The sequence below is a fragment of the Tyto alba genome, unplaced genomic scaffold (genome assembly GCF_018691265.1).
Source record: "Tyto alba isolate M040663 unplaced genomic scaffold, T.alba_DEE_v4.0 Super-Scaffold_20, whole genome shotgun sequence".
Taxonomy (NCBI): Eukaryota; Metazoa; Chordata; class Aves; order Strigiformes; family Tytonidae; genus Tyto; species Tyto alba.
The window spans coordinates 7,536,399-7,606,379 of NW_024881283.1; the positions used below are offsets into that span (position 1 = coordinate 7,536,399).

At 54.1% G+C, this 69,981-nt stretch overlaps 1 protein-coding gene across 1 annotated transcript; it reads left to right on the top strand.

Moving 5' to 3' along the window:
* Nucleotides 1–4,074: 4,074 nt before the first annotated feature.
* Nucleotides 4,075–45,543, top strand: RUNX3 (RUNX family transcription factor 3). Its single transcript, XM_033003302.2, has 5 exons — nucleotides 4,075–4,695; nucleotides 5,846–6,002; nucleotides 10,911–11,015; nucleotides 29,497–29,661; nucleotides 41,874–45,543. Exons 1-5 carry the CDS (start codon nucleotides 4,435–4,437, stop codon nucleotides 42,395–42,397), a joined length of 1,212 nt encoding a protein of 403 aa, XP_032859193.1. The 5' UTR covers nucleotides 4,075–4,434; the 3' UTR covers nucleotides 42,398–45,543.
* The last annotated feature ends 24,438 nt before the right edge of the window (nucleotides 45,544–69,981 follow it).

Sequence of the window (69,981 nt, forward strand, 5' to 3'; positions counted from 1 at the left end):
TTCGCTCGCTGTTTAGAGAGACGATAAATCCCCCAACGGCAGCGGCATCGCTCCTGATTCGCTCCTGTGTGTGCGCCTGGGGGTCCCCAAGTGGCCGAGGATGTGTGTGTGGGTGCACACGTGTGTGTGGAGTGTCTCTCTGGGGATGCTGATTGAAATGAGGACAGGTAATAAAACGCACTGGTATAAAACGGGGAGAACTGGGAAGATGAGCAAGCCTCAAAACTATAAGGAGAGTCAATGACCACTTCTGTAGCCGTGGCTTTTTCTAGTCTTTCAAATGATGGAGAACGAAACGTGGCTCCGGGCAAGCAGGTGGCAATCTCTGATTGATTTTCCCTGCTGACAGAATTTCATGCCAGGATCTGAAACTCCTCCTAAAGTCTTCCTCCTCCTCTTGCTGCCCTGAGCAAGAGTCCTGCACAGCAGGCACCGGGGCCGCAAATGCGCCCAGCAAGGTGGATTTGGGCAGCCGTGGCTCCCATGGGGTTAACGGATGTCCTGGCTCAGGATTTGGTGTCAAGCTGGAGCCCTGGCCCTGGAAGTGGGTGCTGAGAAGGGTTTCCCCCACTGTGGGTATCACCCAAGCCCCGGGCGCAGCGGCCGCTGAGCAGAGCCCGGTGCAGCCCTGCTGGAGTCGTCAACAGGCCGGTCTCACAGCTGGGCCCTCGCCCGAGCGCAGGCTTCCCCTTGATTTATGTCTGGGGCAGCCACTGCCTTTTCTCCCCACCTCCAGTTTCCCCTTATTTCTTCCCCTGAGCCCCGCAGCTTCCTCCCGCAGGAACCTCTGCCTGCAGCGCCCGTAATTGCCCCGTGGGAGCCCGTTTTAGGGATGACACTCAGGGGTTAAAAATTGTCACCATCGTGCACCCCGTTGGACCCAGCATCTGTTGTTTGATTTATGAATGAATAGCACGCTCCCTCCCTGCATGCTGCTCTCAGATCCCCTTCCCTTAACTACAAAATAGATCCAGACACCCGCATGGCCCTACTGAGCGCCGTGCTCCTGAGAGGTCTGAGGCAGAGTTTGCGATGAATTTTTAATAGAAAGCTTCCTATAAGCCTCTGCGCTCACTTCCTTGCCGTCGAAACGAATGGCTCTGCTGCTAAATAGCAGCTCAAATGAATTAAAAACTACAGAGGAGCCTGTAAGGGAAGTAATCCCAGCAGTAATGATTTAAAGAGCCGCTGACCTCCCTGCGATGTGAACAGTAGCTTTTAAGTATTTGAAAAGAGGCCCGTGCAAATCTTGGGTCTTATACTCTATTAACCTCCTCTGGAGTGCAGGGAGGGCGGTGGAAGAATAATCCCCATGTGTCGATGTCTCCTGGTTTGTGGAGAATGAGAGCAGCGTGAGGTTTGCCCCCTGTTCAAGAGTCTGAATCCTGCTGTGCTGAAAAGGCTAATTTAAATGAAAGATAATTCCCGCAAGGCCACGGCGCCGTGGGTCCCTGCAGCTCTGCGATGGCTTTGCGCGCTTGAACACCTCTCTGCAGAAACAGTTTTGCTGGGCTCTGCAGCTCCGGGGGTCACCAACCCGTTTGGGGGAGCCTGCTTTGCCACTGCCCTGTGGTTTGGGTCTCAGTTTCTATTGTTGCGAGTCGGCAACTGGCTTTGCACCTACGCAACGGAGAAGCGCAGGGTCGTGCAACAGGTTATGGGGGTGAGGCTGCAGCTCAGCGCCCTGAAGTCAAGAATAAGTCAGGGTGGGAGGGCAGAGGGTGCTGGAGAGAGGGGTCTTTGTGGAGGGAGCAGGATGGGACCTGCACACGTGGGAACACCCCAGTGACTGACTCAGGGTGCTTTGGGGAGGCATTTCTCTGTTGCTTTGAGGTCACTCTGGTGATGTAATTACACGCTCTTTCCAGCAGGTTGCTCCCAGTATAAAAAGGGAGAAAAACCATGTAGAGAAATCTGTGGGTGGCAGGGCTGCGAGTGGACACTGAAGGGCTAACGCAACCCGGGAGGGAGCACGGCGCTGCGGGCAGGCAGCGCGAAATCACCCCACGGGGGCTTGCAGGACAGGGTGGGCAGCCACGCCGGGGACACCCACCCTGCGCAGCTCCGGGGGGCTGCAGCTCCCGGGAGTGGGTGGCGGGGGGTGGACCGGGTGACCCCCCTCCCCAGCTCCTTCCCCAGAACTGTGTAGAGAGACGTCGGGGGCAAAAGCAGGGTATCCCCGGGGGGTCGGTTCAGCAGTGGGAAGAGGCAGGAGAGGCACCGCCTTGCAGAGGGCCGAGGGTTTTGGGGGTATTTGGGGGGTTTTGGGGAGGGGGGAGGGTGTCACCGGGCCGCACCGTCGCGGAGCCGCCACGGCGGAGCCTTAGCGCCAACTAGCGGCCGCGCCGCCGCACCGCAGCGATGGCGCATGCGCAGTACGGCGCCACCCCCCCATACCCCCCACACCCCCCCGCACATCCCCTCTGTGCCCCCCCCGCACCTCTCCCCGGGGCGGGTACCGGGATGGGGACGGGACGGACCCCCGACAAATCCCGCCGTTTGGCCGCGGCATCCCAGCCCGGCAGATCCTCCGCCCCCCCCGCTCCGAGTTTTGTGTGGGTCCCCCCCGCTGCTGAACGGGGGGTGAAAAATAGAACTAAACCCGGCGGCCGCTTTCACCTAAAAAGGGCAGGATTTCAGCGCCGGTAGCTGCGGGAGACTACCCGACACGTGGGGCTGGTGGCCACCCCCACCTCCGGGCCCCGCCGACCCCCCGGTTGGGCTCGGAGCTGCGCCCGGTATCGGCTCGACGGATGCGGCTGGCCCGGCGCGGCCCCCCGGGGGGACCGGCGGAGCCCCCGCGCTGCCCCGGCTGCTAACGGGGCGCTGCAGAGAGGGAACCTCCGCTCCCCCTAGTTAAAAAGCAAAAAAAAAAAACTTTTTTTTTTTTTTTCCCATTCTTTTGGACAAACACGGGGGTTTTCTGGGTCTTACAGGCGGCGGGACGCGGACCCCGGCCCGGGCTCTCCCCTCCGAGCCTTGCGGCTTGAGGAGGAAAATGTTTCATCGGTTTGTGGAGGGAGTTTAGGAAGAAAATAATTTTTTTGTGTGTGTGTGTGTGCTGGTTTTTTTTTTGTTTGTTTGTTTTAAGGAAAAGTGCGTTTCACACGGCGCAGAGCGAGGAGCTGGGAACACCACGGCCCGGCCGGCTCCGCACCGACGGGCCGTCCCGGTCCCTGAGCGCCGTCGGGAGCGTTCGGGCGGAGCTCAGCCCCGCCGGGCAACAACCGGGCGAGGAAACCTCCGCCTCTCCCCTCGGTTCTGTCTCCCGGTTCTGCCCCCCGCCCGCCCCGCGGTTCGGCGTTTCCGCGGGTGGGCAGCCGCGGAGCGGAGCGGAGAGAACCGCTGCCTTCGTTATTTTCCCGCAGAACCGGTGACTTCGCCACGAATTTTCTCACCAACGATTCCGGCCGGAGCCGCTGGCCCTGCCCGCAGCCGCAACCCCGGGGGAGCTGCCGGGCGCGCCGGGCACTGCGGGCGCCCCGGGACCGCCGGAGATCGAAGCGGCTTTTTTTTTTTTTCTTTTGGAGGGGGGGGCAGGCAGAAGGGGGAGGCTGGGGTTTTCAGCGCAGGGCGTGGGGCGAGCCGCCCTCCCGTCGGGGACGCGTGTGCCGGTGGTCCCCAGCGGCTGCCCCGCGGCTCCCCTCCCCCCCCACCTCCCACGTCCTGCCACAGCCGAGCCACCGCGGGGGGGTTGAGGGCAGTGGGAGTGCTTCGTGGTGGCGGCCGTGCTGCTGTATTCCCAGCCGCTCTGCACGGCGGCGGCTCCGACCCCAAACCGGCCCAAATCGCGCCCCAAAACCCTCCGGCGGCGGCGGCGAGAAGCCACCGGGGCCCCGACGTGCGCCCGCCCCGCCGGGCCACCCCGGGGGGCGTGACTACCCGAGGCCACGCCTCTTTCAGTTCAGACCACGCCTCTTTCCCGCCGTGCCCACGCCCCTTTTTTATTTGACCACGCCCTTTCGCCCCGCCGGAGCCGGGTGGTGGGCGGGGAGAAGGAACCCCCGCGGCCGTCCCATTGGCGCGGCGCCCCGTCCGTCAGGGCGCGGCCCGCCCCCCCCGGGGCCGGCAGTAAATACGGTACCGGGCGGCGCGGCTGACACTTGGGAGCTGGTTTCGGGGCCGCCCGGCGGAGGGGACCCGCCTGCAGCCGAGGGCGCCCGGTCGCGACGTGGCTTTGCCGGGGTTCCGAGCCGTTTTTCCCCGGGCGGGACAACAGCGAAACTACCGGGGACGAGCCCGGGAACCGGGCGGGAACGGACACCCCGGACCGTTTTCCCCGCGCCGCCCCGCCGAGGACGGCGATCTGCCGGGACGGAGCGAGGCAGCGCGGGGCCCGGCCGCCGCTGCCCCCGCCGCGCCCCGCCGCCGAGCCCCGCCGGGTCTCTCCTCGTCCCCCCGGGCCGCGGCGGCTCCCTGACGCCCGCCGTTGTGATGCGTATTCCCGTAGACCCGAGCACCAGCAGGCGCTTCACACCCCCCTCCACGGCCTTCCCCTGCGGTAAGATGGGCGAGAACAGCGGGGCGCTGGGGGCCCCCGCTCCGGGTGCCCGGGCTCGTCCCGAGGTCCGCTCCGTCGTGGATGTACTGGCCGACCACGCCGGCGAACTGGTGCGCACCGACAGCCCCAACTTCTTGTGCTCGGTGCTGCCGTCCCACTGGAGGTGCAACAAGACGCTGCCCGTCGCCTTCAAGGTAAGCCGGGAGCTCCGGGGAGGGCTGCGGCCGGGCTGGTAGCCCAGCTGGCTCGCAGGGACCGGCTCTGCTCAGGGCTGGTAGCCCCGGTTGCTCGCAGGGACCCGCTCGGCTCCGGGCTTGCCCTCCGCTCCGACCCACTCGCCTCTTTCCCTCCGCCCCTTTCACTTTAACTCGCTCCTGACATCACCTTCAAGGGAGCCCGGTTTATTATTTTTAATCAAGTCTCCGCATTGCCCCGCGGTCACAGCATCTTAGATATTCCGTACAGTTAGGAGCTCTCAGGCAACTTTGAAGTTTAATGAGAGTGGAGGTTAATTACCTTCCTGGGAGAGGGAGAGAGAGGCAAGGAAAGGAGATCTAATCTGCAAAAAAAAAAAAAAAAAGAAAAAAAAAAAAAAAAAAAAAAAGAAAGCGAAGAGCTGAAGCACCGACACCGGGCTGCGCTGCCCGGGCTCCCCGCGGCCGCCCGGCTCCGCTCCCGCGGGACGTGGCGACCCGTCGGGGCACCCCCAGGCCGGCATCCCCGCTGTGTGGCCGGGGCTGGGGTTTGGGGGAACGGGGCTGAGGCGAGGAAAGCCAAAAATCACCGGGAGGAGAGGCAGGGGGAGCCGGGCAGGACGGCAGCGGAGCTCCGGGGCGGGCGGGGGGGGTGGGGGGTGGTACAAACGGGGTTCCCCCGGCCGCCCCGGAGCCGGGAGCTCGGGGCGCTGCTCCCCGGGCAAGGAGGGGGGGAAACACCATTTTTCGCCAGCCGGGCGCAGGCTCCGCGCTCCCTTCCGCGGCCGCGTAGCGCCGCCGATTCCCCGCGCTTCCCCCGGACCGGGCGCGGAGCTCTGGGGCCGCGGGCGCGGCATCGCTTTTCTTCCCCATGAATCAAACAAAATAAAAACGCGGTTCGCAGAGGTGGGGGGGGGGGGGGGGGGGGGCTGACCCCCTCCTCCCCGCCCCGTGGAAGCCCCTCGCTCCTTTTAACCCCTTTTTTTAGCTCATTTACCTCTTTCCCCTCCGATTTTCCAGCCTTCATTGAGGGCTCGGATTGAGTTTAGTTTTGCTTTGGTTTTGGAGGTTTTTAGGGAGAAGGAACCGTAGGGCAGGTTAGCTCCGACCGCAGTTAATTTCAGCCTAAAATCCTCTCATCCTGCCTTAGGTCGTAGCCCTCGGAGATGTCCCCGATGGGACGGTGGTCACGGTGATGGCAGGGAACGACGAAAACTACTCGGCAGAGCTCCGCAACGCCTCCGCCGTGATGAAAAACCAAGTGGCAAGATTTAACGACCTCAGATTTGTTGGGAGAAGCGGCAGGGGTAGGTACCGGTCAGGAAATGGTTGCCCTTTTAATTGGGCTTTTTAGGGAGAAAAAAAAATGAGATGGGGGGGGGGGGGGGGGGGGGAAAGGAAAAAACAAACAAACCAAACAAAAAACAAAAAACAAAAAAAAAAAAGAAAAGAAAAATATAAAAGTAAGTTTAATTTTATTTTATTTTAACGGCGCACTTCTCGCGGACTGGTGGTTTCGTTGCTGTGGGCTGGGCTTGTCACGCAGGGAGGAAAACCCCCAGCCCCACAGCGGTTCCCGAGTGGGGGGGATGCGGTTCCCGAGTGGGGGGATGCGGGAGCAGCCCCGGCCGCCCCCCCCCCCCCGCAGCAAAGCGGCTCTGCCCGGCTCGTCCCGGGCCAGGGGTAAATACACCTTGTTGTAAATCCGGAATTTCCCTCCTCAGCGAGGTGAGAGGAGGCAGCGGAGTGTGCGCGGTGCGTCCCCTCCGCAGGTGAATGTGTTCGGGGGCAGCAACCTGCCCGGCAGTTGCTTTTGAAATGGTGAAAATCGAGTATTTTAAAGTAAAATAATCACGTAGCCCTCGCCGGGGAGCGGGGCAAAAGGTTCATTGCGATGGGGAGACGCGGGCGCAGGGCAAAGCTGTGGGTGCTTTTGGGGGGAAGGTTGGTTCATTTTCTCCACGCTTTGTTGCACGGAAAAGAGGGAGAGAAATTTTACTTTCTGGCCGTAGAGGTTGGCTCTATCATCTAGCCTTAAACGGATCACGCCGTTGGCTTTTTCAAAGAAAACCATCAAAGAAACTCGGGCTGTGGCATCCGAGGAGAGGGAAATAAATCCCCTGAAAACGCTGAACGGCAGCGGGTGCCGGGGGCTGAGCCTTCCCGCCCTTCCCTCGAGGCCGTATTGGACCTGAATTTCAAATAGTATAAATAGAATTTCAGCACTTCATCACCAATAAACACCGCAGATCGAAGCACTTAATTGTTCGTTTAAACAAAAATAAGAATACTATATTTTAGTGGCCGTATGGCAGCATTTCTCAAAGGTTTCGAGTGTACACACACAATGTCAGATATATTTTGACTTCTCTGCATTAATTAAAAGCAGTGATGTTAGGAATTATTTGCATGTAATAACTGTTTACTTGTTCCTTTTTATGAAACTTGAATAGTTTACATTCTTTCATACATTTCCTTTTTCCTGTTGGCTCCTTCTCCATGTTGCAGTTTCTTTAAAACTCTCCACTTAACTGGTTGCAGGTTGATGGATGGAAAATGTTTTCCTTTTATGAATTACGCTTTCATTTCTGTAATCAATTATTCTGTTAGGCTCTTTTCTTTCTGTTGTGTTTTTTTTTTTTTTTGGTTTGTTTTTTGATTTTTTTTTTTTTTTCATCTTCCTTCATAAATTTCCAAACTGAATGCAACCCAATCTCAGCTTGACTCTTGCATTCATTATTAACTTTATTCCTCTACAGTCCCAAGATCTAAATTAACAGTAGTTTACAGTCTCAGAAAGCCCTCGTGTGAACAGTCTTCTTCCTCGGTCAGAGTCCTGACAAACACTCATTACAGCAGTGGAAACACCTCTACTACCTCTAACAGGCTCCAGAGCGTGAAGCATAATTCAAGTGCTGATTTTTATTTTTATTTTTTTTTAATATATTATTGTGGGATGAGGCTTTGTAATATTTGCAGAGGAATAACCCCATCGGGGCTGGGGTGAAGGTGGCACAGTGGGGTTTTCTCACAGTGTGAAGTGTGTGTTCAGCTCCCCGCACACGGCCGTGCTTTCCTGGCAAGGGGCTCTTTCAGACCGATTTAGTGTGAAAAATCGTTTCTATTGAATTTTCATTCTGGGTGTCCCACTTGCTTTCCCTTGTTCAGCTTAATCTCTGAAAGCTCAGTGCTCGTTTCGTTTATTCAGGCAGAAATCTGGATTCGCTGCAAAATATTTTGTTGGAGCAGAGCTCTGTGTGTGTGTAAATGTTTGTGTAAATCCGATGTGTGGACGCGAGCATCTGTAAGCACACACAGCCAGTCCCCGTGCGGGTGCCCGAGCTGCAGGAGCCCTGTAAAATCAGAAGCAGCGAGGCTCCCGTTTTGAAAACATGACTTGTAAATGGTTCAGAACTGGGCATTTTTAGTATTAATGTGTCTGAGATCATTCCCCGGCACTGTGAGCTAGGAGGAGCAGGTACTTACCACCCCCAAAAAAAATTACCGTCTCCATGTGCAAGACAAAGGGAAGGGAGAAGGACCAATTTCCCTCTATGCTTTGCTCTTAAAAAAAAAAAAAAAAAAAAAGAGGGGAGGGGAAAGCACCCCTTTTCAGCTCAGATTGCACTGTATAAAATGAAAGCCAAGGCCAGCGGGGTGCTGTGGTGCCCGTTGCACCCCACCGCCTGCTCTCCCAGCCGGAATATCCCCACGGAGCCACGGGTGCTCCCAAACCCACTCAGGAACCGGGATCCAGCCCCACGCAGCCGGCAAACGGTGGCTGGGGCGCGGTGGGAATGAGTAACCTCAGCCTGGCTTCCCGAGAAGGCGGGAAATGAGTAAAAAAATGATGCTGAGTAATAATTGTCATTTTCGATTCATGGGAGGATTTTTGAGAGCTGTTAAGAGACGCAAAAATGGCCTGGTCGGCTCCGCGCTGCGGCCGTCCTCCCCGGAGGGGTATTTGTATCTGCAGCGAGCAGCGGGGGAGCAACCGAAATGCAGGGAATTTATTTTACATGGAGAATAAAAAAATTAAAAATAATTTTCAAAATTAGATGTAATAGTAAGTAGGGGAGCCGGGCACGGAGCTGCAGGGCTCAGTGCCTGGGGCGTGCGGGGGGTGGTGTGTCTCAAGCCGGATCCTTGGTGCACGCTGCTTGCTGCCTCGCCTGCAAACCAAGGGGCTCCCTCCCCTTGCCTCTCCTCCCGCAGGATTTCCTAAATAATTGCTCCTAATAGTCCTTGTCCCCGCACTCTGCTGCTGCAAACCTTTTGCCAACAAATACTCAGTGTTGGTTGTTTTTTTTCCGCGGCCGTGCAGGCAGCTGGGAGACTTTATGTTCCGCAGGCTGCGGCAGCACGGCTCTTCTGTGCAGGTTGTCAGCATGACTGTTTCACCAGGGATTAAAATTGTATTTGGGAGGGTTAAAAAAAAAAAAAAATGTAATTTTTGTGCAGAAAATGAGCTGAAGGTTTGTGCAGTGTTTAGTTCTGTTTCGAAAGCTGAGGTTAGGCATGGATTGATGCTTGCTGTCTGCTTTAAAGCCAGCAATTCCCCGCCTCTGATGTCACCGTAGAGAAATTCTCCCACCTGGGATAACTGCAGGATGTTCTCTGGAGGAGATAATTTCATTTTTCTGTTTATTATTTTTTCCTTCTAAATGTGTAAATACTCCTTTGTTTTGCTATGGATATTCTCAGGTCCAGCCTTTTAGATAAATGATGGTCGGGATCTGAAAACCCCTAATCCTTTTAGGGGAAAAAAAGGAGGTGTCTTCTTAATGCATTTATTTGTGAAATAAAGGCTGGAGGAGCTGAGGGATATTGCACGGGCATTTCCAGCCTGATTCTTGCTGGGGTTTATACCTCTGAAATACTTGATACCTTTGAAATCCCACAGTGATTGCTCTTGGGGGGGTTGGTTAGAGCGGTTCGCTTCCTTGTAAGTGCAACCTCCTTTCTTTACCCCAGGGACTCCTGAATCTGGGGAGGCTGTGGGAGATCCGAGGCCCTTCCTGGGAGATCTGAGGCCCTTCCCGCACAGCACTGGGCTCCGCGGGCAGGGCTGTCACCCTCCCACAGCCTCCCCATCGGCTGCGCATCGAACGCGTGATGGCAGCCGAGATGGGGCAAGGAGAGGGCAGAGGATCCGGGATGGGGCTGCAGGACACGAGTGGGTTTGGGGTCAGGGTGGGTGCTGGGAGAGGAGAACGGGGTGACATGTGGGTGCAGGTGTGATAACACCCTCTGTGATGCCAAAACCATTTTTGGGCTGTGGATGGAAACCTATTCTGCCAGGGTGATGGGTCACTGTTGTGTCCTTGCAAAATTGGTTTCCCAAAAGCTTTTCACTGCTTTACCCCCTTTTTTTTTTTTAAAAAAAAAAAAAAGAGACAACAAGCTCAGTGCTTCAAAAGCATCCCTGACAGCCCCCATGATGGTATCCAAACTCCTTCCCAGCAGCGGGTTCCTGTTCTCTGGTCAGGGCTGGGAAAGAGGGGACAGTCCCTGCAGCTGGATGTCTGGTGGCCAAAGCTGGCCAGATTCGGTTCCCATTTTGCAGTTTCCAATTCCCAGCCCTGGTCCCCGTACATGGGCTGCGGGTGCCCCCGTGGCCAAGAGCCTGGCGCAGCTTCCCTCCAAACATCCCCGCGTGGGTGCATCCATGGGGCCAAAGCTGCCAGGATTCCCCTGCCGACGCCAACACCCATCGCCCATGGGCTGGCGCCGTCTCACCAGCTCGCTCCCACAGGAGCACCCCATGGGTGCCGGGACCCAAATCCGTCCCTCGCCGAAGGGGTCCCGTGTCCAGCGCTGCGTTTCAGGGCTGGATTCCCATGGGAAGAGGGGAAGCATCTGAGCGGGAAGGCACCAGGAAGCTGCTGTGGGTTCAATATGGGGACAGGGCAGGGGAGGGGGGGACAAGTGACTTTTCCATCCAGGAAGGTCCTGGCTCCCGCTCTGAACTGGGTCCAAGCCTCTCTCTGCTGCAGCCAGCTGAACCCCAGCGGGAGCCGGCCGAGCTTTGTGTCTCGGCAATAATGTCTCATAAAATTAAATGATGTGTGTGTTGGAGTTCGGTGGATGTGGATATTTGTGTCTGAGCTTGCTCCAGCAGGAGCCTTTTGCTCCCACAAGAGCTGAACCCATGTGAATAACCTAATTTCTCCTAATTTTTTTTTTTTTTTTTTTCCTTCCTCCACCCTCCTTAGGAAAAAGCTTTACCCTGACAATCACTGTGTTCACCAACCCCACCCAAGTCGCTACCTATCACCGAGCCATTAAAGTGACTGTAGACGGACCCCGGGAGCCACGAAGTAAGTGATGTGTTTTATTTGGCAGCCACTGAGTAGCGGGGGGGTGAAAGGGGGCTGAGCTCTCCATGGCCGAGGGATGCAGGACGCCTCCGTGGCCGGGCAGAGCCAGCCAGGACAGGCACCGTTTGCAGCTGGCAGAGCTAACGAGACGGCGTTGGCATGGCCGAGCGAGCTTGTGGCGCGGCGGGCACGGCTTGGCTTATTTTATTTTCTCCACACAAGTGTGGCGTGTGTCCCTGCCCGCTGCTGGCTCTCGCCGCGCTCCGTATCCCACCGTGGAGGGATGGTTTCATAGCTCCACTCCTCGGGGTGGTTGGGATGTGAGGAAAATCCTTTGGCCTTCGACAGCAAAAAAACACAAAGGACTGAAATCTGGCAGGGCGTTTCTAGGGAGGGGTTACAAAGCCACAGATGCTGTGCCCAGCTTCGGGGGCTGACTTGCTGATTATTAAACTAAAAATGTTTGCAGGTTTCCTCCACACTGTACTTGTATTTGCCTGTCTGTCCGCACGGGCCCAGGAGAGCTCGGCAAGCACCTTCCCCTTTTGGTTAGTGGTGGTTTCGCTTTCGGGTTGTCAAAGGCTCCGGCTGGCAGCACCCGCGGCCGGGGGCTGCGTTGCTTGAGAAAACCAAAGAGGCAATTCAACCGCAGAACCGTCTTTGTTTTGATCGAGTAGGCTCTCCTGGATGCAGGACGGTGCCTCTTGGCTGAGGGAGGCTCTTTGCAAACCCGCTTCGCTGGGTTGGGTTTTGGTGTTGGGCTGGTTTGAGTTCACCTTGGCGTCTCCCGTGATCCGAGGAGCGAGGTGCTGTTGGCTGGAGGAGTTTCCTTTTGCCATGAGTATTATTTGCTTTGTGGAACCTCCTGTGTGGTGGGACCTTGTCCCTGGGGCCTCCATCTCCAGCTTTTTGCTCCGGTTTTGCCTTCCTGCTCGCTCAGCACCACCCCGGGGACTATAAAGCAGAGTTTGTTCCCTTCGCGTGTAAAGCTGTCGGTGCCCAAATTGAAGGGAAACAGTTTGATCCTTCTAAATATGCTTTAAAAAATATTTTCTGTTGATGCTGTCATTGGGCCATTGGTGCCCCTTGATGTCAGGCCAGATGGAGGCTGTTACCTCGGCGAGGGGTTTTATTTACATCAGGGCTTGCTGGATTATCTTCCCCCTTGATTTTTATTTTGGAGCGCGAGAGGCTTTACAGGAGCTTGTCGAGCTGCTGGGCTGGATTTGCACGGCCAGCATCCAGGCAAGGCAACACTGTTGGTTTTTCTTTTAAGCCAGAAAGACAAGGCAGGTCCCAGTTGTGGGGCCACGGTGGTGAGCAAACGTGGGTCGCGGTGGGTGCTGCAGCAACCGGGAACAGGCTCAGCCCGGGGCCGGGAGGGGAAAGCAGGTAGGGGTTGGGCAGGGAATTTCACAATTTTTCCAGATCAGGAATAGAAACCAGGTCTCCTGACTCCTGGCTCAGCACCTTATCTGATCACCTTTCTAATAATAATAATAATAATCAGGAATACATAAATAATAATACCAGGTGAGATAGTTACTACTCTTAGCGTTTGGTTTGCTCTGACTTCACCGATAGCCAGCACTCGCCAAACCCCCGCTGAATCATACCTGCTCCTCCTGAATTTCAACATCTCAGCCAATTGCTCCTGATCTTTAATTTAAATTCTCTGATATGGAGGCGAAGGCTTCGTAGCCAGGCAGGGAGCTGGGGGGCCGAGCCGTGGGCATGCTCGCCCTGTGCTGTTTGGGTTGGGGCTGTGCCTTCGTTTGGTGTAATTAGGCAAAACCAGAGGATGGAGCAGCTTGCCCTGGCGCTGGCTTGGTGTGCCCGAGGGATGCCCTCCTTGGAATGCCATCCTGGGCTGCAATGTCAGCAGTTTTCTGGGGTTTGGTGTGGTTTTCTTCTGATTTGTGGACCTGAAAATGTTTGTGCCAGAGGTGTAGGCTCCTTGAGGACATCCGTGTGGTGTTTATTCACTGCTTATGCCTTTGTCTTGCGTGGACTCCAAAGGCTGATCTCTGACCCATCCCCACAGCCCATAATTGCTGATTGAAGGAGTTTAGACCCAAGTTACATTTTTTTGGAGTTTTTTCAGATGATCATAGATTTGTTGGCAGCAGTCATATTTTGACTCCAAGTTTGACCCTGGGGCTTAAATTCATGACTGATGAAAATCCAGTGTGTTGCACTGGAAGAAAAAGCATTTTAAAAACCCCCTCTCTTTTGCCACACTTGAGTTTGAGCTTTCTAATGAACGTGACATTTTTAAAGAAAATAATTAAATAATGCCCTTTGCCCTCCCTTCCCTGCAGTCCTCTGCAGAAACCCTTGGTGTGGAAACACCGGCTGCAAAATGATCCGGGCTCACTCGTGGAAACCCAGCATGGTTTTCCTGATTAACCTGCCACTGGGTGGCTCTCCGGCATAGCACCCCTCGGTGCGCCGGCACCCGCCGGGCTCGCCGGCTGGCAATCAGAGCCAGTAAAGCCCCAGTAAAAACCACCTTCGGCCAAACACGATGGCTCGCACTGCTCTCCCCTGCTTCGCTCTGGGAGGTGAGAGCTGCAAGCAGATATTGCAATTTTTATGTGCATGTATGTATAGAACATACCCTTTTTAACATATATATATATGTATATATATACACGTGTATATATGCATGCAGATATGTGTGTGTGTAAGAATATATAGAGGGTTTCTTTTTTCCCCTTCTTGGCTTCAATATTGCGAATGAGTGGGACACGGTGTGTGTTGGCTGCTGTTGTGCAGGATCAGCGCGGGCTGGGGCTGGGGCTGGATGTGGGGCTGGTGTGAGCGGGCAGAAAATCACCCTTAATGTGGAAAGAATTGGCCATTTGTCTTGGTATCCTGGGAAAGCCCTTGGCATCGTCTTCTCAGATGCAGAGAAATTCCTCCAGCAAATGTTCTTGTGGGGTTTTAGGGCCAGAAATGTGGCCGGGCTCCACGCCCCACCTCTGAGCATCCCATTCATCTTCCACCCCTGTCCCATCGCTTCATCTCAGCCCTTGAGCAAGTCTTTTAACTAAAGCTGTGCCCAGAAAAACTTCTGAGGAGTTTGAAAACGAGTTGAGGTTGGTGAGAAATCGCAGGGGAATCGGGTGACAGCCAGAGCCCCTCGCGGGGCCGGGGGATGAAGCCTGGATGCGGGGGGACCAGGAGAGCAGGACCAAGGTGTTGAAGACACCCAAGCGTGGTGAAGGACCCACAGCCAAGCGAGGAGCGGTGCGGGGCGTGCGTGGGGCTGGTAATGGTGGTGGCTTTGGCTGAGCCGCCGTCTCGGTCCTTGAGCATCCCCTGCAAGCCTTCACGCAGTCTCGCTCTGAGATTTTTTTTTATTTTTTTTTTTTTTTGTGCTCAGGCTCTTTCTGGGTTAGATCTGGAGAGAAAAAGGACGTTTTTTCAAGTTGACACCTTAGCTCTAAACAAATGGCGCAGTGGGTGCCAAGTGTTGACATACTTTGTACAAACAGGAAGTAATAAAATATTTGAACTTCCTGTGGAATTTCCTTCTTTTTTTTCCCCCCCTTCTCTGCAGCTCTTTATTTAGCAAGAGCCTGACTCGGCCAAGCTGCAGCCCTGGTGCAAAGCTCTCTCGCATCCACAGCTGCTTGCAAAATAATCCACAAGAGGCAGAACATGGAAAAATGAATAGCTGGAAGCTATACAGGGATGTTTAGTCTGTTCCTGGGTAAATGGGAGCATCTCCAGGGCCTCCCCCATCACACCCACCTGCTGGCTGACTCTCCCTTCCCCTTCCCTCTCCCTTCCCCTTCCCTCTCCCTTCCCCTTCCCTCTCCCTTCCCCTTCCCTCTCCCTTCCCCTTCCCTCTCCCTTCCCCTTCCCTCTCCCTTCCCCTTCCCTCTCCCTTCCCCTTCCCTCTCCCTTCCCCTTCCCTCTCCCTTCCCCTTCCCTCTCCCTTCCCCTTCCCTCTCCCTTCCCCTTCCCTCTCCCTTCCCCTTCCCTCTCCCTTCCCCTTCCCTCTCCCTTCCCCTTCCCTCTCCCTTCCCACCACTCTCACCTCTCCGCTGACATTTTTGCTCTCCTCCTCCCAGCTCCCCCTTGCAACATCAGCCCCTTTCTCCCCATCTCTTGGCAAACCTTGTGCAAAACTTTTTTATATTTTTGTCCTTTAAATGCCTTTTTTCTCCCTCTTGACATTTTTCTTCCTGCCATTCAGTTTTCCTTAACCTCTCTCCCCATTTTTTCTAGATCTCCTTTGCCCTTAACCCCTTGTTTCTGATTTCTGTCCCATCCCTGATGTCCTGACCACCGTGTCAAGGAGGAAAGGGAGACTGAGAGGACTTGATCACCCACCATAACCTTTGTGGGGAAGCACATCTATACCCAGCCGTGCTCACTTGGGGTAAAAACCATCCCTCGGGCTGTGAGAGTGCACGGAGCCGTGTGTGCCAGTGCTGGGGAGATGGGAAGGGGGTGCAAGGCAGCCGTGCCAGGGTGTGCAGAGTCTGGACAAAGCTTGGACTGCTTTGAGTGTAAAGTTGCTTTCTGAGGTTTAATGTTGCGTAAGTTTGGGTGAACTGAGCTGGTTTTATTCCCCCTTCCCCAAGCAAGGAGGCGAGTAGAGGGGGGAGTGTGATGCTGGAGCAAGGCATTGGGGACTGCAGCCCTTGCCCAGCAGCGTGGACCTTTCTGCTCTTGCATTGCAGTTTAATTTTCTCCTGTCCTGGGCTGAATGCTGAAATGGAAGGTGAGAATGAGGAAGGGTTGTAGCTTGGGTTTCCACACCTAAAGAATAAAGAGCAGCAGGGCCCTCATGTCCCCCCCTTGTCACCCACTCGGCCACAGCAGCAGTGTGAATGCTTGCGGAGGTGCTGGTGCTGGTGGTTGGTGTCTCTCGCCGGGCTCGGTTTGAGTGTGTGCGTCAGAGATTTGGTGCTTTCGGTCTTGTTCCTGCGTGGTGTGACCACAGGAAGCACCAGGACCGTGTCCCCATCCTACAGCATCTGCTGGCTTGGACTGGGAGGAGGGAGTGGGCTTGTGCGTGGGGTCCCCCCAGCCAGGCAAGAGCATTTTATATCCCCTCTCCCACCGTGTTTTTTCTTCAGGGTTTTTCTGAGTGGGACCCATCCTGCACAATCACAAATCCCCTCCGTGGCCACCTTTCCCTCCCCAAAAGGCTTCTTCCTTCCATGTCCCTGGGGAGGGAGCGGTGCCACCCTGGAGGGGACAGCTCGGTGGCTGCTGCTCTGGCTCACCCTGAGCACCCGCTCCCCCCCTTGCACAGCACGTAGCTGGCGGGTGGAAAGGCTTCTCACCTCCCACGGCTCTGAGCCGTTTCCAAGAACCGCCGCATTTTGCTTTCATATTTTCGAGAGCCTCAGCTGGGTGAGGGTTTCCCTCCCCGCCTGCTCCCCGTGTGCGACGTCAGCCCGAGCTGCAGCCCAGCCCCGCGCTCTCGGCTGAGAAATGAAGAGTTTGGGGTCTGCAGAAGGTGGGAACCCCCTTGTCTGTGCCTGTGCAAGGTGGCATCTGTGTCCCCGGGGTGCCGGCGGACAGTGGGTGCAAGGCTGTGGCTTGGGTGCTGGATGCCCGTGAGCGCCCCATGCATTGGGAGGTCTTGGCTTCAAGTATGGGGTAAAAAAGGGAAAAACTGGGAGAAAGAGGGGAAAATCCCATCTGTAAATCCAGCCTGAAAAGGGCTTTGCCACTGTTACTATTGGGGTGCTGGGGTGGCTGTGGGAAGAGGGTGCCTGTGGCCTCGGGTGCCCCCAGCCCTGCTGTAAGGGCATTTCTTCCAGCAGCGCTTGCGCTGCCCGGGTGGCAGCCGGGGAGGAGAAAGGGTTGTATCAGCACTTGCTGGGGATGACACACACATCGCTGCGGCTTCCCTATCCATCTCGAAGCCGCGCTGATAAAAGCAGAGCCCTGAACTGCCCTGTCCTGCCTCGGACCCGCTGGCCCGGACACACCTCGGCACCGCTGCCCACACCCCGTATCTCAGCACCTCCATCTCGGTTCTCATCCCACGCCCAGCGCCTCGCTGGCTCCCTGAACCCTGGCGTGTCTACAAGCCACCCTCAGAAAGCCTTTCTCGCTTTTTTTTTTTTTATTATTTATTTAAGGTGCATCTGAATCCTTTTTTCTTGAGGCCAGAGAGAAAAAGGATGTGCAGGACTGTGCTAGCAAGGCAAGCGATCCTCCCATTACTTTCCTAATCCCGTGTGGATGTAGTTGAGTCTGAGATTGATGGCCAGGAATAGCAAAACCGAAACCCCATTATTCTCAGGGAAGGGAAAAGAAGTGCAATATTCCACCCCATTAATCAGAATGAGCCCTGCAGAGCCCTCAGTACGATGCTAACAACTAGAAATCGCCAGAAATACCTTGTAAGATGGTGCTGCCCTAATTCAAGCTTCCCATCCTGCCCAATTTGACCCGCAGATTTTGGGCAGGGGTGGGTGAGGCTGAGCACTCGGGTTTTGCATTTGCCGTGGGCTGCGTTGGGAAGCTTCCCGTGCTTTAATTGGGACGGTCGCCCCCATGGAGAGTTGGTCCCTGCGTGTCCCCGCAGCGAGTGGTCCCTCCCCACCACCACCTCTGCTCGGCGCCGGGCTCGACCCCCCCCAAACCAGCTCCGCTCCCCCGCAGCCCCCGAGCGCGGTGGGGATGTGTTTATTTGAAGATTTGAAGGTGAAGGCAGCTTGCCCAGAGCCGCGGCTGGGTGAGGCCAAAGAGCTGAGTCAGCCCCTCCGCGCTCGCTGGCGGCAGGGCTCAGATTTGGGGGGTTCCGGCAGCGGGGGGTTCCCTGTGGTGCGACCTTCCAGGCTCCTGTTTGTTTTTCCTGGGGTACAGCCGCCCTGTGCAGAGTTGATTCCTTCAGCAGTATCATATTTTCATGCCTTAATGGTTTAAATGCCATCAAAAGTGCGAAATGATGTGTTCAAAGTATCGCGGAGTTGGTTATTTCCTTGTTAAATTTTGGGTCGTGATGGCTTTAGAAGCGTTGATGGTTTCTGGTGAGATTTCTGACTCTTTGTAACAAAGAGCATCTTTAGAGCTTCCCTCATTTGCACTGTTTTGGGGGGGAAAAAGGAAGACAAAGCAGAAACATTCCTGTTACCTTTGAGAAAAGGGACTGATCCATGAATTCACCCATCCCACCCTGGCCCTGCCATACGCTGTGCTTCATGGAAGGGAAATTGCTGGCGCTTTTGGGAAAGGCAGAGCTGCTGTTGGGGAGCAGGGCTGATGCTGGGAACCCCACGGCGAAGCTTTTGTTTTTCCCCCAGCCCGTGGGGATTTTGGCCAGCCGGTCTCAGGATGCTTTGTTGTGTGGACCTGTGCTGGAGGGGGATTTGTGTAAATGCACACTGTGCTTCCTCCACATAGCAAAAAAAAAAAAAAAAAAATTTGTCTCATGGTTTTGTTATGATTTGAAGCAACTTTGAGAGGAGACAGGGACCTGGAGGAGCTCTGCGGGGCTCCGGTGCGATGCGGGGAGGCTTGGGGTGATGCTCTGGGGTGCCAGCTCCATGAATCTGGATGGTGAAATAAAATCTGTAGCTCCCCCATTCCTGGGCCATGGGAAATTGGGATCTACTGAGCGGCTCAGACGGGTGCAGGTCAGTGAGGAACAGCCTAAAATAGCTGAGAATGAGGCAGAGGGAGTGGAGCAGTCGGACGGGGTTACAGGGTGGGAGCCAAAGAGGAGCAAAGGCAAAATGATCCCCTATTGCCATATTCCTATGGGCAATTTTGGGACTCTGTGGTCTGCAGCATCCCCGGGGCAGTGACACCGCATATTTGCTGCATCTTTTACCCTCAGAGATTTGACACGGCTTTGGCAAGTGTTTGGAGAAGAGATAATAAATTAACAGAGGGTCTTGCACTTCTTAGAAGCTCAAATGGAGACCCAGGACGGGGGCTACGTCGTGCCAGTATTGTACGATTTCAGATCTTTATCTTGGCAAAAAGGCTTCCTTGTGGGGATGCATAAAACTTGAACTTGAGATGTTTCTGTAATTAAAAGCAGGCTCAGTGCTGAAGTGCTCCTGTGGGGTGATAGTTTTGGGTATTATTAGGGCCTTTTGTTTTATTCCCCTACTTGTCCTTAGCTAGATATAAATACACAGACATTTCCCAGTTTGTCCGGGAATTGGGGAAAAAACAAACAAACAAAAAAAACCCCAACAGAAACAAAACCCAAAAAACAACAGGGAAATGGTGAAGAAGAAGGAAAAATAAGGGAAAAAAATGCCAAAACGCTAAATCAATCAAACCAGCAAGATCATTTAAATAAATAAATGACCTCACCACTTCCTGGACAGTTATTTGTCAATGTAAAATTGCTATGATCTGTTCTAATTTAAAATCCTGTGCTTAAAACACACTGATTTCCCTGTTCTCGAGACCTGTCCCTTTCCCTGGGGAGGAAATCCTGAGCGACGCTTTCTTGCTCCCCTGTTAATTCTCCGCTCTGTGTGCGTGTTGGAGTTGGATGTTTAAAGAGACCCTTCAGGCTCCGTACAGCCACCTGGGATCTCTGGCATCGCTCTTGCTGCCGGGGGACCTGCCACGGTGCTTCCCCGCGGGGCGGATGATGCTGCCTGGGGACATGAGGCTGATCCTGGCTGTGCTCTGGTTTTGCTGGACGGAGCCCGGGCAGAGCTCGTGGGTCTCTGCTTCTCCACCTCCCCGCGCTGATCCAGCCTGGCGAAGGGCCCTACCCGGAGAAGGAAAAGGGCTTTGGATGGGGCGTAGGCTTTTCGAGGTGTCCTGAAACAAGGCAGGCGTGGGAAATCCTCAGTGAGGATGCAAGGTATTTTAATATTTTAGTTTTATTGGTGTTTTCTCTGCCATCCCTCCAGCTGCCGTTGGGGTTGTTGCTGCCTGGGATGGGGCGCTTGCCTGGACGGTGCCCAAGAGCCTCAGCCACCCCGTGCCTCCTGCACGGAGCCCATTCAGCTCCACCCCCTCCTCCCCTGCCCCGATTGCTCTTCGGATGGAAAATAATTGAAAAGGAAACGCCAGCCGGGGTGAGGGGCTGGGAGGATGGCACGGCATCAGTGCCATCGCTGCACGCCCCGCCAGGCAGCTGGAGTGGGGCACGATGCACCGCCCGTTCTCACCCCCAAAAACCTCCCTGACACCCCGTTAACCGGGGCCTTGGCGGCGAGCGGCCGGGCAGGAGGCAAAAGAGGAGGTGGAACCCACATCTCTCAGAGCACAGACGAGGCCCACGGGTGGGGAGGGATGAGGAGACGCCAGCGCGAGGCTCAGGGCTCCCGAGTTCATGCAGGAGCCCTTGCAAATCGGTACTTGCTACGAAGGAGGGTTTCTGTGTTTGTATTCCCATCGCTAATGTGTTTTGATCCCAGCGGGGAAATTTGCACCCTTTGGTATCTGCTGAGACCGTCCAGGGCATTATTTTCTTGCAGAGGCAGTTTGGACTGCTGTTGATACATGCATCACAAGTAATTATGTTAAACTACCTCCTCCTCTAATTTCTTATAGGCACTGCTATCCAGTTAACCCCTTCAGGGTGTAATCCTGCAACGAAAAGGTGAAGGGGAGTCGCGGCTCAGCTCTGGGCAGGGATGGATAAAAATCCATCAGGGAGAAAAGCAGCCTGGTGCTGGGTTTCTGTGGGTTGGGCTGTGCTGGACCCTCCCAGCCCCACGTGGGACCTGCTCGCCCCTCGGCAGGGCACGGGGACACGTGGGGGCCGGGGGCTTGGAGAGAATTCCCCGGAGGGAGCAGAACGGGGACAGAGGCTGCCCAACCCCGCTCAGAGCAATGGGTTTGCATCGCCCGTGCGACAGCTCGAGGGTGCAATCCTGGCCTCAAAAGAAGTATTAATAGAGCAACCAAAATTATATGGGCTCCAGTAAATTCACTCCTCTAATTATTGTATTTGCCGCATATAGTAAATTCCACCACTCATTTTATAATCACCTGGCGTGTAATAACTTCAAAATCATTTCACTTACAAATGACCAATATTTTTTAAGTGAAGCTGTATTGGGAGTCAGAATGGGGAAATTATTTTTGCTTGCATCATACAAAGAAATCTTTGTAGAAATCGGTTGCAACACCTCCTGCTCTTGAAAGCTTCGGGAAAACCCCAGGGCACGATTCTCAGCTGGGGTGGAAGAGGCATACCTGCTCCTACTCTGGCTTCGAAAATAAATCAGAATTGGAGAAGTGGGCACTGATAGAATATTTGGAAGAGATTAAACTGGAGAGTAAGGATCCTCTGGTGGATGGGGGATGTTTGGAGAACTAAGTGTCATTGAAGGCTTCTTTCAGAAGGGTCTCAGTGGTGTTTCGATGCTGGGTGCAGGGGTGAGTTGTGCCAGGTGCTGCACAAATAAATAGCAAAAGAAATTCCTGTTGGGTTCAGCAGCACGGCCCTGGGGGAGCTGTGCAAAGGGACGAGGGGGCTGGGATGAGGTGCAGGCGACGGGACATGCCAGCACTAGCAAAGGGTATTTGTGAGCCCTGTGGCAAGAACGTTGAGCTTCACCCCTTCACAACAGGGCAGTGTTTTGCCCCGTGCCTCAGTTTACCCATTTGTAAAGCAGATCTAACAACCTGGTGGGCAGCAGGTGATGTGGGAGCTTTGCACCTATGTGGAGGCTGCCGTCGGTGAGGATTTATCATGCTGGAGCTGGGGCTGCATGTTGCAGGGTTATTAATGCAACACAGCCCCGCTTCCCTTGGGCAGGATTTGTGAGCTCGGCAGGACAGTGCGAAGGGTCACGGATTGGAGAAGAGAAAAAAAAGGTCAGTGCTAAAAGGCAAGTTTCATTTCAAGGAAGACAACAGCTAAAGGACTAGAACTATCAAACAAAACCACAAGATCACATCAGATGTCAGGGCAGGACACGTCTTGTTTCTCCCTCTCGAAAGGGCTTATCAGCGCAACCAATCACTTTAATGATGTGGCAGAGGGAGGAAGAGGATTTGACTCAGAGTGAGATGAAATTTAGTTCCTAAGACCCTTCTCTTCCGCTGCCGGAGACCAGTCACCTGTTCTGCAATCAGCCAGAGATAAATCATATCCTGCAGCGGAAGGTGCTTAGACATGATTTTGCATTATTTTATCTTACTCTTTCCAGTGAATCTACGCACTGTAGTGGGAGAGGGGGAGAGAAGGGAGGAAGAGGAGGACCCCAGCAAGCAGAGAGCATCCCCGGTGCCCATCTCAGCCTCTGAGCCCTTGCACCGAGGGCGATGGCAGCGGGAAGGCGCTGAGCAGCCGAGCCCCGTGCTGCCGTGCCTCCTCGCACGGAGGTTCCCAGCCAAGCACAGCCCCAAACTGGGTGCGGGGCCAGGCAGCGGCTCAGCAGCCCCACGCTGCCCGGAGCCCGGCGCAGTCCCCCTGCCCTCAGTCAGCCCCCGCACAGCTCTGCTTCTCTGCCTTTGGAGGAGCAGCGTTGCAGAGAGGATTAAGGGTGCCGTGCAGGTAGCGTTGCTCTGGGGCTCCTGCTTACAGCGTCGTGCTGGCAAAGCTTGGCAGGGAGCTGTAATTATCCGACACACCAGCCAGTCTCTGGCGAGGGAGCTTGGAGCTCAATCCTGGGATCGGGGGGTGTTAACATTCAAATGTCAGGGCTCGGCTCCAGCTCTGTCCTAGGGCAAAGGGGAAACCCAGCGCTCGGCATCCTCAAACCTTGGGAAAGTTTGGGTCTGATCTGGGTTGCGCCGTGTTACCGAGGGTGCAGGACTGGCTGGCGAAACGCTGCTCTATCCAGTTGGCTGCCTCGTGGCCCCGCGGCATCAGATACGTCTCATATCCACCAGCTGTACCACGGCACATTCCTCACACAGGTCTGAACCCAGCAGATGGTCCTCCCCATCCTGGGCAGAGTATCCTCAACCAGTGTCACCCAAAGGAATTTGATGTGCTTGCCCTAATGGAACAGGTTATTAACTGGGAAAAACCAGCTATACTGGTACCACGCAGGTCCCATTTCAAGTTGCTAGATAGCAGGGATTAACTCACTGTAAATTGGCATCACTCCACTGATCTATGTAGCGACAGCTAATATATGCAGTTGCAAATCTGATCTCAGACATGACTGAGGCAATACCAGCTGGATGTGCTTGAGATCTGTCTGCTTCCTCCCAAGCACCCAGCTTTGAAATCTTTGAATCAGGGGCTTTGCCTAATTTCATGAGAACTGGATCATAGCCCATAAATGAATTTTGCCTTCCTGGAAATGGGAGCAACTGCAGAGAAGTCAGCAAGGCTGGTGGTTTTTGCACCCTGTTATGAAAGCTGCTATATTTCCCACAGATGTGCACCGATCTGCTTGTTTGTGACACATGGGGTGAAATTTTCAGATCTGTAAATCAAAACATTTAAAAAGCACCTAATTCCCTCTGCAGTCTCAGAGTCAGATTTTCAGAGGTGTTTAAGGATGGAAAAATGCAGAAAAGCACTTGCTGGGATTTTCAGCAAGGCACAAGGGGGCTAAATGCTTAAACCTGATTAATTTTACTCAGTCTATTGCTGAAAATGCCCCAGCTTTCCCTGTGCTGTAAAGTGCTTTAAATATCTTTGCAAATCCAGAAAGACTCAGTCTCGCTGCTGAAACCCTGGGAATGGGGAGCCCATGTCCTTCAGGGATTTGTGCCGAAGTTGCATGGAAATTTAGGTGTGAGGTTCCTTTTGACTTGAACACGGGCCCTGGCTCTCACATCCCAGGAGCTTTTGGAAATGCTACCCTAGATTTCTGCTTAAATATCTTAATTAATGCCTTGCTTTGTTTTCCTTCCAGAAAACTTAGTTTTGGGGTTTCCCAGTGTAATAAAAGGCCACAACAGGATTTATCAGAAGCTGCCCCACTTGCACAGCCTCCCATCGCAGGGTGGGCAGGGAGAGAGGCAGAGGCAAAATCAGGGGACTAACCCAAAAGCGAGAGGAGATTAGGCGCTTGCAAAGCCAGCTAATCAATACCAGGCTGCCTCGAATGAACATCTCTCCCGCTGCTGGAGCTTCAGACAGTAAAAAACCTACTGTAAATGCAACATATCTCTGTGCTTCCTGCCAGCTGGCCGGGAGCCAGCCTATTTCCTTCAAAAAGAGGGATATTTATTTTCATCCTTTTAGAGGCAGCCAATTCATCTCAGACCACCACCAGCTAAAAAAGCTTTATAAATTAGCAGTCTTTTTTTTTTTTTTTTTTTTTTTTTAATTCTCTCCCCCACCCCCTTAAATATTATTTTCCTTTCGTTGTTCAAGTCGGTGTAAATCCTCTGCCAGGACATGCGAGCCGAGGCGCATTGCGACACACTCCCCTTTCTCTCCAAGTTGGAGAAAGACAGTAGCGGTAGTGTCTCACGAAAGCCAGAGGAAACCAAAGCAAAGCCTCGCTGTGACTGATTCTCCTTCCAAATGGCGTAAGCAGGCCAACTTCAAACATGTGAATAATGAGTTATCTGTGCTTGACTTTGTTCAGCAGCAGAAGAGACGGTTTCTTCTAACATTTTCCTCCTGCTCCCTCCTGTGAACTTTTGGGCTTCGACTTTTAGAAGTGGGCTGAAGTAGCGTTGGCACTTGCGGGCTGCTGCTGTTCACCGGAGCTTGGTGGACATCTCCATCATCCTTCATGGAGACGTCATGTTTGAGGCCCTTCCAGCTGCCGGCGCTGTGGGCAGCTCGGTTCCCGTCTCCACGCTGTCCTCCCCTCCCTTTTCCACTGGCCGTGGGGCTCCACCAAATTCTTCTTGGCTGGGAATTTCCCATGGTGAGTCTTGAGCCGGAGGTGGGTTTCCAGGGAAAACCTGAGGGGTGTTCATGTCTTGTGTTATAGGTGTGCAAAGATGAAACCACCCCAACATCTGCTGTAAGGGACAGGCCTGCTGTTCCCATAACACAGGCGTTTCACATGTGGCTTGTTTCTGGAGCACATGCTGGGACTTGATAGTCTAGCCGAGACTCAGACTGGGAAAAAATTCAACCCTCTGTAGAGGATTGGCGCGTCTGTCTGAAGTACCTATTTTGAGGGCTACAAGAGGGATTTGAAAGGTGTTTTGCGCATTGAGCTGGAGTTTTATCCACTGCTGATTGCTTTCTTGTGGTCCATTCTCATGGACGTGTAGAGACTAAGCCACTGGGTTGTGTGCAGTGTGGCTGCACGGGCTGCTTCTGGTGAGCTCCTTCTCGGCTAAGCCACAGCGTTTGGCTGTTGATATTTGAGCAGAGCCTTGGGTGGAGGATGGTGGGAGCTTGCCGGTGGGATGCTTGGAGCCTTGCTTTGAAAGTGGATGAGTTGGGGGCCTCTGAAGCCGCTGATGGCTCGGCTCGAGCTGCTGCCCCAGCCCATGCTACCGTCTCCTGGTTCTTGTCTCCTCCTCAGTGGAGCTAAGGAAATGATCTGCAAATGTGTGTGTTAATGAACATCCCCCTCGAGCTGAAACGCTCCGCGTTTCCTTCGCTCCAGCTTGCCGCCAGCGGTTCGCAGCGAGACGCCTGGGGAGGGCCAAGCCACTTCCCACCATCTGCTCTTCCGTCCTTTGGTAGCACGGGGCTTCAGCGGGGAACGGGGACAAACGTGTCACCCAAATCCGAACCCACTGAGGTCAGAGAGCAGCCTGCGCAGCTCCCTGTGTCTCCAGACTGTAACCCCATCTACACCTAAGCACAGATAAATCACAGACTTCCAGGCACCCCAGAGAGTGGGTTTTTTCAAATCAAATCTGCCAGTTCTGAGATTTTGGCATCCGTCAAGCCATGAAGTTCCCAAAGCCCCTTTCTAGCTTCGATCAACTTTATATTCTGCATCTCGGTAGTCTGGGGAAATAAGCTGCTTTTGGTGAACACCGCGGACACCCCCCCCAGTGCCTGGAAACCCCATCCAGGTCCCAGCTTTGGAAGCCACATCAGGTTACACACTCCTAGAAGGAAGAGCAGGGTCTGTTTGGTCCTTAAATGTTTTAACGCAGAAAGCATGTCTTTAAATCATAGCTTTGAGAGCTGGAGCTCCAGTGTGGCACACACTGTTTCGCTGTCTGCATTCCAAGGAAACACCCAAAACTTCCAGTATGCTTCTTATTACTGGCCTAAAGTGTCAAATTCACATCAGCTCTTCCAGCTGGGAAGTGTTCAATGGGATCGTTTGTTTGATATGCTGATACAGATCTTGTTATTACATCAGGATCGTAGGTGATCTGTCAATGTTTACATCATGTCATGTTCAATATCAGAGTTAACTGATTCGGAAACCCGATCCAGCGTTAAAACCCTTGTGCTGTTGACAGGAAGTGCCTAAGGTCAGTAGCTGCCATCATTTTATAGCACTAAGGACTGTCATTTCCATAAATATTGACCTGCAAGCCAGTGCTAGCACAGCTGGAAATGCAGTGCAAAATCTCCAACCCAACAGCAGGTTTCGTGCCCCAAAATTCACAGGTCAGGGTGATTAAGGCTTCTCAGACAGATTTCTTAGCATGAGGTCTGGAGCTGTTTGAAGTCGATTGAAAAATCCACCCACTGGCTTCAGGAGGCTTTGAGTCAGTCCTTGGGTTAAGCTAGAAACCACCTTCCTCTTCTCTAAGGTATGAGCTATTGTTCACTTGACGGCATTGGTTTCCTCTCCGTGACAGCTGTGGGTAGATGGGGAAGGGCTTTTAATGAAGCCAACCGCTGCAGAAATTAAAAAGCTCAGGTTGTTCTGATGAAAGAAACCCATTAATAGCTATTCTCTCTTGCGTGACAAAGTCTGACGTCCCTAGCTCTAAGTGACAAGTGGCAGGAAGTCCTGGGGAGACAGCCTGTACCAAGGAGGGCTGCCAGTCCAAGCTGGTGGTTTTTAACTCGTTCGCTGCCTTGTTTCATATGGTTTAGTGCTGCTGGGTCCCACCGTGGAGATGGGGTGGGGTACAAACCAGAGAGAGTCCACGAGAGCTGGGAAGGGTCTTGATCCCACCGCAGCTCTCCTCTGGCCTTTTACTCCTAAATAAGCCCCTGGGTTTGCCCTGACTTATATTTGCATCCAGTATTCTACTTTCTTTTTATCAGGATAGTTTTTGGGTTTTGGGGTTTTTGCTGGTAATTGCTGGGTCTCCCCACAAACCAGACCCTTTTAGAGAGTGTAAGTACAGCGCTGCTATTCACTTGAGGCTTAAAAACCCCATGGGGCTGCGCCTGCGTTCAGACAGCATGGGGACTGGAGCAACCACAGTGCAGCATGATGAAGCCACATGAAGCCCTCGGTTAAGTTGTACGGCTGAATAATCTTTAAAAACATTATCAGCATAGAGATCACTTGATTTATTTTTCAGGATTTTCTCCATCACATGCCAGATACTACTGCAGGATAGGGTTTCAGCTGAGATAGAGGCAGAGAATTTCATTTCCATTCAATTTCTGTGGCACTTGGTCTTTGAAGTCCTTTTGGCTTCTCTGCTCAGCTCTGCCTGAGAAAACTGGTTAGAGGAAAAATGCAAACCTATTTTTCTTCTTCTGTGCTCAAATATATACTGAAATAATAAAGTGTGGACCAAAACAAGACACCTCACTGCACACGTTTTGCCCCTGGGGAAAGCACAAATACCGCGTGACAGATGCCACTCACGTCTCTGAAGGCCCTCAGATAACGCAGAGATGCCCAAGGTCTAGGGACACACAGAGATTAGAAGAGATTGTTTACGGTGTTGATTTGAGGTTTCTTTGGTTTGCTTCACACAGCAGGGAAAATACATTTTCAAAATACCGCTGGGTTTTGCTTTCAGCTGGGAGTGCATCCTTACTGAGTTTTGCTCTCTGGCGTCAGCACGTTTTTGTTCAGTTTGGACTTTAACACACCCGGGAGCCTGGGGAAGATAGAGTCTGGGGAGGGGGGTGGATCTCACCCAGATGTGGAGCTCCCAGGGGAGGGTCAAAGCCCCTCAAAATCTGTGGCTGGGGGTGGTTTGCTGTTGGGACACCCGCGGAGCGCCGCCGTGGCAGGGAGCTAAGCCGGGAGCGTGAGATCCCCTCCGGAGCCGATGCTCTCCCCTCCCGTCCGAGCCACCCGGCGTCTCCGCAGACAGCCTGGCAAGTGCAGCCTGAGCTCGACGAGCCAAGCAAACGCGAGATCAGAAGATATCAGACATCAGATTTAAAGAGGGGGAAGTCTGGGGACTTTCTGTGACTTTGCTATAAATTGACACCGAGCTCACGCTGCGCAGATGTGAAGGGGGGACGGAAGGGGGGTGCGAGCAAGAGGTGGCTGCGTTTTTCACCTTTTAAACGCGTCGCTTTTCTTCTTAAAAGCCACAGAGAACTGAGCTCAACTTGATGGATCTTGGGCTGTAGGGCTGGATCTGATAAGGCCCAGCTCTCAGAAGAGCCGCAGAAGGGTTTCTTCCCAGCTCCTCTCCTATCTCCACGGCGTGCCTGCACACCTCCAGTGCCCCAAGCTCTGCTCTCGATTACGCCGGGATAAGGTGTTTGCCACCTTGGGAAGGTCCTTTCATGGCAGGTGCAAAGAGCCGGGGGTGTTGCACGGCCGTCTGGCTGCGGCAGGTAAAGAGCAAGGAGAATCCAAGGTCTGAACCCGGCACTGATGTAAAACTGAAACAGCTCCGGCTTCTCTGGAGTCCCTCCAGCTTTGTGCGGGTGTAACTGAGACTGGAATCGGGCCCAGAGAGAGCGAAGCCGTTTGGCGATGATTAATATAGTAAAATGCGAAAGTTATGTATCAAGTGTATTTCATGCGCCTCTTGCCTCGGGACAATTAGCATAAATTTAATAATTATTGCCCTGTGCCAGCAGCTGCTACCTAAGGAGCTGGGAGTGCTTTACAAATGCTCATTAGTTGCTACCCTGCCTGGGGGAGGTAGGTGAATAGTCTCCCCATTTTACGGGTAGGAAAAGAGGAACAGAAAGAAGCAAAGTGAGATGGCCAAGGTGTGGTACCAGGGCGGGCTGCTCCCATCCCTCCTCCTGCGGCTTCTCCAGCCCTTCTTGGCTCTGACCCCGTTGGATGGGCAGAGCTGGGGAGGGGGCTGGAGTAAGACGAGAGTTTATTCTTTGTGCACTCGGCAAACGCTGTAGGAAATACGAAAAAATCAATGTTTCCTTTGCTGGCTCCCCGCTCACCGCCCCGCCAGGGTTTCTGCTGCCTTGCACGTGTCTCCCCTCCTTGTTCAGAGTGAGTGAGGGCTGGTGCAGGCTGGTTGCCTGGCCACGGCACAGGGCATCCTGACCCCAGCTCCGGGATCGGGTGCTGACTTGCCGGATGATCTGGAGCATCCCGCGTGGGCCAGTCTGTGTCCCTTCTGCGGCGGGCTTCGTCTGTCTGAATCGTGAGGTCTTCCCATGTGTGTGTGCCATGCAAAGCCCCCCGGGAAGCTGATCTCTGCCAGGGCTGCCACGCATCACCCCCATGCAAATAACAGCAAACCACGAAGACGGAGGCTGCGCTGATTTTGTGTGTAACCGGGATGCTCTAGCCAAAGGGTAACGGATTAGACATCAGACTCTCTTATCATGTTCCAGGGCACAGACAAAAGCTAGAAGACCAAGCCAAACCCTTCACCGACCGCTACGGGGAGCTGGAACGGCTGCGCCAGTCCATGAGAGTCACGCCAACAACACCCAACCCCCGCGGATCCCTCAGCACCCCAAGCCACTTTGGGTCCCAGGCTCAAACTCCAATACAAGGTAACTGGCTGGGTGACCCAGCCTGGTGTCACACCCCAAACCCTCGTGCTCCCCACACAGCTGGGCAGGGAGTGGAGCCGTCCCGGCCGAGCAAGCTTCCCTCCAGGTGGTATTTTAGGGCTGGAGTCCAGCTCCCCCCTGGGCAAGGAGCCCTGCCTGGGGACAAGCCAGGGAGGGGTTCAGTTGGGTTCCTGGCAGCCTTTTTGCACCCCTTAAATCAGCAGATGGCTGCTGAATCATAAACCCAGGCGATTTTGCTCTGTGCACCATTAGATTTGGGGTCTTAGGAAAAACTGAGCAGTTTCAGCAGGAACGCGCGGGAGATCAGAGCAACACACTTTGAACCCAGCAGCTTCTTTGACATGAAGGCACCCGTGTAGACGGTTAAGCATCAACTAGAAAGGGTGTATTACACTTTACATGCTAATCCAAATGGTTTCTTATCTTGTTGCATTGTGCTTATGCCAAGTCTGGTGATCCATCACCCAGCTCCAACATAATTCCCCACACATATGCACACCTGCATGGGCGCACGCGTGCGCACACACACACACACAGAGGCTTTGCTCTTCCCATATTTGCCATCAGCATAGCTGAGCCCCCGGGGCGTTCCCCGTGAATCCGCATCGCGGCTTGCTGCCAGGAAAGAGGTAGGAATTGCCACCAGAGCTACCCAAGAGAGGTCAGACTGCTAACTCCCATGCACCGGAATTTCTGCCCCAAACTGAGCACTGCTTGCCTTGCTGCCCCCGGCTTTCTGCACTTCTCAGCATGGCCACATGCCACCAGGATGTATTAAGAGAGACCGTTCTTCTGCCCGCACGTGAGACGTGCTCTTTTTTCCATGCATTTTTAATCTCAGTGGTGTTTTCCTTTGAAAATCAGTAGAAATAGTAATGGAGACTTAAGGGATAGTATTTAAGCCGTTTTCATTTTGATTTTTGGTTGGAAAATCGCCCTTCTTGGAAGGTTTCATACAAAAAGTTCCAAATGCCTTTGTGTTGCATTTTCAGAAGTGATGTAGACGTTTGAAAACCTCAGTGTCATTGGCAAAGAGGGTGTCTACGGCGCAAAAACATGTTTGAAAATGTAACCCGAACTGCAAAAGCTGCCCCGCTCCTCCCAACCCAAAATTACAGTGAAAATTTAATTTATTTCTCATTGAAATGCAAATCTTTATGCTTGGAATTTTCATTGATATTAGCACGGTTTATGAGAAGAACCCAGGCATTTTGTGTAGGATTATCATTTGATTTTTGTTTAAAAAAGCAAGAGGGAGAGAAAGAGCTTTATAGGGTCATCCCATTGGCTACATAATAAAGAAAGAGATTCTTGGGGGAAGAAAAAAAAGATGCGTATTTTAAATTAGCACAGTCCCCTGTAGTGCCAGAAACCCAAAGAGCGTTGTTTGGAGCAAAGAATCAGGTGATGACACAAATTCAACAAGAAAAAAATGAAACTGGCCACAAGCTACCGTCCGTGCCAAATTCCCAAATGTCAAGTGACAGCAGGAGTGGAGACACACAAAATTAGCCATCTAAAATCATTCTTGCGGAGTGAATCCAAAGTACCAGGAATGCTGCAAAAAGCAGTTCGTGCACACTCTGCTCTTGGCTCCCTTGTTCCCAAGTTGGAGGAACTGTCTTAAAATTACTGTGGGTTCTTACCAGCGTAACTGGCAGCAGAATCAGCTCAGTAATTTTAATCTCAGCCCTGTCCTTTTGACACAACGCTGACTATAACCAATCATAATAATAATAAAAAAACCCACCTCTTTCTCTCACACACACATGGCTTATTCACAAAGATCATAATTTTTACCCAAGCAAGTGGAGCCTGGCCTGTGCCAAGAATAACACAGGAGTTAACAGGCCTGTAATTCTCACAACTTGGCACGTTCTTAGGTAACACACACGAGAAGCCAATTAGCAAAAAGCATAACGAGATATCAGTTAGGAGGGATGAACAGGGCAGGCTGGAGTTTATCTGGCCCCTGGTATCCTTTACCTGGGTGCTTCCCAACCTTAATGTTTTTAGCATCCTTGCATCCCTGTGCAGGGATTCAAAGGGGGCCAGCGAGAGGCGGCGGTCTTCCCTCCACGATCACCTACGCCCAGCAGCCCTCCGCTCGTGTGCTGGAGGTGGCTGGCCTCCCGGTTCTGCTGACCCAGCAGTTTGTGCAAACGCTTCCTAATCCACTTCTGGTAACACCAGGCTGTGGAGCCGAGATGCTCAAAACAGCCTCGGCCACCGAGGGAGAATTCAGGCACCTCAAACCCCTGAGCACAGCACGTGGGGTTGGGGCTTTGAAGCTGACAGGCACGTAGGAGACTGTGTTTATCTTTGGGAAGAATTAGGGTCCTTCGGAGATGTGTTTGCTCTGGCCCAGTCCAATCTTTCCTCCCTGGGAGCAAAGGCTGTGGCCACAGTGGAGATCACAGCAAGGACGCTGGTGTAAATGGGAGAAGACTCTGGCCCTCGGCCGTTTGCAGAAGACTTTCAGTAAAGCAGCCCCTGGAGGTTATAAATAACCCCCATGTAAAATGATCATCCTGAGGTTAAATGGTCTCAAACCAAAAACCTCCCGGTAAGAGAAAACCGATCGTTTCTGAAGGGCATGCCAGGAAACATGGGAGGAGAGCGTGCTCAGCACCGTGGCCAGGCGGGTCAGATCCTGCTCTCATGCCGGTTTCCCACTGCCCAGTGTCAGTGTATTCCAGTGGCTTCAGTCTTACTTTACCCCATGCAGATGGGCAAACAACTTCTTCCCATGCCTGTCTGCAAATGGGACAGATATTTGCCTCCCTCCACAGATGACATTTCATTCCCATTTCCACTGCTCTGGGAGGAAAAAAGGGTAATTCTGGGTTTCACCCCAGTGTATCTGTGATGAGAATCTGACCCAGTAGCCAGGCAGGTAGGACAGGCAGACCCTCATCTAGCTGGTGCTGCTCCCCGGGCTTCAACAGAGCAGAGCCGTTTGCCCTCATTGAGGATTTGGCCCAATACTTCTCCAGTGAGGTCTGGAAAATCTGAGGTTTTGAAATCCCGGCTCTCCCGTCTCCGCAGCAAGACACCAAGCTGTCATTAGGATGGCTTGAAATGGTTCCTTATTACGGGGCACGCGAAGCCAGAGCCTTGCGTGCTTGCTTCATTTCGAGTTTTGTCTTCTAGCTTAAAAAAAAAAATCAAGTAGCTCTCAAAAGTGAAGCAAGATGTTAAAGGAACTGGCGTCTGCCCGCCTTCGGCTGCTTCTCAGAGCCCCCTTGCTCTGGGGAAGTGGGATGGTGACAGACATGCATCCTCCCGAGGGGAACCGGGATGGTCCCAGCAGCCCCCAATTCTCCGTGCGATGCTTTGCCCTTGCCCGTGTTTCGGCAGTGGTTCATGCTGAACCATTTTATTCCCATTCCAACAGAGGAGGACCGCCCATGCAGCCGGCTCCTGTGTTCTAGCTTTGTGGTGGAAACATCTTCAAGCAATTGTGTGCATTGTCCAGCAACATGTAGGGGCCTTGTGTACATGAGGACAATTGCAAAGTGATTCTAAATTTGATCTACTCAGTAACAGAGCAAACTGTTTTGATTAATGCACTTAACATCCCCTTGCACACTCTTCATACTGCTCCAGCGAAACCAAATTCCCCTGACTTCAGGGGGAGAATGGTGAACGCTGGATCCTTTTGCAAACTTCATCCTGCCTCCCTCTGCCTTAGTGTCTGCTGAATGGTTTGCAAGACATGGTCTTTGCTGGTGAAGAGCTTTCATACCTCCAGATCTGGAAATGGCTCAGCTTTAACTAGCTTGATTTCCAATCCCTTACTTAAAGCCAGTGCAATGTTTTTAACGTAGGTCAGTCATCAGCAGAATGCTTCACTGTATGCATTTGAAGTAAAATCTCTCTCTCTCTTTTTCTTTTTAAATATACATTTTTAAAGTATTACATTACTTTTAAGAAGCCTCTTGGCATAAGCAGTGAGTACCCTATTGTTTCCGAAATGCAACGTGGCTGCTCTGAGGTCAAATCCTGAATTATGGGCCCAGCAAATACACTGAATTGCTGCTTCCTAATCCCTGTCCAGATCGACTTATGGTTTCTTTAAAATATCCGTTTCTTAATGGATAAAAACATTCTACCATGGGCAGAGACTAAATTGTTTCCAAAGGAAGCTAGGCAAGCATTAGTGGGAAGAAAACATATTGTGGGATTCAGCTTCAGCCTCAAAGGAAGGAACACGCTTAAGATGGGTTTCCTGCCTGCTTTCAGGCTCCGCAGCCTTCGGTGCCTATCTTTAAACTGCTTTTCTGCTCCTCTCAATTACATCTGCCCGCTGTGCTGTGGATGTCCCTTAAATGAATTTGGTCTGTAACCGTCAAAGATGAACCACAGGGCAGTGCTGGACGGGAGCATCTCCCCAAGAGAGAGTCCCAGCACCCGCGACCGCTGCTTTTGCCGCTGACGTGCAGCCGCCTCCGTCTCCCAGCCACAGCTCAGGGTGCCGAAGCGCTGCACTTCCTACGAAATAGCAGACGAACAACACAGCAGACCAGTGAGCCCGGCTGAATTTCCCCCAGGCTCCAGGGATTCCATCCTGCCTTTGACATGGGATTTTTCGCTACGCTGGAATCCTCGTTGCCGGTGGGGAGCCTCCAGCCCAGGGTCCCGCTGCAGGAGGGCACTGGTTGTTGGAATTTGGCTGTGGTGCAGCCCAGGAGCAGCAGAGCAGGGCTGGAGCCCATCTCCCATCGCCCCGGCAGCCACCCCTATCAGCCTGCTGCTCCGCAGTGGGTTTCCCATGGCAGACTTGGCCTGGTCCAAACCTGCTCGGCAGGCAAGGTGGTCTAGCTGCGGGCTGGGTTATAAATTCAGCAACTTCCTTTTATGTAGTCAGGGCTTGTTAATTTTTTTTAATACCCTTTGAATACAGGTGAAGAGCAAAGCGCAGGCAGGCCAGAGGGAGTGCCTGCAATCAAGGGAGCGTTTCCCGTTCAGCCCACCCACCCGCTCCAATTAGCACCGTTAGCTTATTCATTAGCTTTGTGGGATGGAGTGGCGGGGATTGAGCCCGGCTGATGCGGTTTGTGCTGGGCAGGGGGATGTGGGCAGAGGAGGGCTCTGGGGATGGCGAGGGGAAGGGAGACGATATCGCGGGAGAGGAAGCTGGGAGAGCCTGGCTTGTTTAGTCTAGCAAAAGGCAGGCTGGGAGCAGAGCTGATTGCGCTGTATAAATACATCCAGGGGGTAAACATCAGGGGAGGGAGAGGAGCTAATGTAAGCTATGAAGGATAGTGCTGGCATAGAGGATGGGACGAAACTGGCTCTGACTAAATTCAGACTGCATGCTAGAAGCAAGGTCCTCCCAGGAAGGGCAGGATGGGTCTAGAGAACGGCTGGGAGCATCCACTGGAGCCTGAAGAGTTTGCAGAGGAAGCTGAGATGCGGTGCATGATTCACTCAGCTGGGAATACCTGGGAATTTCCCTGCCTCGCTACCCTGCCCGCCTGTGTAGACCGGGAGGCTGTTGCCCAGCATATGTGAGGTCTTATTAAAAGTGCTGGGAGAGGACTCAGGAGAGCGGAGTTAAGGTTTGCGATGCTCACCGGGGTAGGCCTGGGGGGCTGTCTGCACAGCAGCACATGGTATTGGAAAAAAATTAGAAAACTGAGCAGCAGACGTGCTCAGCAATCTTGAGGTGGTGCCTGGCGATGCTGTGATAAGCGAGTGTGTGGTGTTGTGTTTTGGTTTGGGGTTTGGGTTGTTTTTTTTTTTTTTTTCATACTCTGCAGAGGGAAGTACTTGTACCCAGTTTGTGAGCTGGTTATATCAGATACAGAACAATTGCTCCATGGGCGTGTAACAACGGATGCTGATCACACCCTCATTTTTTTTCAACACCTCCCCTCCTCCCCCAAAATAAATTTTGCTCTCTTTTTTGTGGGGTGGGAGGAAGGGGCCGTTTTCTTTTTTAGTTGGCTCTGACTTGGAAACGAATGAACTTGTTAACATTTGTGACAGAGGCGTGAGAGCGTGCCTGCATGCGTGGGTGGGGAGGAGAGCAGCGCCTGCTCTAGAGATGAGCTGTGTCTTCAGAGATCAAATGCATCTCGTGCACCTTCCCGTACAGAGCAGATTCTCTCCATCTTTGGCCACCTGCCTCTCCGTGCTCCCAGATGGAGCCATTAAGATCAAGGGAAGGAAGCAGAAAGAAAGAGAGGTCAAAAAAATGCTGAAAGACAACTTGAAGTTCCAAGCATCACAGAAACTAGTAGAGAAAAAATATCCAAAAGTATATACAGAGAGAGAATTTCTGTCCCCGCTCCATCTCACACATGCATGTGTATTATATACATAAGCATAAAGTATCATTAGTGTTTACATTGTCGTCAATCATCATGGCATAAGACAGGAAAGGAGGTTTTTTTCCCCTAGGCTATATTTTTCATGACAGTTTTGCAAGGCACGTATATGCATATAAATGAAACGGTGATATATGGCCAGGCTGAAGATATTTATATATCCTATACACTTGGAGAGTGCCACACTATCAAGTTCCCTTTAAATTTCCTTTATTCTGTGTGTACCACACACTATGAGTATTTGTGTGTGTTGTGTAATATACACACATGCCTAGTTTATTGCTGACTTTATTCAATAATATACTGCATGTTCCTTGCATCTCTAAAATGGGGACTGGAGGGTGATCTCTGGGGTGCTGTGGAATTGCTCAGGGTCCATACACCACTGCACAGCCCCAGATGATCTGATAATCTCCTCCTACGCTGGTGTTGTGCTCTGCACACATGCCCTGGGTCAGCTGCTTGTATAGTTGTCCCTCAAAGCTCTTTCCATGCTGCAGCACTGAAGAGGTCCTGACGTTTCTTTTGCTGCCCTTTCCTCTCTCCAGGCAGAACAGGTATTTTCCTGGGATAGGAGGCAGTGGAAGCCCCCACCACTTCGCTGGGATGGGTGCACATCAGTGCCGTTAGTCCCTAAAAGCTCTCGCAGGGTCCATCGCCTCAGCTCCACGAAGGCTTCCAGGGATCTCAGAGCAGACCCACCAGTCTTGACCCAGCAAGGGCGCAGGGACCAGTTTTACTCCATCCAAGGCAGCTCCCAAACCCAGTGTGGTCTCAAGGGAAGCAGCTGAACACACCCAGAGAAACCTCTGTGGTCGGCAGCCTCTCAAACCAGCCTCCCCACCTCCATGCTCGTGACCAGCTCTCGCCACCCTGCCCAGCTCTGCCACAAACCAGCCGAGGTTTAGCTCCCATCGCTGCGCAGGCGCTCAGAGGCGGCTCTTTGCATTTATCTCCTTGCCATCCACTCAAGAAAAGACCCATATTGTCTCGGAGGCAAAAAGAAAGCTGCTGTGTCACTTGAGCACAGTTGTTTTATCTGGAAAGGGGCTGAGCGGCTTTGAAAGCCTGTTTCTATCCAGCTCCACGTGCAGGGAGACTTGGGGGTCCTCAAAAGGTGCAAATTGCAGCTGCACAATTAAATAACGGGGTGTGTCCCAGCCTCTGCCGTCCCCTGGGCAGCACAGACCTAACGAGGAGACAGTGGCATTACTAATCAGGGCTTTGACCTTTACATGGCTTTTATTTAATACACATTCCACACTTCCCCAAACTCCCATCCAAAACATTGACATTTCCGCTGATAGATTGGGTCAGATTTTGGAGTAGTTGGGGGACTCAATTCACTCTTACAATGGTTAAATTCTTACAGCTAAATGGGCTTATTCAGTTAGTGCAGCAGCTGGTGTGATTTCGAGAAGAAAATAAACATTTCCTTCAAATATTTTGATTGGCAACTGGACAACTGAAATACTCAAGCTCAGATTGCCAGGGTCCAAAAAAGCAAATGGGGGCTGGACAGCGAGTAAGCGAGGCAAACCGTAGTAAATCCTCCGAGGCAGCGCTACCACGCAGATGTGTGTGTGAGATGCGCTGGGCTCTGCCTGCGCTGGAGAAGGGGACAGTGAGATGGGATTTTTAGAGTACATTGTCGACTGTGATTTCAAAGGAACCGGCGGGGCCGAGGGTACAATTTGACCCGCTTCTATTTCCCTGGTATTTGCTTAGCACTTTGCTTGCTCTGGGTTGCTGTTTGATGGCTGGCTAAGCGTGATGGAGGGTTGCTTTGCTGCTGAGTTAGGTGGTTATGGAGGGTGTTAACAACGATGTTTTATTTGGACCTTGCTGGAGGTGTTTCAGAGTGGATCTCCTCGGGTGCAGGGCAGGAGGGGTGATGCCCCTGGCCAGGGCGGCAGGTACGGGGCTGTGTGGCTCCAACCCGTGTGGATCCATGAAGTGGAGGAGAAGCCCTAAAGCGAGGGCCGAGATGGAGGGGCACTGAATCAAGGGAGCTGAGGTGGAGGGGCAGCCATGAGGAGAAGGAGATGGGATGGAGGGGAAGCCCTGGGGCAAGGGCGCTGAAGTGGAGGGGCAGCCATGAGGAGAAGGAGATGGGATGGAGGGGAAGCCCGGAGGCAAGGGCGCTGAAGTGGAGGGGCAGCCATGAGGCAAGGACTGCGATGGACAGGTAGCCAGCCATGGACAGGTAGCCAGCCCTGAGGTGAAGGAGCCTGGATGGAGGGGCAGCCCTGAAGCGAAGGAGCCGAGATGGAGGGGCACGCCTGATGGAAAGGAGCCGAGCTGGAGGGGCAGCCCTGAGGCGAGAGCTGCGGTGGAGGGGCAGCCCCGAGGTGATGGCGCTGAGCGGGAGAAGGGAAACCCGCCGTGAGGGCGCTGGTACGACGCACCGCTCCCCGCCGCGCTGGCGGCCCGGGCCCGCACCCTCCGCCGCCGCTCCCGGTGCCGGCCCCGGCCGGGCGGCTCCTCCCGCCGGGCGCGGCCGCGGCTCCCTCTACCGGCCGCCTCCCTCCCGCCGCGGGCCCGGCCGCCATTGCCCTCTGCTGGCGGCGGGACAGGGCCCGGCCGCGGCTTCCCCTCAGCCGCCCGGGCCCTGCGGGGAGCCCGGCCGGGGACAAGGTGGCGGTGATGAAGGAAGGGGAGAACCGCTTCAGCGGCGGGCAGCTCTGTGCTTTGGGCCGGGGGCCTGGGTGTCGCGGCGGGGAGCGGGGACGGACGGGCTTTGCCTCCCCGTGAGGGTGGGGGGGGGGGGGCACGGGAAGACAGACCGACATTGTACAGCGGAGCAGCCTGGTGTCTGCTTGCCACAGCCTGGGAACGCCAAACACCCCCCTCAGATAGCACAAAAATACACAAGTGGGTTTGGGGCTTGGTTGGGGTTTGTTTTGTTTTGTTTTCTTTTTAGCCTCAGACTGGTCGGGGAAAGCTGGGGGCTTTATTCTGGGCCAGACTTTAAACCCCAAGGCTCAGCAAAGATGAAAGCATGTCGGTCATGGTCGCTCGGATGCCCCACTGGCTCTGCGGGGCTGTGGGTTTCCCCGGCCAGGGCAGGCACCGCCGGGGGATTTGTTTTCTAAGGGATTTGTACCCACACACTCAGATTTAGAGAGGCCCATCCCTGCAGATGACAGGGGGGTTCAAAGCCTGGCGCCAGGAGAGCTCACCCTCTGTCCGCCGCTGTTCTGCAGGCAAGAGCCGGAGTGTCTCTAGACCTGACATCGCTGGGCTTTGCCCGCCACGCACGCAGCCTGTAATTAACACGCTTACACACTTGTGTCTAAATTAGTAGCAAGGACCCATTGCCAAAAGTTGCAAGTTCAGGCCAATAAAACACAGCCTCTAAAAAACCCCCCTTTGAGTGTGTTATAGAGGAAAAGGGAAATGTGCCCTGAGCACTTGTGTTTTATTTCGATTTGCATTTTATGGAATATTATTTATGGGCATGTGAAAGCTAATGAAGGAGCCTGGTCTTATCGCTGGAGATTGTCATTTGCTCTTGGAAGGTAGTGAGCGGCAAGCTGGATTTTCTGGGGGCTGGAGGGGATTTCAAGCCTGCTTTCTCTCAGTGTATGGGCCGCAGTGGCAGGGCTGTGTGTGTATAAGGAGGAGGAATTCAGAAAATAGCACTTTTTCTCTCCAGTCCAAGTTCAGCCAGGATTCTGTCCCATGGTCCTACATTATATTGTGATGTGTCTGGATTGCTAAAGTTACGGGCTCTGGTCAGGCTGCTTCTTGGAGACCTGGTCTCCAAACCTCAGCGCACAGCACACCTGACAGCAGTTTTGGTGCTGCTTTTGCAGTAGCATGGCTTTGGGATGGGGCAGAGCAGCCTCCTGAAAGCCTGAGATGTGGAATCAGGTTGGCTTGGCCAGTTGTGAGGATTTTGCGCAGCGTTGTGCTTTTCTAGCCAGCCCCAGCACGCTACCCCTCCGCACGGCGTGCAAGAGGGACAGCTCTGCGGCCAGGCAGCCGCTTCCACGCTCGGCTTGGCTGCATCCAGCCCCGGGTGTGAGCAGAGCAACGCGGTTCGTGACAGCTTTGAGCTGCTCCTCTCTTATCTTGCACCAAAGCCGCAGCCACGTTCACAAACCAGGTGCTCCCCCACCTTTCTCCTCCGTGGAGCCTGCGTGGGAAGGCAGGCGCTGCAGATCGCCCGCAAAATGGCTGGAGGGAAAGGAGGAACCTCCCCTCTCCTTCTCCTTCCAGGAGCCGATGGCTGAAGGACTCACCTGGGATGAGAAAGAGGGTTCAGATCAAATCCCCTTCCTGTCTGCGCCTCCAGAGCATGCCCTTGCCACTAGTTAGCTGGAAGGGATTAGCTGAAATATTTTTTCTTGGGGAAATGCTGCAGGGCCTTGAACACAAGCCCTGAGAAGTTAAAAATGCTTCATCATAATAAATATATATAAAATGCACATCCCTATGCATGCATAGCAAATATGAAAACGTATGAATGTGTGTATCTGTATATATATGCATATCTAAAGCAAACAAGCACGTTTATCATACTCCTCTCACACATTTTCTTGCCTGAGTTGATGCAAAATCCAGCCAATGTGACAAAAGTCACTGAGGCCAGATGACATCCCACTATCAAAGCACGATGGCCCTGCTTTTAACAAGGGAAAAATAGGGGTCTTGGGAGTAAACAGAAAGGACGAAGAGCCACCTCCAGCTGGCCAAGGCTTTGAGCTTGGGGCACCAGCCAAGCGCCTTGGTCTAGAACTGCCCTTTCTAGAGATTTTCATCTCACGAGGGGTGTTACAAGGCTGAGAAAGGCACAGTCATGGCATTTCTAGCCGTGCCCTCCTGCCTAACCACTGCCAGAGCTTGGTGTGGACCACTGAGGTCTTGAGGACAAAGGTTTTGTAACTCTCCTTGGAGAGCAAAAATCATTTCTCTCTGTCTCAGATGCGCCAAAGCCAGAGAAGTGCTGGGCTCTGTAAGGAAATGGCACCAGCCGTGGGACAGCTGAGAGCCACAGGAAAACCTTGAGGTCCTCAAAGGTTCTGCTGGAGTGGATTCCTATCTCTAACCTGGGTTTCCTGCGGGAGGTGGGGACCCGGCAACACTGGGCAGAGGCCCCTCTCCAGTTGCGAGCTGCCTGTGACCCACTTTGGGTTTAGACCCCCCCAAGAAAAGGCATGGGGGGGCTCCAGCACATGAGGGAGCTGACTAACATCCCCACCGTGCTGACCCAAGACTCCCTTCCCCCAGCAGAAGAGAGCCTGAATTTCTCACTCTCTTTATCCTCTTGGAAGGAGAAAAATACACAGAGAAATCAAGCAGAGGGATATTGTGGCTCCTAGCTTGGGAGTTTTCAGCTGTGTGTTTATCAGCTCCATCCCCTGATGGTATCAGCACGAACAGGCCACCCACAAGAAGGCTTAGCAGGCTGGTCTGGACTCCAGCTTTTCCTCTCTGTCTCCGTGTGTGTGTATATACACCACCGACTATCTCAGGGACCGGCCGTCTGGGGCCTGCATCCATCTATTTACTACACAGCTGATGTAATGGCTAAACATTTTTTTTCTGTGTTTATGGGGTGTGTTTTTTTAATCTGCCAGAGATGAATAGACCCCTAGAGAAGTCAGCTTAGTCGTGTCCCTTCTTGGATAGAAAACAACAAATTTTAGGACAGGAAATGGGAACAACTTAAACAAATGGGTTTAGGATTCTTGTATTTAAGTTCCCCAGCTCTCTTCCCTGCCAGATCCAAGAGGTGCTTTTCCCTCCGACTTTAATTCCTTGGGCAGGGATGACCCAGGCTATGGGAGAAACTCTACAAGCCTCAAGGATAGCGCTCTAACCACCCGCTTTCTTCCTCCACCCCAACAGGCACGTCAGATCTGAGTCCCTTCTCTGACCCCCGGCAGTTCGATCGCTCCTTCCCAACGCTGCCAGCCCTCACCGAGACCAGGTTCTCCGACCCGCGGATGCATTACCCCGGCGCCATGTCCGCTGCCTTCCCTTACACCGCGACACCCTCCGCCACGGGCATCGGGGGCATCAGCATGACCAGCATGCCCACCACAACGCGCTTCCACCACACTTACCTGCCACCTCCCTACCCCGGCTCCACTCAAAACCAAAGTGGACCCTTCCAGGCCAACCCCTCTCCTTACCATTTGTACTACGGCACGTCTTCGGGCTCCTACCAGTTCTCCATGGTGGCAGGCGGCGAGCGCTCCCCCACCCGGATGCTCTCTTCTTGTACAAGTGCCTCAGCGGGGAACAACTTAATGAATCCCAACCTGGGCAATCAGAACGACGGGGTGGATGCAGATGGGAGCCACAGTAACTCACCGACGACCATGACGACTACTGGGAGGATGGATGAGTCGGTCTGGAGACCCTACTAGGAGGAACTCAACCGGGCACCGATACCTTTAACTTAATCGGCCACCGTTACGTTACTCCTTTTGGTAATGAATAAAGCAAAATGATGTCTAGAGAAAAGGTAAACCAAAGTCCTCCAAACCAAAAGCAAACCAGGATCCTCTGCATGCAAACATGGGCAAACATCAAGCGAAGATGGACCAGGACCTACGTTACATTTCAAGATGAACATCCACGAGGCTTGAATTTGTCGCTTGATGTGGTTCCTTTCATATGTTTTAAGTATGTGGATTGTACATAGGGAAAAAAAAAAAAAGACATGGGGAATCAGATGTTTGTTTCTTGCAGAACACTTCTCAGTCATCTCACTCACACCTCTTCCCTACACAAAGCATTCAAAAGTTACGAAAAGCTCACCTTTCTTCTGCAAAATGTTTCAGAGAAGAGACGAGACCAGGGAGTCATCCAAGCCATCTCTCTGCCAATGCAGAAAGACTGAACTGAAAAAAAAAAAAAAAAAAAAAAAAAAAAGGAAAAGAAAAAAAAAAAGGAAAAAAACCCCCGTTGTCTCCTCTCCTTCCCTCCCTGCCCGTGTAGGGCCCCTGACCACCAAAGAGCTCCGGGACAACGCGTGGCACGTGAGAGTCTGGTTTACAGCACAACCGTGGGGACTCGGGCACGCGCGGGGGCTGCGCGCTCCTCGCGGGTCGGCCGGCATCAGCCATGTGAACAAGAGCTGTGATGTGATTATTATTATTTGTTGTTGACGACAGAGGTTGTATTGTTCATTTCTGTCATTGTCGTCACTTTTAAAACAGTAACGTGGTTGATCCCGCGCCTGACAGACCCCCCTTTCCTGTATGTTTACATATGAGATGTACTTTTTACGAGATGTGTTTTGTTTTGTTTTGTTTGCTCTTTTGTCCTGACCTCACCATTCAATTCTTTGCTCCTCTTAGCAAATCTCAGTGATGGTGGCTGAAGTGAAGGCGGCGTTCAGGACAATCCAAGATGTATGAGATGCACTTCCAAGGGCGTTAGCTGCAAAAGGGACTCGGGAGCCTTCGGCATGACCCTGCCACGGGTCTCTGGGTCTTCCTTTCATCCTCTCTGAGTGGCGACACATGCAGCTGGTGGCAAAGCATCATATTTCTGTTATGATTCTTTCCCATGTTTTCACCCAGAGCGGATTGACACGTGATGACTTTTTTTTTTATTAAGAAATGACACACACTTGTCTGTTCATACTGAAAGCTCTAACTGAGATTTGGAGAAAGGAGCAATTCCTACTCAGTCTCTTGGTGGTGGGAATATTGCAAAGCGATGTTATCTAGCCTTTTCCACCCCCTCACCCCTTTTCCTTTCCCCCAAGTGACCCAGAGCACGGGTATCTTGCTGTAGCTGCATAAGCTGAAGAAGGGGCACTAAAGGTACCGCCGGCCCGTCTGTAGCTGGTTGCCTCATGCAGCATTTGGGGGAACCAGGTCTCGGGCTCCACACGCCCTCGTAGCTGGTACCAAAGAGGCTGCAACCCCAACGGGACCGCGACGGGAGCTCGTAGGCAGCGGGGGAGGCGGCAGGGGCTCCCCCAAGGCCGGGTGAGTGGCCTGGCTCTGACGCACGCCGCGGGGTTACGTCGCCTCCTGCAAGCTGGCTGTGCTTTCTGCTGGCCTGGGAACTCGGGCTGGATTCGGGATTCCTCGTGCTGGCAGGGCTGAGGGTGCGTGGGCAGCTTCCCCAGGGAGCGTGTAACTGCAGTACCGCTGCCCTCCAGAGCCTACCCTGTGGCAGAGGGATGTGGCCAGCCCCCAGTGCCACCCGTAACCAAGCATTTTTTTTTTTTTTTTTTTTTTTTTTTTTGCATGAGCATAAGAAAATTGCAACCCCACAGCTGCCCTCCCAGCCCCTCTGTCCAAGTTACACCATTACAGCCACGCCGCCTATCACCAAATCTCAGTTGGCAGCTTGTCAGCACTCGGTTGAGGTACAGAGCGTTGTAATTGCACTACCACGTCAAGACTGGAGCAAGACATCCTGGCTTGGAAAGCTGCGATGACCACTCATGAGTTAAATAAGCAACAAGAAGAACAACTCTTTTAAATAATAATTAAAAAAAAAAAAAAAACACCCTACCCCAGCAAAACTGCAACCTTCACTTGCCTTAGCGACAGCGAGCACCTCTCCGGTGCTTGCCAGCTGTAGAAACTGGACCACGGCAGCCTGTGTTTTGATGCATTTACGTTTATCATCCGATCGCGCCACTGATTGAAAGCACAAAGAAAACAAGGCATTCGTAGTACTAGGTTAATTTAAGACTGTTCGTAGTGAATTTAAAAAAAAAGAAAATAATAAAAAGAATGGCAACGATGTTATTTTTATGACATATTGTCATGTGAAGGTGTAAATATATGCACCTCTGTTGTATGCAAATGGTCACGAGACAGGCCAATGTTTTTTGCTTTGCACTATAATTTGCTTTTTTTAAAAAATGCACAATTGCTTGTACAGTAAAACCCCTTTGTCTGGCTCACAGAATATTTAACTATAAAATCTAATTTTTGGTCTTATTTGTTATAATAATATAATTCTTAAATGTGTTGAAGGATCCGATTCTTAATAATGCTTCTAATACTTGTACGTGCAGGGTAAAATAACAACAAACAACTAAGGAGATGAGAGCAAAGGTCTTTGTAGATAAAGAAGGCTGAAGTTGTTGGGTTTTTTAATGGTGTCTTACGATGGACATTAAAGAAAAATGCTAGTGATACCAAATAATGTGGTTATTTGTGTAATACGCCAGCCCTACTTGAAGGTAATGCCCTATATTTAATATGTAGCCCATCTTTTTAACCTGTAGCACTTGTCACTGGGGAGGGGGGGAGGCGGGGGGGGAGGGAGAGGAAGAGGAGGGTCTGCTCCTGTTGAAGTCATTGGAAGAAGCTCTCGCTGGAGGAGTCTCTGCTGCGCTGGCTTCGATGAGAACAGAGCCGGGCTCCTTCGTGAGCGGGTGGAGATGGCGCTGGTACGAAGCCATAGCGAAGTGGTCAGTTCTGCTTTTCTATTATCGGTGTCGATGTTCTTATCCAATGTACGTGATTATATCGTCAGGCCTCCGTGTAATCATTTTAATGACTTTCCATGTGGAATAATAAACATACGGTTACAAGTCTCCCCGGTGCCTTCCGCCTGCTCACTTCTTGCCCGGGGGGAGCAGATCTGTGCCCCGGTCCGGAGGAAGGTTCCTCACGCTGCCCTGTCTCCAGAGTCTAATTCAGGCACCTCCCTGAGCCCCCGGATCTGGTGTCGGGGAGGGCAGGCCGGCGCCTTCGCAGGGCTGCAGGGAGGTGATGGGTGGGGGGACACCCACCCCCCCACCCCCCAGGGGCTGTGAGAGCTGAGAAAACCCCTTTAGGCTTCTCCAAGGTGGGGCTGGACCACTGATGCTGCGGCGAGCTGGCCCTGGCAGGTGATCCCTGCGTCCCCCGCCAAGCATCCTGCGCCCGGGCTGCCGCCTGTCATCGCCGCGCCGCTGCAACAGCGCCGGCACAAATCTTAAACAGGACCCAAATTCCCAGGCGGTCCAAACCCAAACCCTTTAGCACTCACCACTCGCCTCCGGAACTGAAAAAGCAGAAATTTAAAAAAAAAAAAAAAAAAAAAAATTTAAAAAGCAAAAAAAAAAAAATTAAAAATCCCAGCCTACAATAGCGGCTGGTGCCAATGTGCTGTAGGCTGGGGGCTCCCGAGGAGCCAAGCCACTCAACGCACGCGTTATTCATGAGCCCGGCGAAGGCCTTGGCCGCGGCGTGCCGGGGCGATGCCAGCGCCTTGCCCACCGAGCAGGGCGGACGTGCTGGAGCCGATGTTCCGCCTCTTTTTTTTTTTTTTTGCAGCATCTCCGTAAGCGTAGCCCGTGGTGGCGTTCGCATAGAAAGAGAAAAAAAAAGGGGGGGGGAGGGGGGGGGGGGGAAGAGGAAAAGCGCGAACAAAACCACAATAAATGCTAATATGGGTGAGAACCCAGCTCTGCAGCCCTGGCCAGCGGGAATATGTTTCAAGTCAAACCCTAGACATACCCGCCTTTTCTTCACAGCTACTAGGAGAGGAAACACCCCGAGGTGTAGCTATTATTTACAGGAACTTTCCATTCCAAATTGATCCGTGCTTTACTCGCAGCCTCGTTTAAAGCTGCGATGAAAAGAGAGAAGAAGGAGGAAAGGGGAAAGAACAAGAGGATGAATAAAATGGGCTTTGTTGTACCGACGTGCGCTGGGTCACCGGCGGAAAAGGGGCTTTTGAGGGGTGCAGCCCCTCTGCAGAGGGGCTCAGGTGCTGCTGGGCGAAGCGATGCTGGACCAAGCCCGTGTCTGGGGGGACATGGCAGCGGCTAAAATACAGCTGGGAGGCCCAGGTAGCCCAGTGAACCACCGGTGTTAAATGTACCCGACACCTGAGGGCCAGAAGGGTGTTATTTTTATAGGGGTGTTATTTTTACACGGGCCACCTACCAAGCCGCGGATGCTGGGGCCGCATCGTGCCTATACGCAGGTTTTGCATCACTTGCATGGATTTCCATGGGAAAGCTGGACGCCGGCGCGGCAGCGCGGGCTGTGGGGTGCGTCAGCCTCTCCCAAAGGCCCTTCAGGAGCCGAGAGCGGCCGCAGGTGCCGGTCCGGGGTGCCAGGCAGCGGAGCTGAGTACCCAAGAGCTCCCGTTGTTCCAGGGGGATGCTGAAAACCAGGGCTGAAAGCAATGGTGTGGGGCAGTCAGAGCAGAAGTGTTTGGGTTTTCTTTTGCAGATGAAAACAAAGGGGAAAAAAAAAAAAAAAAAAAAAGTCGTCACTGGAGCTTGGATGAATTTTTTTTTGAGCATTCAGATATTAAATTGCGTGGAGTTTGGGCTAAAAAATCTCCTAGGAAAAGTGAAGAATATTTCCTTTGAGAACAGAGCTAACAAAAGTCTCAGCAAAAATCTTACTATATTCTCTTTCCAGACTAAACTCTAAACCCCAGCCTCTATTTAAATGACTGTGTTGTGTCCAAACTGCCTGTCTTAGTAAATAAACTTTTAACTTGCAAAAAGTTTCTAGGCTACGCAGGACAGGGGCAGGAGCCTGCCTGGCTGCCACGGGGTCTCACCTTGCCCACAGCGTCCCCTTCCCTTGTCAAGCCCTTAACAAATAAATTTGCACAAATAAGCCATCAGCATCGTTAAGGCACAATCCTGTTCTTCTGAAATAGCGGGGCCAAACGGCCCTGCGAGGTGCCCAGCACCCTCCCCACAGCCCCGGGGACCCCCCAAACCCACAAACATCACCCCCCCGCAGCCACCCATCTCTTGGACCGGCGTGAAACAGAGCCACCAGCTCCCACTTCAGCATCATCTCCGTGGGCATCCACGGGGAGTTAATCCTGCTGCAGGGCCGTCCTGCTGGAAAGGATGGGTGGTTTGTTGAGGTTGGGGTTTTTTTATTTTTCAATACTGCCTATTTAGAAGCTAAATGGTGGAAAACATGGAAAATTCATTAGGGTGTCTGGGAAAGTGTTAGGTTACACGTCATTCACATCTACTTACTCAGCGGGACCTCGCGCCTTGGGGGAGATATATATTTATATATATATTTTATATATATGGGTTGGTGGGAGGTTTTTTTTCTCCATTCAGTTCCCAGACAGGCGCAAAAATGAGTCCTTTTGCTTCTCACAGGCTCTTCAAAACTCACCCCCTTGAAGCGGAGCTGCCCCCCTTCGCCGGGGCTCGCTGGGGCTTTGCCCCCCTTCCCAGCACCCCGGGGCCAGCCCCGGTGCTCAGCAGCTCTGCGAGGTGACCGATGCCATTCCCGCCCGTTCGGAAAAGGCAGGAGCTCTTAAACCAAGGCCCATAAAGGGCAAATACGCAGCCGTGCCAGGACCTGCTGGCAGCGAGCCCCGGCTGGCTGTTTCTTCGGCGCTGGCTGGCAAGAGGCTTGGCGAGGATGGGAGCTGGGAGAAGAGCAGGGGGAGTGGAAGGGCTGGTTCAGTGCCCAAACTATAAAACCCCCAAAAAATCCTTCAATCCTGATCACTCAAGTTTGGTGCAATACAAAACCAACCCAGTAAAACCATCGTTCCGGGGTCACAAGAGCTGTTTTGTTCGGCTGCAGCCAGGATGTTTCGTTTTTCAGGTCCGCTATAGCTCCTCTGCTGAGCTCCTTCTCCCCAGCTTCGGCCAGTCCCGACGCCACCATCCAGCCCTGAACCACAGCTTGTTCAGCTAAAATCAACCCCCAAATATTTCCATGTATTGCAGCGGAGACTCTCCAATTCAAAAAAAAAAAAAAAAAAGAAGAAGAAGAGACAGGCTGTGTTTTCCCATAAATAGGACTCCAACAACAACTCCTTGCTGCTCGCCTCGTGCCAGGATGCCTGTTTTCCCCGGCGCCTGCTTGCTCCCGGCCGGGACAGCCCAGCCCACGGGCAGGGGATAAGGCTGAGCACGGCTGTAGGGAAGAGCCGACCCCACGGCACGTCGGGCCCTCCGACACCGGATCGTGGGGAGGAGGGGGCAGCCGAGGCCAGGGCTGCCGGGGGTCCAGGGGCTAATCCCCCCCACCCCGGGCTGCGCTGGGGCTCTCCTGGGTGGGGAATCGTCCAGTTGGAACAGTTGGGGTTCATTTTTTAGCGGGTCTGGGGCACTTCTACAACGGTATCCCAGGTACCCACCTTGAACATCGCTCCCTAAAGCCAGTTTGGGATCAAGGCTGCACTTGGGGCTAAAACAGGCAAAAAAAGCCAGTGGGAATTAAGCTCCCAAATACTTTTGCACAGGTCAGGGGTCTTTCCCAGTGCCAGATTTAAACCCCACGCTCCGGATCCCCATCAGCCTCCTCAATTCCCTCCTGCCCCGCAGGGATGTCACCGAGCAGGGTCATGTCACCAGGGCATGCAGCCCGATGGCACCCGAACCTGCACGCCGGCACTGGCTGCACCGAGAGCAGCGTCCGCATCTCAAAATCCCCCTGAAGCACCTGGTGTGCCATTCTGTGATTTAATAAGATATACTGTTTTTTACTGGAGCCACGCAAAGTCACCTGTGTAACTGTTAATTCCCTGACAACAGCAGGCTGAGATGCAGGGAAGGTGTTTTCTTGCACAGAGGTTGGGCTGGGCCAGGAGATCAGAAGAGCTTAAATTAAAATAGGCTCATGCCCAGCGAGTATTCTTGGCACAACCCACAGAGGCTAAAAATGATGTTAGCGACACGGTGCTGGGATCCAGGCTCGCTCCACCGAGCACCTCCCGCCGCCGTCAGACACCGGGCAATGAAAGCAGCTCGACTTCAAAGGGCTGGGGCAGGGGAGGACGGAGAGCGAGGACTCATTAACCTCAGAATCTCGTTAGGTGGGGCGATAGCGGGCTTTAATTAGGCCGGCCGAGACGGACAGCGCAGACGAGGCTCTGTGTGTGTGTGTGTGTATGTGTGTGTGTGTGTTTTTCGGTGCACACCCCCCCCCTCAGGTGAGCGCCCACGGGTGTGCACCTGCCTGCGTGGGCAGAGCGCACACGCGTGACGGGGCATGTCCGCGTGGCGGGGGGGACGCGTGCCCGGGGGGCACCCACCAGCCCCACTCGGGCACCTCCAGCCGGTTGCATCCCCGCCGGGATGTGCTGCTGCCCCGGGGATGCTCCGCTCTCTGGGGGGGGGGGCAGGATCTGGCCTCAGGTATGGGGCAGGAGCATCCCCCCCCCCCGCCCCACTTCTCCAGCCCCCCAGGGCTCAGTCCTGCTCCTGGCGCTGGATGGGTGCTGCTTTTAAAATATTTAAATGGGTGCTGCTTTTCAATATTTCTAACGTGCCCCGGGCTCCTGGCAGACAGCGCGCCGTGCGCCTCCGGCCTGACACTGTGCTCCGGGGAGCACGGGGTTGGAAATCCCACTGGTCTCTCGGGTGGGCAACCAAATCAGCCCCGGGATGGCACCAGGGACAGCGAAAGCCGTGGGGCAGCGAGCGGTGAAAGCCCTGGGGTGCTGCCCCAAACTGCCCACGGGCTGGTGCTGCCCACAGCCCCGCCGCGCAGCAAAACTGGGGGGGGACGAGAAAACACCAGCGACCTTTTTGGGCCGGATTACCCAAATCCTGGGTTTGTCCACACTGTGATGCCGAGCGGGTGGGTGGCCAAGGACCAGGTCGTGCTCTCCATCAGCACGCAGAGCTCCGGTGATTCCCCTCCGGTGATGCCGTGAACCCCTTTTCCAGCCCCCGCCTGGGCTCTGGCTCAGCTCCAGGAGCGATATTTCACACCGGTGCTACCAGGCAGCGTATTTCCTTTCCATTCTAGCGACTTGCAAAGCCCCCCCTGGGTCCCTGCAAACATCTACAGCTAATTTTTTAAGATGGGGAGGAAAATAACCAGAGCAGAGCTGAGTTTGGCTGCAGAGAGGGGACCTGGAGGTGCCGTTCCCGGTGCTGTCCCCGGGGTGGCTGCAGCCTGGTCCCCGCCTTGGCAGGTTTCGCTGTTTGTCTTTGCAGCCGGTGGGTTTATTACGACTGGGAACACCCAGGTTTTTTCGCTGTCTGCCATGAAATCGATACAGTAATTTCATTTCTCAGTCATAAATGAAATGAGCTGTAAAGTAAAGTTGGGTGTTTAAGCCAGAGTGAAAGAATGAATTGTTCTAATGGGGGACGTTAACGAGGGGATTAAATGTTCCTGCAAAACCTGGGGGTCCCCAGGCCGCCCCTGCCTGCCACCGGGTGCTTTTTGGGCTCCCCATATTCCTCCCTCACACCGCCCTGGAGCTGTGTGGTCCAGCACCCCCGGCCCCTGGCCAAGCCACCACTGTCCCCACCTGGGTGGGCAACCGTTCTTCGCCCATTTGCCTTCCCCACGCCCCGCTGGGGACCCCGCCGGGCACAGAGTGGCCCCGGAGGGTTTTTGGGGTGCTGGCAGCTGGGAGAGACCCAAGGGAAGGTGCTTGATGCGGGACAGGGCCGTTGGGGTGGATCTGCCGGCCCCTCTTCACCAGCATCCTCATCACGACGACAGCTTGCTTCCACGTGGAGTTAGACTAAAAGCAAATGGAAAAAGAAACCAAAAAAAAAAGAAAAAAAAAAAAAAAGAATAAAACCCCAAACTAAAACAACAAAAAGAAGATGTTTGTTAACAATAGCCTTTCAGCTGATCCAAAGCAACTGGTTTTCTACCCCGAATTTTTTTAGGGGGCACATAAAACCCCACTGCCTTCCAGGGAGGGTGTGCAGAGGTTTGCGGCACGTGGGGCCCTTTTCCCCGGGTACGGAAGGCAGGCGCCGCCCGGCCCCTCTCGCCGTAGCAGGATTCACCCAGCTCGATGCTGTTAAATATTAAGCCCAAAAGTTGGTCTTTGCTTTCCTGCCCACAGCCTGGCAGCCCGACCTCGGGAGCCCTCCTCTCCCGGCAAGTGACCGAGACCCCCATCTCCCCTCCTGCCCCCGCTCCATCGTTTATTTTACAGTGTAAAATAACCCATTGCTGATCCGGGGCAAGAGAGAGCACTTTGACAAGTCCAAAAATACGAGGGCCATATTATCTTTAAACCATTTCAAAAAAAAAACCACAGTGAAAGCCCTATTGGGCCAGGAGAAACTCCAGCCAAGTTCCCCAAGTCCGCGCCCCGCTTCAGTTGTATTCCCCTGGAAGTCCTCGCAAAGAAAAACACAGGGCATGAAAAAAATTTGGTTTTCATTAAAAACCTCGAATGTGAGGGGTTCTGTAGCTTTCAATGGGGCTTTGATTCCTATAGATGATGGAATGTTTTCAGAACATTTAAAAAATGTTCTCCACCTTTCTATCTTATATCGGCAGAAAACTGCACTGGCGTTTTTTCCCCCCACCCGGGTGATAGAAGTGGCGAGCGCTGAATGCAGATGCAAACCCTTGCCTTTATTTACCTTGAGGTTTCATTTTAAAAATACAATGATATTTTCTTGTGGCTTTGGAACCAGAGGAGATAATCCATGTGGGGGGGAAAGAAATGTGTGGAAAATGCTGCAGGAATTTTCTTAAAGGAGATTTTTTAAATTTTTTTTTTATGTTGAAAGAAAGCAGGGTCACTCAACACTTGCAGACACCCACGTACCTCCCTGAGCACCATCGCAGGGAGCAGAAAGACATTTCCAGCCCTTTAAGTCATCACTGGCTTCGTGGAGATCATTGTCTTTGCCGAAAGAGATTATTTTATTGCAGTGTTACATCACTGCTCCTGGGTGCACCAGCTGGTGGCTTTTCTAAATGTCCCTCTACATGGCAGCAGCCTTTTATTTTATTTTAATTTTTTTAGTGACTGTACAGTAGATTTCTGGCCTTTGCATTTTTGATGGTGAGGTTTAAAGGGCTGGATTCACATGGAGAGAGCGGAAAAATGTCCCTTCCCATCTCACCCACCTCCGCCCGGTGCCAGCGATGCCCCGGAGCCCTGTGATGCTGCACTTCTGCTCCAGGGCCGGGCTGGGGTGGCCGCGTGTCCCCTCCGGAGCCGGGGCTCGTCCCCACCGAGCGCAGCCCCATTGTCCCGGGTGTCCCCAGGGCTCGGCTGCCCACATTGTTCTCTGCAAAGAGCTTTTTCCAGCCGGCTCCTCGGGGTCCGTGCCGTGGTCCGTGTCACAACCCCAACGTCACCCTCCGGCCCTCGCCTTCCCCGTGCAAACCCCAACCGAGCTGGCGCTTCAGGTGGCTTCGTGCTTTCTCTCGTAGGGGGGGAAAAAAAAAAAAAAAAAAAACCAACAAAAAAAACAACAAAACAAACCAAAACACAAAACCTTCATGCACTTTGGCATCTCGGTGCCGCGTTAGGGCACGCGGCGGCGGGGAGGAGGTGCAAGCCCAGCCCTGGGCGGCTTGTGCCGAAATGCAGCACCCCGGCACGGGCTGGTTCAACTGGTCGGGCTGGCTGAGCAGCGCCCATTGCACCCAGACATGCCGCGTTCGCCCCTATCTCTGCTTCTTTCCCCCCCCCCCCTTCCCCTCCTTCCCTTATGTCAGCTCACCTGCTGGTGTATATTAAAGCCTCATCTCAATTACAAGAGTCATTAGTCACCACCCAAGAAAGGGCCACCCAGTCTGCGGTGGCAGGGTGCCACCGCAGGTACCCGGCCCCGCTGCCCCGCGCCGAGGGATCGCCTGCAGCTCTCCCAGCCCCTGGTTATCAGCGATTCCCTCCAGAGGGATTAGAGGGAGCCGAGGGATTTGAATAAATGCGAGGGAGCCGTGCGCACACCGCCGTGGAGGCGATGGATGCCAAACCCTGAGGATGCCAAACCCTGAGGATGCCGTCGCTCCAGCCCTGCCACGCTGACCCGACGCCTTTAGAAAAGCAGCCGCCGGCTGGTTTTGTCGCCGCTCCCCGAGTCGGTGTCCCAGCACCGGCCCCGGGGAGGGGAGGGGGATTGGGGGGGGGGGGGGGTGTCTGGCAACGTGGGCCCCGTTCCTGGCCACGGGGCTTCGCCTGCCTGTTCTTCTGCAGGCAGGGACAAGCCCGCTCTGCCTGCGGGCAGCTGCCGGGCCGCAGCGCCTCGAAGGGGTGGGAAGCAGCGTGGGGTGACGGCTTCGCCTTCGCCCCTTCCCCGGGGTGTCCCCAGGCTCCCCCGGCCCTGCACGGGGTGGTGGTGGTCCCTGCCCCGGGGTGCGGGAGGTGGGGGAGAGCCGGGCTCTGGCCCGCCTGCCTGCCCGGGCTCACGTAGGCAGGAGGTGCCGCCGACCTCGGCTGCCCCCGCTCCGGCGCGGGAGGGGACGGGGTGCGCTCCCCTCGCACGCCGGGCAGCGACCGGGAGCCAAAGGCATCGGCAAAAGGAGATGCTGCTGGTCCTCGTTTTAAGGTGTGAATGCCAACAGCCCCCTCCCTGCCCCCTGAGAGCCCGTGAGCAACAAGCAGCCAAATAAAAGCTACCCAGCTCCTACCTACCACAAGAAATACAAACACCATTAATTTTTTTTTTTTTTTTATATAATGAACGCTTAATGTGTTACCCTCGCGCTAGGAGTACAGTTACCACCTCTGCGGCCGTCACTTCAACGCCGCGCGTAAAGAGGTTGTAAAACACCCCGGCGGAGTCGTTAGGGATGGAAGGATCCCCGTTAATTAGCGCCCAGGGGTGGGCAGGGTTTAGTCGCAGCATCCCACCAGTCGGCAGAGGCGGATGCTGCTCCGGGCGGCGTTGAGCCCCCCCATCGCTGAGCCCCCTCGGGTCCCTCGCGTGGCTCCAAACAAGCTGAAATTATTCAAGGCGAACGTCAAAGGCCCCTCTATAACCCGGCGCAGGGTTGATCTGTGCCTTGATGAGCTCTAGCACTTGCCTACGGGGGAAAAAAAATGCTTATTAGATTAAAACCAAGCCCCTCTTCATGAATCCTCTCCCTCTTCTTGAGCCCAATCATTTTAAAAGGCAGAGGTGGGAAAAAAAAAAATAGGATAGCTTTAAAGAGACTTACCCCTTCACAGGAGATACTTCAGCCTTCTGTAACTTTACAAATAAACTTTGCTTTAAAAGTTTGACTTGTGGCACAGTTTTGGCAAATTCAGACCCCTTAAATACACCATTTCCTGCATTCTTGATTGCTATCTGAAGGCTTGTGAAAATATACAGGTGGATGGAATAAATTTTAACTCTTTCCTCCCCAACATCACCCTCCAAGTTGGAAAGCTGCTGGTCTAACTCGGAGCCCAGGGCTGCTCTGGAAGGGACCGACATTCCCAGCTGGGGATGAAATCTCCATTCTGGCAGCACAGGGAGATGCTCAGGATGGACTTAAAGAAAAATAGGAATTGGGCCTGAAGGAAAGGGATGGAAATCAGGGTGAACCCCAGCTTCTTGCTGCCCGCACTGCAGAAAACCTGAGGAGAAGCGGGACGGAGTGGCCCCGCTTCACCGGGCAACTTGGGTTGCCATGAAATGGCCTCTCGCGGCCGCTGGCAGCCAGAGTCAGTTTAATGCACATTTACAGAAGTCCTGCGAGGCTTTCGCTTCACAATTGCAAAGGAATTTTTATTCTTGGTTAAAAAAAAAAAAAAAAAAAAAAAAAAAAAAGAGGGTAATAATAATAATTTATGGGATGCCAGGCTTGAACCTCTCCCAAGCCCAGGGATGGGGAAGCATCCGCCAGTGCCGGTGTTGGTGGTCCTCCGTGGGCAGAGCTCCATCCTGCCCTGTCCCCACTGAGCCCCATGGCACGGGAGGGGCCACGGGACCAACCTGCCCACGGAGCTGCACCAAACCAGGTCCAACTTTTGCACCAGGATTAACTCCCCCGGGAAGCATCCGAGCCCTTTCCCCACAGGGCAGAGCTTTGCTCTCAGCGAGATGCTCCGTGTTCGAGGCGCTTGTCCCTGACCCTTTGGCTGTGACAAGTGGCCTGGTGGGGTTGTACCCAGTGAGGTGTCAGCCTGGCCGGGAACCTCCTCCCCTTCTGCCAGCATCTGCATCCTCGGGAGAGAGTGAGGATTGGACTTATTATATGATATTATATGATATCTTATATATATATTATAAATAATCCTATTATTTCCTAGTTACTTCCTCTCCATCCACCGCTTGGATGCTGCCAGGGCTCTTCCAAAAACCACTGGGGCTGTTGGTGTTGGCTCCTCTCAGCTCTTGAACCGAAGGGGCTGGGGGGTCTCCAGCCCACCCAAGGGTGCCCGGGGATGGAGCCGGGGAGGTCAGGGCAAGCGCCGCCGGCACGGTTGTCCCGGCACGTTTCCTCAGCACCATTTCACTGCTAAAGGAAACAACCCCTGCCCATCCAGCGAGCAGGGAGATTTCAATCATTTAAATAAAAAAAGAAAGGCATCAAGGAAGCCATTCCCCGCCCCCGTTCTCCTGGACAAACAGCCTTTCTCAGCCCACATGCAAGAACTAATTTCTTTCTGCCACATCAAGATACTACGGATCTGAATCAGCTGTTTTTACAGGATTTTTTTTTTTTTTTTCCTTTTGCCAACAAAAGTATTAAGAGGTTCAGCTCTGGAGATGAAAAACGAGTGGCTGGAAGGAAGCACAGCCTGAAGCCGCAGGTGAGGCGTCAGGGGGGATCTGTGCTGCCCAGAGCTGACGCTTCGGAGAGGAAAAGCCAGGCACTGAAAGTCCAGTTTAATTTCCACCAGAGCGGCCTAGAAACACCAGCGATCCTGCTGGCCAAAGCTCGTCCGGGAAGCAAAATAAACACAAATAAAATAATAATAATTAAAAAAAAAAAAAAAAGACAAATAAAAAATGCCAATCAGGGTGTTTGCTTAAAGGGGACCCCGGGAGCTGCGCGTCTGCGGGGTCTCTGGGTGCCGCGATTGAGGTGCGTGGCTGCCGGCTTCCCGCAGGCGGGGCTGGGGCTGGAGCTGGGACTGGGACTGGGACAGGGACTGGGACTGGGACTGGGACTGGGACTGGACACGCTCCTTGGCTCCTCGGGAAAGGCAGGAGCCAGCTCTGGCTCCACGGCTGCCTCCCCGCAGGGCTTGGGCAAGGCTCTGCCTCCCCGGGTGGGCAAAGGCAGCGCGCAGCCCTCGCCTGCCTCCTGTCTGCTTCGGCTGCAGGTTTTTAGGACGAGCGTTTTGCTGCACACCAGCCGGGCTCCGGCGCACGGAAGGAAGGTCCTTTTTAACCCTGCACAGGCACAAGGAGCTCTGCAAGAGTCAAACCTCGCTCCCGTTCCCACCCTGCTGCTGTTAGCCTGAAATCAGAGTCTTTTCACCCCGTGCTCCTTGAGAGCTGTGTTTGCTTTCCACGTTACACGTCAGGGTGTGTTCGGCCGTAAGCCGTGCTTGGGGGACACACATCCACGGCGTGCGGGTGATGGACCAAGACACCAGCTCAGCCCCTGCTCCAAAAAAACACCGTTTGCTGCCCACGAGAGAGCAGCTCGCTTGGCGCTGCCTCTCCCTCCCGGGTTGGCTGGGCTTCGGCGAGCTCGGTACAATAACGCTCGGGTTGCCAAAACCACAAGGAAAATAAACATCTGTTTAAAAAAAGAAAAAACGGGGTGAAACAAAACAAAAACAAAACAAAACAAAAAAAAGTCACAGTGCTGTTCCTTTGGTGGGGGCCAAATCTGAGCCAGCGTTGTCCCTGTACCAGGAACCGACCTCGGGTCTGGACCAAGCAGGAGGAGGAAATTCCAGCCCCTCCGTGCCAGTTGCCACCACAGGAAGATGCTGAAGGTGCCCAGACAGACGTTGGCAAGAAATGTGCCGTGCAGAGACTCAGCTGATCGGGAAGGACACCTCCACACCGGGATGGTGGGGCTGGGGCTGGCCTTTTGGGGTTTTTTTGTTGGTTTTTTGGTTTTTTTTTGTCCCTGAAAGCCCAGACGACCGCCTTGGCCTCGCTTGAATGCACGGACAGAAACCCTGACAGGACCTGGACATCAGCACATCAGCCAGGACATCGCTGAGGGAGGGACCTGTGTCGTGAAGGTCCAAAAAACCTTCAGAGAGGAGCAGGAGGATCCAAACCCCCCACGGGAGCCTGAGCGAAGCCGACAGGGGTGCGGAGGCGGGAGCAGGGACCCTCTCTGGACCACGGTGACTTTGCTGGTCCCCTTGACTCCAGGGCCACCAGCCTTGCAGAGAAGCCGTTTCCCGGCATGCAGAGACCCGGGACAGCTGGTGAGGGAGGGGATTACTCATCTCTGCGGGGTTTGCAGCTCCCGGGGGAGGAAGGCTTGTTTCCCTCCCCTGCCTCAGCCTCCCCTCCCACCAGGGATGGATTTTTTTTCGCCTCTCAGAGGCCAGCTGGGACCTCACTGAGTCAGGCAGGCGGGATGCGGCTGGTTCCCATGGCTTTGGCACGGAGGGAGCCGGCGGAGCATCGCTGTCAAACAGAGCTTTGCTGAGACGGGCAAGGGTGTGCAACGAGCACAAGCCCACACTGGGTCTTCCCCAGCAAGGCAGCACCAGCTTCGCTGAACAAGGCTGGCAGCAGCTCCAAGCTGATGGGAATATCTGCATCTAGTGAGAATTCTGATGGGTGCTGGGAGGCTGGACAAGCTGCTTGGGTGCAGGCAGTGTGCTAAAGTGGGGGACACGGAGCCCACGCTGAGCATCGGCACCCTCAGGGGGCTGCGGGGGAGCCTGACATCTCCGCGTCGGTGCCCACCCATCCCCTCCCCACAAGGGACAAGGACACGGGGCAGAGAGGGGGCACGTGCTACCAGTGAACCCTTGCCCCGCTCCAGCCTAACAGAGGCAATTAACAGGAGCCACATGAGGCTCCTGACTCACCCCTGTTTCCCCAAGAAGGGCCTAAAGTGCTTGGGCATGGGGGCCAGAGAAAGCCCTGTTGCTTCGGAGCTCAGCAAAAGGACCTTGGCTGCCTCCCACCCACCTCGGGCACCTCTTTAATTGAGGTGACAAGGATTCTGCTTTCCCCTCCTGCTCCCGAAGAGCATCACAGGACTTGGCTGATCCCTCCTGCATCTGGGAAAAGCTGGTGGGACCTTCCCGGGATACGCAGGGCCGGCTCCTGGGAGCGGAGGAGATGCTGGCCCCAAGCGGCGAGGGCTGGCGTGGTGCAGATGAAAGCGCCCGAGAGTGTTTCACAGAGATGGACAAGACAAAGGGAGGGGATGAGCAGACACAAACCTGCCCCAGATCAGCCGTGCTGGGGCCGGGGTGAGGATGGGGAAGGTGCACGCTCGGCTCTGAGCTCTGCCCCACATTTATGGAATGACCTCGGGCAACTGCTTTCATCTCGCTCCGTCTCTGCAAAACTGGGTTAAACGCTCGCCGCTTTCCTCCTTGTTTGTTTAGATGGTGAGCGGGCTGGAGCACGGGCTGTCACCCAGGTCCTCGTAGGGCCGGTGCCAAGGCTGAGCCTCTCCAGGTCCTGCTTGACCTGGTAGCCACCAGGCTCGGGCATCCCAACACACCACATCCACTCACCACGCAGCTCTGGGAACATCCCCCCCCAAAAAACCCCGTTTCCTCTAAAAGAGAGTAGAAATACAGAATTGATTCTGACCCTGGCTTTTCAGCGTGGGGAGGAAACCTGGGCATGAAAGGCAAGCTCCTTCTCTGCTTTACTAACCATCAGCCCCCTCCTCGCTCCATCTCCAAGGAACAGAGAAGTTGCAGAGTCCCTCCGGCCACGTTTGGGAGCAGGACAAGAAGCCGGGGGCAGGAGCCCCAAACCCCAGGGGCTTGCACCCTGGGGGTTCACACTTGCACCCCGCTCTGCACCAGCCATGCTTCACCCATCCCCATCTCCCAGCACAGGGACCCATCCCACCAGCCCAGCGTGGAGGGGGCGGGTGGAGGCTCTCCCCGACCCCCCACCGGGGTTTGCCAGGAGAAGGGGGAAAACACAGCCCATCTCACCCCACACCCCTGGGGTCTGGGGAGGGGACCCGGCTTATTAGCGCAGACACTGGAGGGGAGAGAGGAGGAAAAAAAAAGAACCTGAACCAAAAACCACACACTGCTGGTTCCTGGGACTGGTTTGCACTGACCACAGGAAACAGCGCACACGTCCGGGCAGCACTGCGCCGGCACCGCTCGGGCAGGAGCCGCCGGGGTCACAGCCCGGCCCAGGACGCGGCACGGTTGGCACCGTGGAGGAAAAGCGCAGCGGGAAGGCAGGAGGGATGCGCCCACCCCAGCACCACGCACAGCCAGCTGTGGAGAGCCCCCTTCCCCTCCACTCCCCGACAACACCCCCGCCGGCATCCCCCTCTGCAAGACTTTTTCCACTTGGAGAAGCCCTTACCCACTCCAAGGAAAACCAGAGTGGTTTGAGAGCCACGGGGCAGCATCACACCTGGCTTGGGCGCACGTCTGCCAGCCGGGGGGGAGCAGCGTGGTCCCCAGCCGTCCCCCCTCACTCCTGCCAGCCGGGCAGCCCAGCTCAGCTCCATAATCTGGTTTTCCTCAGCCGGACCCACCGCCCGTCAGACCGGGGAGCTGATCCGAGTCACTGAGCGGCTGCACCATCCCCAACTCGCGGGGAAAGCGGGAGGGGAGCACGGGCCAAACTCCCCGGGCACACGGCCCGTCCCAGGGCAGCGCAAGCGGATTGTGCAATAACACCCCGGTACCAGCCCGGCTTTGAAATGCAAAGGCAGAAAGATCTGTTATGTTCAGGTAGTGCTGTTGTGGTCTAAGGCAAACAAAGTACACAATATAAATTGGCTGCAATTGCTAATCAACAAGCAGATTCAGACCAAGAGGCATCTCGCATGTAAATCAGATTTACCACTAATTAAATGCACAAAGAAGATTTTTCCAGGCATCCAAGGTTGCTTCTGCAGAGTCTGAACACCCACACACGCACACACCCAGCGCCTCTGCAAAACGACGACATTTTTTGCGCACAAAGCAGTTCATTTCCATGCGCGTGGATTGGGCAACGCTGCCGTTCCCATGTTGCCTTCCCTGCTCCCGCCGAGGGCACGCGTGCGGCAGCGCCCCGACCCACCACCGGCTCTTGAGTCTCCCAGGTCTCACCCCCCCCCGCGTCCATCTCGGGGCACCTGGATGGGAAACACAGAGCGACGGGACAGTTTCAGCCCATTTCCAGGTTTGGTGGAGGTGGGTGAGGTCTCGAAGATGTCAGGCTCCTGCAGGTTTGGGGAAAACAGTTGGTTGGAGGGATAAGACCCATGAGGTCCCATCTCCCAGAGGGAATCCTGAGGTTCAGCAACTTGCTCCGGCCAGCCGGTCGGCACAGGGAGCACAAGGTGCTCGCGTCAACGGCCGTAGGAGAAAGTCATCTGCTGGTGTGAGGACACGTCACTGGTGATGCTCCACGAGCCAGACCCGGGATTGCTCTGCACCGGGTGCTCTGGGTCGGCACCCGGCCCAGGCGGTGCTCCCCGCACACCAGAGCAAGCGCTGGAGGGGCCTCGGGAGATCGGAGCCTTTTTCTTCCCAACTGGTTTCGGGGTTCCACGAGCTGATACCTGCCAGGAGCTGACCCAGCCCCAGCATCCTGCTGCCATCACGAGGGCGGGCAGGAGCGGAGGAGGATGAGCCCCTCCATGAGATCTGCCCCGTGCTCCGCTCGGGAGGCCACCCGCAAGCTAATCGGGATAATTTGGCAGAGGAATGCTCGGGGTCAGCGAGCAATTCCCTGCGGCGTGCTGTCATCCACACAGGTTGGCGAGGCAGCCAGCCTGCAGGACAGAGTGGCGAGCGCTGTCTTTAATGGGTGGTGAATATAAACCATCTGTTAAACTTACCTGAAACTATGGTGACTTCAGAGCGAGGAGGAGGAGACGGTGGCGGAACCAGGCTGGACTTTTCCTAGATCTTGTCCTGGAGCGGTTTTACCGGCAGAGCCCCACGTCGCCGCTTCGCCGCCTGGACGGGCAGGATGGGGCGGTTGACACGGGACGACGCGCGGAGAGGCGGCGCAGCCCGGGATGTCACAACCCGCTCAGCCTGGCCGCACGTGCAGAGCAGGAACCCCAGCGCTCCCAGCAATGCCGAGCACCTTGGGGCCACCCGCGCCCCAAAATCCCACTGCCGCCGCCCGGCGGGGGATGAAGGCTCTCGTTCCTTCGAGGCGCGGGGTCACCCCTGAGCATCACCCGTGCCTGCAAGCAAGGCTTTGCCCTGAGCTAGCCGGCGTGCCTGCCAACGGTCACTGCGCTGCGAGGACGTCGTCACACGCCGGCCCTCGTGCAGGACACGTTTGGGGGGCATCAGAGTGAGGGGTGCCAGCTGCAGGGCAGCACGGTGGGCAACGCTTCGAGGCCCAGAGCCACGGGCAGAGATTCCTGCTGCTTCTTGACACAGCAGAGCCCTGTGTACGTGTCACAGTGCAATCAGGGGAGCAATCAAACGTTATGTCAAGGTGGTGGGAAAGGTTAAACTCCTCACCCAGAGCAGTGCTCACGCTCGAGAGGCTCCGGCAGTAAGCCTGCAAATTCATGGAGGGGGAATTTTTCCACGTGGAGCAGTTGAACGGTGAAACCAGCATCAGGGCTGAGGGTGGGAAGGTTCGGAGAGCGGCCAGGCAAGTCGCTGGGAGCGACTGGGCTGCAGGCAACGGCGGGCAGCTTCTTGTCCCCAGCGGTAGGAGAGGCTGAGCTAGAGCTGCTGCGTCTTGCGCTCTGCCCTGATCGTCTGCTCCAGCCTCCCTGCAGCAGCAGAACGGGGGAGATGGCACAGGAACAGCCCCCCCACATCTTACCTGCTGGCTGGCCCCCCAGCAGAGCTCACCCACAACTCCTTCCTCTGCCATCGGGGCAGCTGAGGGGGGAGGGTGGCATCTGCAAACCAGTGCCCCCCTCCTCCCAGCATACCCAGACCCCTGCAAAATCACCCCCAAAACACAAACCTCCCCTTTGTAACAGTGGCTGCCCGCAGCCTTCCCGCAGGGCAGAGCCGTGCAATGCACGGGAGGCGGCCAGAGCTGCCCCTGGACACGCACGGAGGATGAGGATGGAGCCCACGAGTGTTTCTGAAGGCGGGCTCTGGAGCGGGGCGGAGGGAAACACAACCCTTGTGCAAGCGGCCACGGGGCTGCCGGTGCTCGGCGGGACGGCTGGGGAAGTCACCCCACCCCGTGAGGTGCCGGCGTGGGGCAGGAGGGACAATCCTGCGTTTAACAGCGGGTTCCAGAGCCCACCCCACGGCGGGGAGGTGCAGGGGCTGCCGGGCGGCACACACTGTTGTGTTTCACAACTGCAAATGCTTCCTGCTCCCCCCCCCCCCAATTTGGGGTGTGTTTGAAATATCTAGATGTCGACTTTGTATCTCCTGCTCATCTCCAGCTGAAGCATTCCTTCTTGTTTACTGGTCCTCTCCCAGTCACAGGATCCCAGTCGAGCGAAGGAGCCTTCATTTCCTAGGGACATCTTGCATTCATTAGGACGTGTTGTTATTGACTTAGAAGGCTGCTAATTCTCAAGGTCCAACTGAGCCCTCAAAACCACCAACATGTGTGCTGGGGAGTTGCTACATCGCTGCGATGTGGGCTAGCCAACGCTGCAAAGCCGGGCACGGAGGGAGCCCCAGTTTACAGCCACCTTCTCCATCCCCTCGGTGGGGTGGAGGTTTGGGTCCTGTCTGCTGGGGCTCAGGAGCTGCAGCCCTAAGGGGCAGCTGGATCTCGTGCAGCGATGGCTCTGCAGGAGACACGGCGGGCGGGCGAGCTCAATATTTGCCCTCTGCAAGTGGAAACAAAAGTCAGCAAAGAGCGGCCGCGATGCCAGGGGAGAGGCCGTGGGGTGATGGGGACACGGGGTCCTCCACGCCAGCACTGCTGTGAGGGCCACGGGAACAGCCCGGGTGGCTGCAGGCACCGGGGAGAGGCAGGCAGCACCCCCCACACACACCCGAATCAGAAGCAGAGCGTGAACCTTGGGGGTGGGAGGGCAAACCCTGTCTCCCAGGGCCGATCCGCCTTCCCAGCGCTGTCAGACGCCGTCTTCAGAGCAAATTCAAGTGGTTTGAGAAGTTGCCTCAGCCACAGATGAACTGCAACAACTGACCACAGATAGGCTCCTCGTCTGCACCCAGCGTTAAGTAAAACAGGTTTCCTTAACTCCCCATCTGGGGTATTTCTCCCTACCCCTGGTAGCCAGCGAGGAAGGGGCAGGTTCCTGAATTGCCTCCTAGCAGCCCCACTGACTATATATAGTGAGCCCAAGCTCTTAACTTACGCCCCTCAGGGCACTGACTCATGAACAGAGGTGGATTAAAGTGGGGTGGCTGAAGCAATTACAGCCCCCAGCTGCCTGCCCCACCCCGGCCGGGAAGCTGCAGCCCCCACAGTGGTGATGGCTGAACCACACTTGAAGCAACGCCTGAACCGCCGTGTTTACAGGCTGGGGAATGAAAGCGGCGCTGGGCTCCTCCGCCGAGCCCGCCCGCGAACCGCCGGCTCCGCGGCGCGATGGCTGGCTGATTGCGCCGGCGGGGTTCGCAGCCCCCGGGGTCCCGGGAGGGGATGGAGCTGGTGCACCTGAAGACGGGCCGCTCGTGGAAACGGCCTCTTGACCATACAAAGGGCCCTCCCTAAGCCTTGAGGTCGCTTTTTCTTTAGTAAATAAGGTGAGACCCTGTGCGAAGCTAAAGGAAAAAGAAGCGGAACTGAGCGTACGGCCTCTGGTCCCTCACTCAGCCGGCACTAAACCACGTCCCCACTCGCCACCTTCCCTTCCTTTCCCCAGTTTTTGGAGGTTTGGATGGCACCGCCGAGCGGGAGGACCCATCCCTGGGTGTCCGTAGCCTGGTGTGGGACCAGGATCTGAGGAATCCCAGCACGGAGGTATCAGGGGTTGCACAGGGGGGCTGAAAGTCCCTCAGAGGAGGATGGGAAACCCGCTTCTCTGAGGTTGAGGTGCTGCAAAGCTCTCCTTTGGGGTCACCTGGAAGAGGAGAGCCAGGAGCAGAGCTCCCACGAAAGCATCCACTCTGCAAAGGTGGCTTTGGGTGCCAGCTGGGTGAGTGTCCCAGGACAGCGCCTGATGCAGAGCTGACGGCAGCACCTCCCGTGATCCAGCTGCAGGTTTGGACAGCCCTCATTTCCAAGCTGAGCCTGTCCCAGCACACAGCACTCAAAACCCATACGATTACCGCTGCCTTTCCAGGCAGTTCCTTGAGCAGAGCAGAGAAACGATGGCAGCCGGGGATTGCATTAGACCCCTGAGGTGTTTACACAAGGCACAGAAGCAGGAACAGTGCCTGGCTGTATAAATTGCTTCACACACGCACACAGGAGCTGCTCAAGTCACTCGAGCACAGAGATAACAGCTCTACCATGGGCCCCACTCGCCACGTTAACAAGAGGCAGCACGGGATTTGCATCCCGAGGTCAAGCTGCAATGCAAACTAGCACTCCATCAGGAAGCGAACGGGGATGGAGGCACTGGGAAGCAGCAGCAGATCGTTAGCACCCAGCGGGCTAACGCGTCCCCAGGGCACAGTGCATAACCAGGAGGTGCCCCCGGCCTGCAAGAAATCAGAGTGTCCTCCTGTGCCGCTACGCCCAAGCTCACCCCCCCAACCCCCCCCACAGGTGACATGATTCCGCCGCTGCAGCGAGCGCTGCTCCAGGAAGCGACGCGAGCGGGGACCACCTTGCTCCAAGCACGCTGCACCCTGGGGACGGGCTCCTGGGACAGCAAGGCTGAGGGAAACGGCTGTGATCCCTTTGCAAATCATTCCTCAAGTGCTTTGGGAAGGGCCGAGAGCCTCTCGAAGAGCCATTGCCAGGACCAAGTCTCAGGAAACCCAGCCTTGGGCTCCTTTGAAAAAAATCGATTCTAAGGTCATGGCTAAGATGGACTTGAATTCATTACCATATATTTTAAAAATGTAGATGAAGAGGAACCTGGGCAGGATAGATACACCTCACTACAGGCAGGCTTAAAGCAATCTGTAATTAAAGGGTTCAAATAATTCTTCCCAGGTTCAGGTCATCACTGAACTGCCCATCAGAAGACTTTGTCCTTGGAAGAAGCTGACCCCTACCACTGCTCTTGAAATGGCTGTTCAGTCACAGGAGACATTGGACAGACCCAGTGAACCACCTGCTGACTAACGCCAGGATGAGACATGTCACCACAGGGCTGGTGACCTTAAAGGATGGGATTCAGACAGCTTGAATAACCAAAAAGGACCCTTTGGGCCCTAAAAAGCTACATCTCATCACTGGAAAAGCAACGCCAGAAGTCTTCAGTAAGCAACACGTGCCTCCAAAGGCAGGAGCCCAGCTGCGCGCAGAGGCTGAGCTGTTCACCAAGCGATGTGCATCTTCGGAGGGCCAGGAGGGATGGGAGCTGGTCCTCCCACCACCCAGCCATCCCCCGAGAGCGCTGAACAGCACCAAGTTGTTTTAAGGCCTTAAAACAGCAGCTGAAAAATCCAAGCGGATCATTTCCTACTGGACATATTTGGGAATGTATTTATTTTATATCTAGTGAAAAAATTCCAGGATGTAAGTGAGAAGCCAAGAAAGAAAAAAAAAAGAGGGGAGGGGGGAAAGAAAGAAAACAAATGTGAACCGGGAATGTTTTACGTGCAGTATTAAATCTCCAGCACACAATGAATCATGCAGTTCTTGGTCTAACAAGGAGGACTCCAGAAAGTCTGTAGTATGAAGGAGTCACTGGAGACTCTAAGAAATATGACAAGCTTGGTCCAAAGTGCACAAAAGAAGGGGTTTTTTTAGTAAAGGAAAAAGGAAAGAGAAGAAAAAAAATCTAATGGTAAGGAAAAAAAAAAAAAAAATCTCTGAAATTACAGTCCCACAACAGCTTCATTTGTATAATCTTTCTCATACCCAGAAGCTGTTTTGCAGCGCCCAGCGAGACTCGGAATAGATGGCAAAACTCAACAAAGGCAATATGTATGTGAACTTTTGTTCCAGCTCCAAAACGTGTGTTTATGGTGGGACAAGCGCAAAGGCGAGCGAAGGCGCTCACAAGCGCGTATGTGCATACAAATCACAGAGAAACAGGGCTGGAGCCCGGGGAGCCGCCGAACCTGTTCCCTCACCCAAGGCGTGCTGGTGTTTACATAGACAAACATCTGTCTGAGGCGCTTTAACACGTCCTTCACCCCCAGTGGTGGCGGTTCCCCAGCCTGCCCAGCCGATGGGAGATTTTTTTCCTGACATCTAACCTGAATCTGCACCTTTTGTTTCCTCTCCTCTGGACAGCAGCTCCCCTCCACCATTCCCATCTGCACGGGGAACATTTGTGCCTCTTCCCGGTCCTTGCTTCTCTAGACAACCCACCCTTTCCCCTTCAGGCATCCTGCTTTAGGCTCCCGATCTCTCCTCTCTTCTATGAAATCCCAGAAATAGCCGCTTAACTCTGAGGTTTGACCTTGCAGCCTCCAGCCCTGACTTCCCAGCTCGGGGCAGATGCGCGCAGGACAGGACAGCACAAGGCAGAGAAAACCCCGGGGGAAGCCAAAGCTCTCCAGAAGCTCTGGCACAGCCTCTGCCATCTCTTCCCATGCTTGGTTTGAGCTGGGCAAGGGCAGGAGCCACATTTCTCTCTTTAGAGCTGAAGCATCTGAATGGATGGATCTGAAGGGCGATCCAGTGGGGTTGTAAGATTGATTTGAGTCTGGAGAGAGGGTACGTGCATCCAGCCAAAAGCTCACCAAGATCTAAAGTGCTTGTAGAGCTCCAGCAGCGATGCCAAGCGTGCACAGAGAGAGAGCTGCCTCCAGCACTTTTGCAAAGGCAGCAGAAACGAGCCTGGAGGACAGGCCACCGCCACAGCAGCAGCCCCAGGACCCTCAGCCATGGTTCCACCAAGGCTCCCCACTGTCTTATAGAGACATCGCTTTATCTGCTACTCAAAGGCAGCTACTCCTGCCCCACAGCACAGCAACACTTTGCTTCCTGCCTCAGGAATGGGAAAGAGTCATGTTTATGCCCAAACCTGCCCAGACCACTGCCACCCAGCTCAGGACCTGGCTGCCCCTTTGGTCTCCAGACCAAAACCACGAGATCGGCAACAGCAACAGGCAGCTGTGCAGCTCGCAGAGAAAAATCCCTCCTGCCAGGGGGCTCATTTCCCTCCGTCGCCGAGACAAGGAGTAGCCAAACTCCACAAGGAGCTTGCCCACACATCAACTGGCCAGGGCGAGCCCAAAACCTCTGGCCTCCCTTAGTCAAAAGCAGCAATGTCCACAGAGGAATGTCTCGCTTTGCCGAGCCACACCAAGCTCCAACTGGAGCGATTAATCTTTATAACATGTGGAAGGAAGAATGCACAAGTCAGCAAACGAGCGGGGCAGGTGGAGGAGTCTCCGGAAAGGAAGGGGGGCTGCCTTTTTTTTTTTTTTTTTTGGTAGAACAACAGGCTGCAGGAAGCAAAAGATCAACCTGTCAGCTTGGCTCAGCCCAGCGATCAGTCCGGTACTTCACAAGCAGTGAAACACTTTGTGGTTTTGCTCCATTACCACCGTCGCAGGCCCCTTCTGGGGAGCTCGCTTGCTTCTCGAAGCAACTTTGATGCAGGATGGATACAATAAAAAAAATGGGGGAGGGGCAGAAAACTTACCCCATGGGCATGCACAAGCACAACAAACTCGTTCCTTGGCCTTTCATCTGCTTAATAACATGCTTTCTGTGGCATCTATAGAAACCTGCTAATAGCAAAGAATATGAGCTCGTCTAAAATGTGAATCCAACTTCTTTGCATATTAATGGCTGTGATGGAGCCCAGGAGCCCAAGGTGAGGACAGTTACCCAGCCGGAGAGCAGCAGAGCCTGTGAGCATCTGCTGTGGCTACCAACAGCATCCACACCTCTTAACCTCTCCTCGCTTGATTAGGTGGGAAATAGGAAGAATTATTGCTTTGCTAACACCTGAGGTGCCCAGCTCCAGGGAAACTCCTGGACCTTCACCACGGGAATTTTCTACACACCTGAGAGGAAAACCTGGTATCCCAAATCATCACTGGGGCCAGAGCAAAGGGCATCGGCAGCACCCACAGCCGCATGGGCTAGCCAGGCGAGGACCTTCACCACTGTCCTAAATCAAGCTCTTATCCCCTATGATGTGACACTAGAGGGCACCATCAGTGTCCAGTGCTGAACAGATTCACAGAAAGGCCTGAGGGACTCCTCACCCTTGTTTTTTTCCAAACTCGCCATGTCAGATAATTCTGTATTGCCACAGACAGGGCTAATTCAGCATTTAAAAAGAAAAAAAAAAAAAACAAAAAATGTATTTCTGCATGGAAGGAGCTCCCACATGGCCCTTGTCAGGTGGAGAAAGCAGCAAGGGCTCATGGAGTAACACCAGGCACCAACTCAAGAAAGCTAGGTTTAATACCTGTCCCATCTAATTGCCATGAAAACAGGGATGTGAAACCTTCAGATCTCACTGTTACAGTCTTCCTAGAAGGGGTGGACAAATGCTATGGGGGAGATCAAGGAGTGAGAGGTACTTTTCCATCAGTTCTCCATCAACCCTAAAGCCTCACTGCCCACCTGCAATGGGAACCTTCTTTGCTTCAGAACTCCAGCAACCCTACTTCCCAGAATGGCCACAATCATTGTCATTAGTGACTAAGGTGGCATAAAAGCCACATCCCCTGGGCAGGACAGGAGCCCAGCAGCACAGGTCATTTCAGGAGCCTAAACTCAGCTCTGCTAATTAGCACTGGGCACTGTGCAGAGAGCACACAGCAAGAGAAACCACCCAAGTATCCAACAAAGCTTCGGGATCCTCAGTGGGGATCCATTAGGAATGGGCCAAAGAAACGCCTTGTGGGCAAGAGATGGTTTTAAAATGCCATAATAAGAGGCCCTTGTCCCCCTGGCCTGCTTGGTAAGCTTTGGAGAGAGGCAACCACAGAGCCTTCAGCTCCCCAGAGTCCTTAGAAAACTATCCTGCATCTAGAGCTGTGTTTTGTCCAGCCTACAGAGCTTAGTGGTTTGTGGCATTTTGAGAACAGAGACTCCTACAATAGCAATCAGCCCTCCATTTCCAGTGTTCTTCACTCACTGGATGAAGAGGGATCTGAAAGATACCAAAAGTGCAGAAAAACACCAAGAAGAATTTTGCTGTCTGTCTGTGGTCATCTCTGACCTGCATGCTCAGAAGTACAAGACACAGGACAGCTCACTGGAGATGTGGCAGAGATCCTAGAACATGGGAACAAACGTTTCTCTGTTTCCTTCCCT

Coding starts and splice junctions, on each gene's coding strand:
- RUNX3 (XM_033003302.2), top strand. CDS start 4,435: ATGCGTATTCCCGTAGACCCGAGCACCAGCAGGCGCTTCACACCCCCC. Junction 6,003..10,910: donor TGTTGGGAGAAGCGGCAGGG/GTAGGTACCGGT, acceptor CACCCTCCTTAG/GAAAAAGCTTTACCCTGACA. Junction 11,016..29,496: donor CGGACCCCGGGAGCCACGAA/GTAAGTGATGTG, acceptor ATCATGTTCCAG/GGCACAGACAAAAGCTAGAA.